A 65721-nucleotide genomic window follows, 5' to 3' on the forward strand; every position below is an offset into this window, starting at 1 on the left:
CCTGTTAGAAGGCCAATTGTATTATTCCTTTGTCTCCCACTTAGGCAAACAACATTCTCTTATACAGTTGGTCAGCAACTCACTGCCAGTAGGATTTCTCTCTCTCTGTTACTTCTTTGGCTGCTTGACCTCCTGGGCTCTGACCTGGCCTGTTACAAAATCCCTGCCTGACTCCACTGAGCCCTGAATCTGATAAGTCTGCTTTCAACATCTCTAGTCACCTCTTGTGGACTCCACCATGAGCTTTTCTTTAAGTACCTCATTACCACTGGGGCGCTTGGGTGGCTTAGTCGGTTGAGGGACCGACTTCAGCTCAGGTCATGATCTCACGGTTGGTGGGTTCAAGCCCTGCGTCAGGTTCTGTGCTGACAGCTCAGAGCCTGGAGCCTGCTTCAGATTCTGTGTCCCCCCTCCCCCACTTGCAGTCTGTCTCTCTTTCAAAAATAAATAAACATTAAAAAATAATAAGTACCTCATTACCACTTTTGTAAGGGCAAGGGGAAGTCCTCTCACCTATATCCTTAAGGTGAAAATAAAATTGTGTCTTGGATACAGTCCTGGCATTTAAACTCTTAGGAAGTACTTCTCCCATGAGCTGGGTGTGTATATGTGTTTATGGATTGGAAGCGGGGGAGGGAAGACACTGAGAAAGAAAGTAGATTTCCCGCCTTTTCTCTTGTTATGACTTTACCTTCTCCCACTCAATGCTAATCTGACTCTGCTCTGAGGCCATGCAGACATGGAGAGAAGAGAACTTTATTTATATATTTATTTTTAATTGTTAAGTTAGCTAACATATAGCGTAATCTTGGCTTCAGGAGTAGACTCCCATGATTCATCACTCACGTACAACACCCAGTACTCATCCTAACAAGTGCCTTCCTCAATGTCCATCACCCATTCTCCCCACCCCCCCAACCACACACCCCCATCAACCTTCAACCTTTCTTCTTTCTGCTTCTCAACCTTCTCCATGAGAAAAACAGATGCCACACAGATTCCTCAGCATGTTTCCCTAAAGCCCTCTATTTCTGGCAGGGAGGCTTCACCTGCCTCTGTGATCAAACCTGAATATTCTAAATCCCTGGGTTGTTTCCATACTCTAAATAACCCAGATTTTAAAGAGAGATTTACCTTTTTAAAGCTATATTTACTGAATCTGCTATTTTTACTTGAATTAGCGAGATAATAATTCATATCAGTGCTATGCTTACAGATATAGAATCTATCTGACAGACAATAAATCACTTACAATTACATTTCAATTCTAAGGGTATTTCTTCGAACTTTTAAGTCCTTGATTTCACAAGTTGCTCATTGACTCTTGTAAAACCTGAAATACAGGTTTTTTTAATATGAAATTTATCTTCAATTTGGTTTCCATGCAAAACCCAGTGCTCCTCCCAAAAGGTGCCCTCCTCAATGCCCATCACCCATGAAATACAGTTTTATGGGAGGTGGTTTGGATGCAGTTCCTTTCCTCCTGTGACTTTAGAAAGCAATTCTTTTTTTTTAATATAATTTATTGTCAAATGGTTTCCATACAACACCCAGTGGTCCTCCCAACAGGTGCCTTCCTCAGTGCCCATCACCCACTTTCCCCTCTCCCCCCCCCCCCCCGCCAACCCCCATCAACCCTCAGTTTATTATCAATATTTAAGAGTCTCTTATGGTTTGCCTCCCTCCCTCTCTGTAACTTTTTTCCCCCTCCCCCTCCCCCTTGGTCTTCTGTTAAGTTAGAAAGCAATTTTTTCCAGGATCTCAAATTTCTGTGAGGAAGGAAGTATTTCTGGGTAAGGTTTTCTGGGGCTCTGGGGTCATGCCACGTTCAGGTGCTGTGGCCACTTCCTGTTCACAGAGCCAATGTTGATTCAGATTCCTCCCCACCTCCCATTTACACAGTCTAAAAATCAAGCTCATGGTAACTGAGAGGGAGAAATCATGGCACAGCAAGCAAAAGGTGGACTTTGACTCACCTAACCCTCCTGATCATCAGCCAGGATCTTCTTGACCTCTAGGCTCATTCTTCTTATGTCTGTTCAAGAAAAAGATTGAAGGAGCAATGATCACTAAGAATGTTCTATTATCTGTCCTGCTGCAGAAATAAAATGAAAAGCGGTTGTCCCACATTAGCTTTAAACTACCTAGTACCCAGGTTTATCTGAAACCTGTGAAAGTAAATGGGAGCTATATATATTTTTTAAATTTCAGTACTGTTTTACTTAATCCAATATATATTATAATATCAATAAGTAATCAGTGCCAACATGACTAATGAGATATTTAACATTCTTTTTTTCGTAACAAATCTTCAAATTCTGTGTGTATTCTGTGTGCACATTATTAGTGGTTTTGTCAAAATGAAGGCAAGAAAAGTACGTGTAATGGAATCTATGATAATTTATTAATTGTGTTTGTATTTGTAATTATTTTTATTTTTAATTTCTTTTTTTTTTTATTTTTTTTAACGTTTATTTATTTTTCAGACAGAGAGAGACAGAGCATGAACGGGGGAGGGTCAGAGAGAGGGAGACACAGAATCTGAAACAGGCTCCAGGCTCTGAGCTGTCAGCACAGAGCCTGACGCGGGGCTCGAACTCACAGACCGCGAGATCATGACCTGAGCCGAAGTCGGCCGCTCAACTGACTGAGCCACCCAGGCGCCCCTATTTTTATTTTCTTAAAGTTTATATACCTATTTTTGAGAGACAGGGAGCAAGCAAGAGAGAGTGTGAGAGGGGGAGGGGCAGAGAGAGAGAGAGAGAGAGAGCGAGAGAGAGTCCCAAAGGCTCCCTGCACTTGGGGCCTGATCTCTTGGCCCCAAGCCCCATAAATGTTAGGGTTAGGTCTGATTACTCTCACCCTATGACCAGAATCCATGAGTATCATAGACTCCTTCTGTGATAGCACTTACCACTGCGCTTCTCATTGCTAACTACCTTCCCACATTCCCCCTGTTCTCCCTAACCTTTCCCTTGCAATGAAAGAAGTATTTACTGACTATGTAAGTTAATGTGGTGTTTTTATATCTGCAATCTACAAGGACTTTCACATGCATCATCTAGGTGATACATAACATACTCTGGGAGGTAGGTAATAGCAGATAAAGAAATAGGCTGAGCAAGTTTAAGTGACATGACCAAAGTTTAGCAACTAGTCACCCACGTTTTGATTTTTCTACTTCATTCTGTTGCTTCATTTTGAGTATCTTTTAGGAAACAGGAGAAAGGGTAATTCTGGAAGCATTTTAGGCAGAGCAAACAGCATAAGCAAAGAACAGCTGCTCAGTTTGGCTAAAGTTCACTGTCCATGTTCAGGAAAAATAGAAAATGTGGTAAAGAACAGTGCTGTGTGGATGAAGCATTAGATGTCAGGTTTGGGAGTTTGCATTTTACTCTGATGAGGATGTGCTGTATATTTTTGTAAAGTACATTCTACCCCCAATGTGGGGCTTGAACTTATAACCCCAAGATCAAGAGTCACTTAGTATGTGCTATATTTTTTAAAAGAAAGTAATTGAAGTAAAGAAGTCTTACTTTTTATTAATAAATTCACTGTTTATTTGCTGTTGAGAGCAAATTGACTTTCATCTTAGCAGGAGCAGGAGGAGAAATAAGAAATGCAATTTGCATGTGCCAGTAATAAGTTCCTGAGGCCCACATCTTCCTTTCATTCCACAGTGTGGGCAGGAAGCACATAATCTGCCAGCTGGCTCCTTGGTGTGCACAACCGGTCACAAGGGTGGCAAAGTTAGAGAGGGTGGATGGACCAGTTCCAACTTCACCACCATTTTTTAGCCATATACTTAAATGAGGATGAATCAGCCACATCTTTGTACAAAAGACACGACATTTTCCTTTTCAATTCATGTATAATACTTTTATGGATTCTCTATTTCCAAGGCAAAGGAGAATTACATGTTTAGACTTGTAATTCTCAGCACAGCAGTGAGAGAAACCCTTTTAAAACATGTGAAATATCATGTTGTTCTTTTGCTTAAAACTTTGTAATAGCTCTCTGTTCTACTTGGAGTGAAAGCATAATGTTTTTAAAACATCTCAGAGGGTTTACACAACCTGGTTCTTCATTACCCTCCTAGTCTCTTCTCTCTCTCTCCCTCTTGCTCTCTCTCTCTCTCTCTCACACACACACACACACACACACACTCACTCTTCTCTAGCCACATTGGACTTTTTCCTGTGCCTCCAACACACTAGACGCACTGCTGTCTCAGGACATTTGCACGTGCTGTTCCCTTTGCCTAGACAATTCTTCCAAATGCCTATAAGCTCACCTCCAAACCTCCTTATGATCTTTGCTCAAGTATCTTCTTCTCAAAGAGGCCTCAATGGTCACTCTATTCTAATAGAATCCCCTTTCCTCTTTCCGTTTCATTTTTCAATATACTACTCATCACCACGTAGCATCTTATGTCTTTTATGTATATGTTTCTTTTTGGTCTCTCTTCAGCCACTAGACTGTTAGTACCAAGGGAAGAGACTTCATTACTTGTGCTTATGGTTATATTTTACAGGACCTATAACAGTGCCTGATACATACATGTGCCCAACAAATATTTGTTGAGTGAAAAAAAATGAAGTCTTTTATTCTCCGGCGATTGAGCATAGAATTTCTTTGGATGTTTTCATTTGTTAAAGAAATTATAATCTTCTGATTAATCTCTATAAATCTCGATAAATTTCTTCATTCCCCTGAGCATTTTGGGTTGCAATATTAGAGGCTTCACTTATTTATTTATTTTTTCCTTTTCAGGACTGGCAATATCAACAGGGTTTTTGTCTGACTAAATAAAAATGACTTATTACTTCTAGGTCATAGAATGGGCTTGTAAAAGCCTAAGGCTTTGAAAATAATTTCCATCTGCTGAATGAGACATAGATACTGTCTGCAGTCAGAAATATTATTCCCCAATCTGTCTAGTTTGTTATTTCTGCTCTGATTCTATTTTATGTGTGTGTATTGAATTTGTGCTATTGAATATTGAATATTTTTTTATGCTCACTGACTGCTAACTTTGGAAATGCTTCAAAGCATGTATGTTTTTGTTTATAACTAAGTTTTATTATTTGAGGATCAAAGATCAGGTTTCTATGATGTCTAAAATGGTGGTGTGCATAGAGGTTCAGTAAATATAGGTTGACTTGGTACAGTAATGATACTCTTTTAACTATGAGAGTCAAATAATGCCATAGAAATTATAATCATCATCCATGAGTATCAATTATAGCAAGCTTTTCAAGATCTGTATAACAAATAAATCCTGTATGTCCTTAAAGTATCATGATATGTGACATCAGAGAATGGAAAGAAAGGAATAAACAAAAAGATAACTTTCTATTTTATTGCTTCAATGTTTATCTTCAATTATTTAAACATTGAGAGCATTTTGAAAATGCTCACTAATTTTATTCATCCTGGTATGTCATGCTTCCATATATTGTTATAAAATTGATTGGTATAATGCTCATAAGAACAATTTTAGTGAATCCTCCAAACCCATAGATTCCATGCTTCACCAACAAAGAATTTTATAAGAAGGGCAAAGTTCTATTAGAGAAAGTACCAGTGGTGAAGGCCTCTATTCTGTTGCCTCAGCAAAATGTAAGCTAACTGTTCAGCTCTGATCTGGAAGGGAAAGACATAGAAGCAATGTTCCCTACTCTAAATCTGAATCTATCCTTAGGTTTTAAAACCTCACTGCATGGACTCCACACCAGTGTCACTGTGATGTCATTCACTCCCTTTCTGCCATGCCTTTCCTGTTTCTAGAAAATCTCAAGTCTTTGAAGAAACAACATTGTGCCTCAAAAAATGTTCTAAGTCCTTGAATCAAAGGTTATTTATTAGAGATGATAATGGCCCCAGTTTTCTCTTCAAAAAAATGATACTTAGAATATCTGGGCATTGTTACAAAGAAACAGTTGACCTACATGGGCATCTTTTAGCTAGTATCAAACATAGTGAAAGTATCTGTGAAGGGATTTTGACAGCCCAATGATATCTGCACAATTTTTGCCAATATTAAGTGGTCTGAAAATTTATTCTGTCATAGTATGGCAGTCCTGAGTTCCTAGAAATAATTCAATTTCAAAAAAGGAAACACCTTTAAACTCATGTACCTTATTGATGCCTATTGTCATTTTCTTCAAAGATAAAAGTCAATCCCTTATTCTAAAATTTTCATTTTCATTAGTTACACATTGGTATACCTAATAAAGCATAGCCTTTATTTATAATACAGTTTATAATAACTTTAGCCTTACCACTCCAGCCTCACCTGAAGCATCCCTCCAGCCAAGCTGTTTTACTCACTTTTCTCCAAATTCCAATGTAGGCCTCTAGAATTCCCATTGCCAGACCTTTGCAACAAACGTGTTTTGGACTTAACACAACCTATGTGTTTAGGTCCAGTCAAATCCAGCATCCATCATAAATGTTCCCCTGATAGGGCCATGCTCCAGTTTTGATCTTGTAGATATTTAATTGCCTTCAGAATCATGAATTATCTTTTATTGAAGTGGAATGATGGGCATGTCTCCCTAAATCCCATTTCTTCATCTGTTGAATGGCATAATAATACCAACTCACAGAGTTGTGAAGGTTGAAGTTTCTAAACCCTACGAAGTTATAAAAATATTAGGTCTATCATAATTTCTGTTCAGTATCATATATCATTTTTAGTTATCATTCTATGTGTAATTATCTTATTTATCCATCTAAAGCCTGAAATCTTTGAGAGTGCTGTATAGTTCTCATACTTTGTGTCCCTAACATGTCTGGCCAGGTATCCTTTTTGCTCTATATGAACATAAACATTTGTCAGCTGGTGGCCTGGATTTGATACGGTGATGAAATGCTGCCAGAGTAGCTCACATGTGGTATCTTATTCATTATATAGGGCTTAATTCATTTTTGTAATTGTTAATTACAGTGGATTTGGGATAATTTAAAACAATCATTGTGACAAAGAAAAGCTATGTTGTATATACATTAGTAAAAATATTACATTCCCCTCCTTTTCATTTCTACTAGAAAACCAGGGCTGAATTTTATCAAATGTCACCTGTTGTTCACTGTTTTAGTTTTTGGTTTTGTTTTTTTTTTAATTTTTTAAAAAGTTTTTATTTACTTTTGAGACAGGGAGAGACAGAGCATGAACAGGGGAGGGTCAGAGAGAGGGAGACACAGAATCCGAAACAGGCTCCAGGCTCTGAGCTGTCAGCACAGAGCCCGACACGGGGCTCGAACTCACAGACCGAGAGATCGTGACCTGAGCGGAAGTCAGCCGCCTAACCGACTGAGCTACCCAGGTGCCCCAACTGTTTTAGTTTTTAAAAGCCAGGACCCAGCCTTGAGTCTCTGTAGAATGACTTGTAATTCAGTCTTTTAGGGGCTGGCTATGTATAAAAACACAATGGCTTTAATTAGAGCTTTTAAGCAGCTGATAAAAGTAGAAAAGCTTGGGGTGCCTGGGTGGCTCAGTTGGTTAAGTGTCTGACTTGCTTTTGGTTCAGGTCATGATATCATGGTTCGTGGGTTAGTGTGGAGGAGCCTGTTTGGGATTTTTTTTCTCTCTCTCTCCCTCTCTCCCCCCACTCCTTCTCTCTCTGCCCCTCCCCCACTCTCTCACTCAAAGTAAATAAATAAACATTTAAAAAAGAAGTGGAAAAGCTTGAGATGGGATAGAGAAAAAGAGAAAAGATACTTTCTTTTAGGGATCTATTCTTCTTTTAATTTTTTTAAATGTTTATTTTTGAGAGAAAGAGAGACTGAGTGCTATCAAGCAGGGAAGGGGTAGAGAAAGAGAGGGAGACACAGAATCTGAAGCAGGCTCGAGGCTCCAAACTGTCAGCACAGAGGCCCACTCCGGGTTCAGGGTTCAAAGTTACAAACAGCAAGATCATGACCTGAGATAAAGCCAGATGCTTAACTGATTGAGCCACCCAGGCGCCCCCGTATTTTTTTTTTTTTTTAATCCATTGCTTACAGGATATCAGTGGCTGCTTCAGAGACTCAGGTTAGTGGAGTTGCCAGGATTTAATTTAGCAGGTCTCTAGGGGAAATGTGACAGTCTGGAGCAGAGCAAGAAAAATATGTAACACAGCCAATATATTACTTAAAAGGCTACCTTTTGGTTATTAATACAAAGTTGAACAATCTGTTTCTCTATACATTATCACAGGTGTCCATTAAGGCTTTAAAGTTGAAGGCAGCCACAGATTCACCAAGTATTCCTTCTCCTCTTATGTTTGATGGCTTCTATTGGGTCATTGGTGATGGCTCACTGTGCTTCCAATGATGGCAAAGAGGGTTGGGCTCTCCCTAAAAGGAGGGGAAAAAATAACAGGGACATTCTTATCCATGACTCCCAATGATTTTGAATGTTTCGGACTATTTAATCAAATGAGAAGAAGGAATTTTTAAAAATTACTTGAAAAAATCATAGGAACCTACAATTGCTTGAGGAACAAGGGGAAGACAAACTACTGAATAAAAACATTTTGTGCTACTTAGAAAACTAACTTTTAGCAATTCAGCAACATCAAAACTTTTAAAATATTTATTTGTATTTACTTAGAAATCCAATTCTTCATAATCTTTCCAAAGGAAATAATAAGAATTAGAGGTTTATTCACCAAGATATTACCTAACATAAATGAACTATAATGTGGCTCTTATAATACTGACATTAAATGCGATATTTATAATAATATGTGATAATGTTAAGAGGAAAAGAAGACATAAAATTATGTTTATATTATATGATTAAAGCTCTAAAATATAAACAAAATGATATATAAAATATTGTAAGAAAATATACCAAAATGCTGATTGGGTTATATCTAGGTATAGACAGTATCAAGTTAGCTCCTTAACTTTCCTGTGTATTATATCAGGACAAATACAATTTTAAAACGAGAGGCCTAATTATTCCTGTTGAAATTAAGGGAAGAAATTTCCCTCCCCTCCTTTTTCTCAGAACATTTACTTTAGAAAATTTGTAATTGTAAATACTTTGTCTTCTCTTTGAAAGGCCTTTTGTCAGCTCTGTGACCCTGGAACATCTCTCTCAGGGATCTGAGAACCATCACTTTGAAATGTAAACATCAAACATTCCTACCAAGTGAGGACACAGTGGGGATGAACCTGGTTGTCTATGAACCTGCAAGTGTGTTGTCAACAAACTGGGACTCTGTCAGGCTACTTGATTTTGGACTTCCCAATCTCTATACTCTTGAACTGTGAGAAATACATGATTGTTTTTAAACCACACCTCCCTTCCCCCTTCACCTACACCCATCCGTGCAGGCAAAAGAAAATGTAAACATCAAAGAAGATAGCACCCTAGTGGGAAGGCAGGAAACTCACTTTTAGTGGGCACCTTGTTCCAAGTTGCAAGAATACCTTCTGTTATAAAAATATAAGAGGTTTGCTTTTGCTCTGGATAAGGCTGGTTAACTAGTACATATGGCCACTCCATTACCAGGTGAATTTAGGACAAAATAACGTGTGACAAATGGTGCTATCCAGTTCTCATACTAAGGACTAGTTATTGTCACCTTGATAACTACTGTTATTTTACATAACATCTATGAAATGAGTTGAATCAGCTTTGCTATAGAAGGGAGTGAGATTCCTTTCTGTTTCTGCAGTCTCTTAGCAGATTACCTCTGATGTGCATTGCATTCTGGTTTAAGACCTATTCAGTAAGAAAAGTGCTTTCTTTCTCCGTTAGTGTTTTGGGTTGGGAAAACATCGTGTTTTAAATTATATTTCTTCAACAATGTCAATTTTTTTTTCTTTTTTTTTTTGTAGGCTTCACACCCAGCTCGGAGCCCAATCTGGGGCTTGAACTCGTGACCCTGAGATCAAGATCTGAGCTGAGATTAAGAGCCAGATACTTGGGGCGCCTGGGTGGTGCAGTCGGTTAAGCGTCCAACTTCAGCCAGGTCACCATCTCGCGGTCCCTGAGTTCGAGCCCCGCGTCGGGCTCTGGGCTGATGGCTCAGAGCCTGGAGCCTGTTTCCGATTCTGTGTCTCCCTCTCTCTCTGCCCCTCCCCTGTTCATGCTCTATCTCTCTCTGTCCCAAAAATAAATAAACGTTGAAAAAAAAATTAAAAAAAAAAAAAAAAGATGTGGCCTCTCTTTAAAAAAAAAAAAAAAAAGAGCCAGATACTTAACCTGAGCTACCCAGGTGTCCCAACAATGTCAAATTTTATGTGATGAGCTTTATTATGCTTGCAATGGAAAAATATTTTATTTTATAATTAGCTTTCATTTTCCTAAAGGATGATTTCTTTATCGTTTTGTTCTTAGTTTGTAACTACTTTGATGACTTACCCTACTCTAAGCTATAAGCTCCTCTCTGCTCAAAATCTTTTGACTTGGACACTGTTCCATTTTTTCTGAGCTGCAGGTTGTAGAATTTTTACCCTGCAAAATATATATCAGTATCATCTTGCTACAACTAGGAGCTCCATTAGTCTCCCATGGAGATCAACTTTTCAAAGTATCCAATGTCCACTCTTATCATTTCCATTCACTGTTATACTGGATGATTTCCAAGTCAATTAGTGAAGAAAAGGAAAGAAAAGACACCCAGATAAGAAAAGAAAGTAGCACTCTGTCTATTTGCAGATGCTATGATCTTGTATGTAGAAAATCCTACCTCCCCCCACATACAAATACTAGCACTAACAAATGGATTAAGCAAGATTACAGAATAAAAGAAAAATATACACAAATAAATTACATTTCTGTGCAGTAATAATGAACAATTTGAAGATGAAAACAATCCCATGCACAACAGCATCAAAAAGAATAAAATACTTAGAACTGGTTTTAACATAAGAAGTACAAGATTTATACACTGAAAACTATAAAAAATTATTGAAAGAAATTAAATAAATTGAAAGACATCACATGTTTATGTATTAGAAGATGTAATATTGTTAAGATGGCAATAGTCTACAAATTGATTTAGTACAGATTTAGTACAATCCTTACCAAAAACCCAGCTGCATTCTTCTGCAGAAATTGCTAAGGTGATCTTAAAATTAATCTGGAAATGTAAGGGACTCAAAAGCTTACTGTATAAAGCTACAGTAATCAAGGGAGTGTGGTAGTGACACAAAGAAATACAGATCAGTGGAATAAAATTCATAATCCAGAAATTAATTAATGTTTATCAGGGATACTGGGGAAATTGTGTATACTCATACAAAATCATGTACTTTTTAACCCCATCTCACATCATATGCAAAAATTAACTAAAAATCAATAATAAACCTAAATGTAAGAGCTAAAACAACAACATGTGTATAAGGAAATATAGAATTAAATCTTTATGACCTTGCATTAGGCAATCGTTTTTTAGATATGACACCAAGCACAAGTGTTAAAAGACAATAATCTCTTAACGGACATTTGCATCAAAATTAAGAACTTTTGTGTTTCAAAGTGAAGAGGGAGCATAAGGCAAGCTGACACCCCGAAAATGACTGCCCCTCGGTGGGACACCTATGACATTCCTCAGGCACTCCTGGCTACAGAAGAACAAAGGAAAGGGAAAAACCTGTGGTTAACTGATAGAGATCACAGTCACACAGGACTTGAGTCTCCATCAGTTTAATACTGTAAATTACAAGAAAAAGTCACTCTTATCAATAGCCTAGCCTCCAGAAACCCATAGACTCAGTTTCCTGGGGCCCTGGAAACTGTGGCCTGGGGGCCACTCCATGGTGATGTGGGAAACAAAGGCAAGAAGGCAATGGTAGATAGAATTAAATTTCTTGGGAGGCAGCAAGATGGCGGCTTAGGAGGACGCTGGGCTCAACGCACGTCCTGCTGATCACTTAGATTCCATCTACGCCTGCCTAAATAACCCAGAAAACCGCCAGAGGATTAGGAGAACGGAGTCTCCGGAGCCAAGCGCAGACGAGAGGCCCACGGAAGAGGGTAGGAAGGGCGGCGAGGCGGTGCGCGCTCCACCGACTGGCGGGAGGGAGCCGGGGCGGAGGGGCGGCTCGCCGGCCAAGCAGAGCCCCCGAGTCTGGCTGGCAAAAGCGGAGGGGCCTGACGGACTGTGTTCCCACAACAAGCGCGACTTAGCGTCTGGGAGGTCATAAGTTAACAGCTCTGCTCGGAAAGCGGGAAGGCTGGAGGACAAAGGGAGGGAGAGCTGCTGAGCCCCCGGACGACAGAGCTCAGTTTGGTGGGGAACAAAGGCGCTCGCCAACGCCATCTCCCCCGCCCATCCCCCAGCCGAAATCCCAAAGGGAACCGGTTCCTGCCAGGGAATTTGCTCGCTCCTCGCAAACACCCAACTCTGCGCTTTTGCGGAGCCAAACCTCCGGCAGCGGATCTGACTCCCTCCCGCTGCCACAGGGCCCCTCTTGAAGTGGATCACCTAAGGAGAAGCGATCTAAGCCTGCCCCTCCTGCTCCCGTGCACCTTGCCTACCCACCCCAGCTAATACGCCAGATCCCCAGCATCACAAGCCTGGCAGGGTGCAAGTAGCCCAGAGGAGCCACACCACCCCACAGTGAATCCCGCCCCTAGGAGAGGGGAAGAGAAGGCATACACCAGTCTGACTGTGGCCCCAGCGGTGGGCTGGGGGCAGACATCAGGTCTGACTGCGGCCCCGCCCACCAACTCCAGTTATACACCACAGCACAGGGGAAGGGCCCTGCAGGTGCTCACCACGCCAGGGACTATCCAAAATGACCAAGCGGAAGAACTCCCCTCAGAAGAATCTCCAGGAAATAACAACAGCTAATGAGCTGATCAAAAAGGACTTAAATAACATAACAGAAAGTGAATTTAGAATAATAGTCATAAAATTAATCGCTGGGCTTGAAAACAGTATACAGGACAGCAGAGAATCTCTTGCTACAGAGATCAAGGGACTAAGGAACAGTCACGAGGAGCTGAAAAACGCTTTAAACGAAATGCATAACAAAATGGAAACCACCACAGCTCGGCTTGAAGAGGCAGAGGAGAGAATAGGTGAACTAGAAGATAAAGTTATGGAAAAAGAGGAAGCTGAGAAAAAGAGAGATAAAAAAATCCAGGAGTATGAGGGGAAAATTAGAGAACTAAGTGATACACTAAAAAGAAATAATATACGCATAATTGGTATCCCAGAGGAGGAAGAGAGAGGGAAAGGTGCTGAAGGGGTACTTGAAGAAATAATAGCTGAGAACTTCCCTGAACTGGGGAAGGAAAAAGGCATTGAAATCCAAGAGGCACAGAGAACTCCCTTCAGACGTAACTTGAATCGATCTTCTGCACGACATATCATAGTGAAACTGGCAAAATACAAGGATAAAGAGAAAATTCTGAAAGCAGCAAGGGGTAAACGTGCCCTCACATATAAAGGGAGACCTATAAGACTCGTGACTGATCTCTCTTTTGAAACTTGGCAGGCCAGAAAGAATTGGCACGAGATTTTCAGGGTGCTAGACAGAAAAAATATGCAGCCAAGAATCCTTTATCCAGCAAGTCTGTCATTTAGAATAGAAGGAGAGATAAAGGTCTTCCCAAACAAACAAAAACTGAAGGAATTTGTCACCACTAAACCAGCCCTACAAGAGATCCTAAGGGGGACCCTGTGAGACAAAGTCCCAGAGACATCACTACAAGCATAAAACATACAGACATCACAATGACTCTAAACCCGTATCTTTCTATAATAACACTGAATGTAAATGGATTAAATGCGCCAACCAAAAGACATAGGGTATCAGAATGGATAAAAAAACAAGACCCATCTATTTGCTGTCTACAAGAGACTCATTTTAGACCTGAGGACACCTTTAGATTGAGAGTGAGGGGATGGAGAACTATTTATCATGCGACTGGAAGCCAAAAGAAAGCTGGAGTAGCCATACTTATATCAGACAAACTAGACTTTAAATTAAAGGCTGTAACAAGAGATGAAGAAGGACATTATATAATAGTTACAGGGTCTATCCATCAGGAAGAGCTAACAATTATAAATGTCTATGCGCTGAATACCGGAGCCCCCAAATATATAAAACAATTACTCATAAACATAAGCAACCTTATAGATAAGAATGTGGTAATTGCAGGGGACTTTAACACCCCACTTACAGAAATGGATAGATCATCTAGACACACGGTCAATAAAGAAACAAGGGCCCTGAATGAGACATTGGATCAGATGGACTTGACAGATATATTTAGAACTCTGCATCCCAAATCAACAGAATATACTTTCTTCTCGAGTGCACATGGAACATTCTCCAAGATAGATCATATACTGGGTCACAAAACAGCCCTTCATAAGTTTACCAGAATTGAAATTATACCATGCATACTTTCAGACCACAATGCTATGAAGCTTGAAATCAACCACAGAAAAAAGTCTGGAAAACCTCCAAAAGCATGGAGGTTAAAGAACACCCTACTAACGAATGAGTGGGTCAACCAGGCAATTAGAGAGGAAATTAAAAAATATATGGAAACAAACGAAAATGAAAATACAACAATCCAAACGCTTTGGGACGCAGCAAAGGCAGTCCTGAGAGGAAAATACATTGCAATCCAGGCCTATCTCAAGAAACAAGAAAAATCCCAAATACAAAATCTAAGAGCACACCTAAAGGAACTAGAAGCAGAACAGCAAAGGCAGCCTAAGCCCAGCAGAAGAAGAGAAATAATAAAGATCAGAGCAGAAATAAATAATATAGAATCTAAAAAAACTATAGAGCAGATCAATGAAACCAAGAGTTGGTTTTTTGAAAAAATAAACAAAATTGACAAACCACTAGCCAGGCTTCTCAAAAAGAAAAGGGAGATGACCCAAATAGATAAAATCATGAATGAAAATGGAATTATTACAACCAATCCCTCAGAGATACAAACAATTATCATGGAATACTATGAAAAATTATATGCCAACAAATTGGACAACCTGGAAAATTTGGACAAATTCCTGAACACCCACACTCTTCCAAAACTCAATCAGGAGGAAATAGAAAGCTTGAACAGACCCATAACCAGTGAAGAAATTGAATCGGTTATCAAAAATCTCCCAACAAATAAGAGTCCAGGACCAATGGCTTCCCAGGAGAGTTCTACCAGATGTTTAAAGCAGAGATAATACCTATCCTTCTCAAGCTATTCCAAGAAATAGAAAGGGAAGGAAAACTTCCAGACTCATTCTATGAAGCCAGTATTACTTTGATTCCTAAACCAGACAGAGACCCAGTAAAAAAAGAGAACTACAGGCCAATATCCCTGATGAATATGGATGCAAAAATTCTCAATAAGATACTAGCAAATCGAATTCAACGGCATATAAAAAGAATTATTCACCATGATCAAGTGGGATTCATTCCTGGGATGCAGGGCTGGTTCAACATTCGCAAATCAATCAACGTGATACATCACATTAACAAAAAAAAAGAGAAGAACCATATGATCCTGTCAATCGATGCAGAAAAGGCCTTCGACAAAATCCAGCACCCTTTCTTAATAAAAACCCTTGAGAAAGTCGGGATAGAAGGAACATACTTAAAGATCATAAAAGCCATTTATGAAAAGCCCACAGCTAACATCATCCTCAACGGGGAAAAACTGAGAGCTTTTTCCCTGAGATCAGGAACACGACAAGGATGCCCACTCTCACCGCTGTTGTTTAACATAGTGCTGGAAGTTCTAGCATCAGCAATCAGACAACAAAAGGAAATCAAAGGCATCAAAATTGGCAAAGATGAAGTCAAGCTTTCACTTTTTGCAGATGACATGATATTATACATGGAAAATCCGATAGACTCCACCAAAAGTCTGCTAGAACTGATACATGAATTCAGCAAAGTTGCAGGATACAAAATCAATGTACAGAAATCAGTTGCATTCTTATACACTAACAATGAAGCAACAGAAAGACAAATCAAGAAACTGATCCCATTCACAATTGCACCAAGAAGCATAAAATACCTAGGAATAAATCTAACCAAAGATGTAAAGGATCTATATGCTGAAAACTATAGAAAGCTTATGAAGGAAATTGAAGAAGATTTAAAGAAATGGAAAGACATTCCCTGCTCATGGATTGGAAAAATAAATATTGTCAAAATGTCAATACTACCCAAAGCTATCTACACATTCAATGCAATCCCAATCAAAATTGCACCAGCATTCTTCTCGAAACTAGAACAAGCAATCCTAAAATTCATATGGAACCACAAAAGGCCCCGAATAGCCAAAGGAATTTTGAAGAAGAAGACCAAAGCAGGAGGCATCACAATCCCAGACTTTAGCCTCTACTACAAAGCTGTCATCATCAAGACAGCATGGTATTGGCACCAAAACAGACACATAGACCAATGGAATAGAATAGAAACCCCAGAACTAGACCCACAAACGTATGGCCAACTCATCTTTGACAAAGCAGGAAAGAACATCCAATGGAAAAAAGACAGCCTCTTTAACAAATGGTGCTGGGAGAACTGGACAGCAACATGCAGAAGGTTGAAACTAGACCACTTTCTCACACCATTCACAAAAATAAACTCAAAATGGATAAAGGACCTGAATGTGAGACAGGAAACCATCAAAACCTTAGAGGAGAAAGCAGGAAAAGACCTCTCTGACCTCAGCCGTAGCAATCTCTTACTCGACACATCCCCAAAGGCAAGGGAATTAAAAGCAAAAGTGAATTACTGGGACCTTATGAAGATAAAAAGCTTCTGCACAGCAAAGGAAACAACCAACACAACTAAAAGGCAACCAACGGAATGGGAAAAGATATTCGCAAATGACATATCGGACAAAGGGCTAGTATCCAAAATCTATAAAGAGCTCACCAAACTCTACACCCGAAAAACAAATAACCCAGTGAAGAAATGGGCAGAAAACATGAATAGACACTTCTCTAAAGAAGACATCCGGATGGCCAACAGGCACATGAAAAGATGTTCAGCGTCGCTCCTTATCAGGGAAATACAAATCAAAACCACACTCAGGTATCACCTCACGCCAGTCAGAGTGGCCAAAATGAACAAATCAGGAGACTATAGATGCTGGAGAGGATGTGGAGAAATGGGAACCCTCTTGCACTGTTGGTGGGAATGCAAATTGGTGCAGCCGCTCTGGAAAGCAGTGTGGAGGTTCCTCAGAAAATTAAAAATAGACCTACCCTATGACCCAGCAATAGCACTGCTAGGAATTTATCCAAGGGATACAGGAGCACTGATGCATAGGGCCACTTGTACCCCAATGTTTATAGCAGCACTCTCAACAATAGCCAAATTATGGAAAGAGCCTAGATGTCCATCAACTGATGAATGGATAAAGAAATTGTGGTTTATATACACAATGAAATATTACGTGGCAATGAGAAAAAATGAAATATGGCCTTTTGTAGCAACGTGGATGGAACTGGAGAGTGTGATGCTAAGTGAAATAAGCCATACAGAGAAAGACAGATACCATATGGTTTCACTCTTATGTGGATCCTGAGAAACTTAACAGGAACCCATGGGGGAGGGGAAGGAAAAAAAATAGAGGTTAGAATGGGAGAGAGCCAAAGCATAAGAGACTGTTAAAAACTGAGAACAAACTGAGGGTTGATGGGGGGTGGGAGGGAGGAGAGGGTGGGTGATGGGTATTGAGGAGGGCACCTTTTGGGATGAGCACTGGGTGTTGTATGGAAACCAATTTGTCAATAAATTTCATAAAAAATAAAATAAAATAAAAGAATTATAAAAAAAAAAAAGAATTAAATTTCTTATAACCTGCAGTCCATTGACAAATACCTAAGATGGAGGCATATAACTCCCTACTGTCTTAATGGTAATGCTTTGCTAGACAGAAAAACCACCTTAGCTTGACAATAGCTAGGCCTCTATCTTTTGAGTCTGCTTTAGCATATGAAAGTCCTTTTGAAAACTTCCCTTTTGCCTTTATCTCCCCCAACTCCATAGCATATAATCAGCCATTCCTCACAACATCGGTGCAGCTCTTTCAGCCCACTATCCTGTCCCTGTGCCTTAGTAAAACCACCTTTTGCACCAAAGATGTCTCAAGAATTCTTGGCCGTCAGCTCCGGGCTTCCACCACCACTCCAAAACCACATCAAAAGGACACCATTAAGAAAATAAAAAGGTGACACACAGAATAAGAGAAAATATTTGCAAATCATATATCTAACAAGGCACTTATATTCAGCCTATTTAAAGAATTCTTAGAAGTCAACAATAAAAGACAGCACAATTATAAACTGGGAGAAATTTAAATAGACAGGTCTCCAATGAAGACATACCAATAGCCAATAAGCACATGAAAAATGCTCAAATTTTTTGGTCATTAGAAACCTAAAAATCAAAACCACAATGAGATACCACTTCACATCCAGTCATGTGAATTCAAAACGAATTGCTAAAATAAAAAAGCCGGATAATTTCTAGTGTTTGCCAAAGATGTGAAGAAATTTTAGCCTTTGCACATTGTTGGAGGGATCGTTTTACAATGATGAAGCCACTTTGGAAAAATATCGGGCAGCTCCACAGAATGTTAAACAGATATACCTATGACCCAGAAACTCCACTCCTAGGTATCTATTCAAGAGACATGAAGCACATATTTTCATGAAATCTTGTTTCTGAATGTTCTTAGCAACATTATTCGTAATAACCCCCAAATAGAAACAACCCAAAAGTCTATCAACTAATAAATGGAAAAAAGATATATCCATATAATGAAATATTATTTGGCAATAAAAGAAGTGAAGTACTGACGTGTGCTACAATGTGAATGAACTTTGAAAACATTATGCAAAGTAAAAAAAAAAAAAAGCTAGTTACAAAAAGCCACATAGCATATAACTCCATGTATATGAAAACTCCAGAATAGCCAAATCTATGAAGACAGAAAATAGATTAGAGTTGCTGAGGCATGTATGTTTGTGTGTGTTGGGGGTGAGGTGTAGACTAACTGCTATTAGCCTATGATTTCTTTTGGGGATGATGAAAATGTTCTAAAATTAGATAGTAGTTATGGTGGTACAACTCTGTTAATAAACTAAAAACCATTGAACTTTACATTTTACAATAATGAATTGTCTGGCATATGAATTACATCTCAATAAAGCTATTATAAAAAAGAAATCATTTGAGGAAGACTGCTTGTTCTGGCCAAGATGAAATAGCCCAATTCTTTCCAGGTCTTTCTTCTTTAAAAACCGTGGACATAATACTATAAATAAATATCTGAAGTCTCTGAAAACTGGGATGAAGACAGAAAAGTGACCAGTTACTGGGACTTGAGACACAATACAAGGTTGAGTTCCCTGGATTTTCTTTCTGCCTTCCATACATCCCAGACAGGACACTGGGGAAGCCTGCAACCTGAACCATCAATCGCCATGAACAAAAATAACTGCAAGAAAAGACTATTTACCCTGGTCAAAGAACCAGGGGGGGAAAAAAAAAAACACCAGAAAACCTTTTTGACAATACCTGCTGCACTCAAGCAAAAAATCAACATTCAATACTCTGTCCACCTCACCCACAGCACACACTCCATGGTTTTGGCAGCGATGAGTGGGGAGCCAATTCTACCTCCTACTCAATGGGTACAGATGGCAATGATCTGCTAGTCCTGCCACAGTAGTGTTATTGGGGTCCAGCTGAGAGGAGGCCTCCATCCTAACCTGGCATCAGTGAAGTAGAATGAAGAGGAGCCAGCTGGGCTGGTCTTTACTCTGTATTCCGACTCACCCTGTGGTCATCAGGACCCAGTGGGAGCCGAGCCTCCACCCTCACCTGACATCAAGGTAGACCAAGGTGGTATAAGGTGGGCTGGATGTCACTCTGGTTTCCTCAGTTCTGGTGCAGCAAGGAAATGCAAACTAGAACCACAATGAGATATCGTTGCATACCTATAAGACCACCTAAAATAAAAAACATTAATAATAAATATTGGTGAGAATATGGAGAAACTGGAATTCTCATACATTGCTGTTGGGAATATAAAATGGCACAGCCACTCTGGAAAATAGTCTTCCAGATTTTACAAAACTAAATATGCACTTACCATACGACCCCACCAATTGTACTCTTTTGAGGCATTTACCCCAGAGAAAACCTATGTTCACACAAAAACTTGTACATGAATGGGCAGGGTGGTTTATATAGTAAAATACTGGCAACTGGCACTTAAATGTCTTTAAGTGGCTGTGTGTCTTTAAGTGGCTGTGTGTATCCACACAATGGAATACCATTCAGCAATAACAAGTAATGAAATAATGATATATGCAACAAACTGAGTGGGTCTCAAAGACATGGTGTTTAGTGAAAAAAGTTAATTTCACAATGTTACATATTGATGATTCCATTCATATAACATACTGGAAATGACACAACTACAGAGATGAATAGTTTAGCAGTTGCTAGCACACAGGGACAGGTGTAGTGTGGGAGGTAGATACAAACACAAAGAGGTAACACAGGGAGTTCTTTGGTGATAACAGAAAAAAAAAATCTGAATTTTGACTGTGATGACAATTACACACATTTATACATGAAAAATGCATGCAGTTATACACACAAACACACACAAATGAATGCAGATTTTAAAGCAGTAATGTATCAATGTCAATGACTATGCTACAGCTTTATTATATAAGATGTCATCATCGAGGGCACTGGATAAAGCATGCGTGGCACTCATTCTATTTTCTCAACTTCCCATAAGTCTATTATTATTTCAAAATAAAAAATATAAAAAACTGTGTTTTCTACTTGCCAAAAAAATGAAAATAAGAAACATCTACATTTTTTTTGTTGGTGAATATTTTGTCAATTTTATGTAAGCCCAGAAAGCATAACATTTTTATGCACAATTATTGACTGAAAAATGTGATACCTCTGTGCTTGGGGAAAAAAGTAATGTTAATATTGCAGCTCCAATAAATTGGTCCGGACCTGCGACTAGAACAGAACGTGCTAAGGTTGCTCATGGCACTAGCTGCTAGATTGAAAAAGCTGAAAAGTGTGATTTCCCCATGTGTCCTCAGAGACCTGCACAGTCAATTGCAGGAATCAGTGTTTGGTTTTTAAACTTTAGATTATACCACCACACCCCACAACCGCAGCCCGGAAAGTCACTGATTCCAAAATGTAGTTTAAGGATTTGTAACCATTACTCTCATTATATGTTTTGTTTTACAAATGCTTGATTTCTTTTAGTTCTTCTTCCTGCCAATAGCAAATAAGTACCCCAAAGGTCTCTACTATGTGTGTGATGTTACCATTTTTTTCACTGATACATTTAAAGTGTAATAATTTTAAAATTTGATTTCCAACAAGAAATATATGACTTAATACAGGAAGTTTGGACCACAAGCTGGATATTGGGTAAAATAGGAAAGGTTATTTCAAATTTTTAGTACAGCCAGAAGTCAGCAGTCAGCCTTACCAGTGACATTGATGGTAAAAAAAGATCATAGACCACTAGTGAATGGGTAGTAGGTAGCTGTCAACTAAAAATAGTGGGATACCTTTAGAAGCATATTTAAAATATGAGCTGTGATATTGTAGCACTGCCAAAGGGTCTAATCCTTTATATCTTTCAGTGGATACAACCCTGGAATAATTGCAATAAGCCTTCATTGCTCTTTTAGGTAACATTAAAAATGAACTATTCAAACAACCAGAAAATGTTGCACCAATAAAGGAAACAACAATATTGGCTAGGTATGGAAAGCACAACTAAAAAGACAAAATTCCTTGATGATCAATTTAGAGTCTATTTAAAGAAAAAAGAAAAAACTTGCTAAAACTCCATGCTATAGTTATGGTCAAATCTGTTGGGGGCTTAAAAAGAGATGGAAAAGATGTCCTTACTGGCTGTTGCTCAATAGGTTTGTTTTCCTTTTGTTTTTGTTTTTAAAGGTTTTATTTTTTAAGTAATCTTTACCCAACATGGGGCTCAAACCCACAACCCCAAGATGAAGAGTCCAGACTCCACTGACTGAGCCAGGGCAGGTGCCCCAAAGTCTATTTAAATAAAAAAAAAAATCTTCATTAGACTCCATGCCATAGTTATGGTCAAATCTATTGGGAGCTTAAAAAGAGGTGAAAATGATACCCTTATTGACTGGTGCTCAATAGTTCTAACACTTCAGAAGGATATCTTAGAATGTGCTGGTTGAGAGATGAATGCTAACTTTGCTCTTTATCTTAAGTTGGAAAGATGGACACTAATAATCTAGCAATTTGATCAGCTATTGACTTTTTCCCCTAATTTTAAAAGGATACTTTATAGTATAATAGCCAGTACAAATAATTTTTAAAAGATATAGGATATTTACTTTTAATGAAGGTAAAAACACATATTGATAGATGCATGCAGAGAAAAAAAAAACTATGATGCCGACATTGGTAGCAAAGTCACCCTTTTGTATTTTGCATGAGTCATCAGCCCTGGACCGGCGCATCAATAATATCTCCTTTCAAAGAGTTTGTTTCTTGATTTTCCTTGTGTATTAATGGGTTGCAAAAAAAAAAAAATGCTGGCTTTTGTTGTAAATTTGCAGAAATAATTATTTAGATGCTTATATTTTTAGATAAATTTGTAAAGAAATGGGAAGTGAGTTTGAAAACTTGCTCTTTGACATATATATGTGCTGACTCAGGCAGAGAAAAATGCTGATTGAATTTTCAATTTAGTGAAATTATACTTTTCTTAATGGAGAATTAAAAACACTGTAACAGTGGCTAAAACATGGGTTAGAAGGCTGAATTACATTTTTGCCTAATGATAAACAATTCTCAGAGGTGGCTTGCTCAGCAAAAACACTTTAAAGGTAAATTGTTTGTAGATGGGAAATCACGAAAGTTGTCACTGGGTGTGACAAGACACAGCAGAATTAAAGTGTGAGAGCGATAGTGAGTTGATTTTATTGACAATGAAATTTTGGAAACTTAATTCAATTACATTGATAAAAGTTATTTTGTTTTTCCTTTGAAAAGGGTCTTCAGGATGTGTGGGTGACATCCATTACCCCATGGATAACCAGGGTTTGTTTGGCTCATCTGACTGGTTAGGCAGCTGTCCCCTTCCACCCTCAGCACTCCTGGGTGTCCCTCCCAAGGCAGCATGCTGGGTCAAAGAGGAGGAACTTCCATGATAGAGGAGGATGGGTCTTCCATAAATGGGATGGAAGTAGTTGTGCTCCCCTGTTGAAACCTTCCAGCAAGCTCTCAAGGTCCATTTGTAGGAGAATGTAGGGTAGTCAAACTTCCAAGACTCCAGACACATGCAAATGAGGCACTGCATGAAGCAGTCGGCTTTTCCCAGAAAAAATAAAAAGAAATAAAGAAAAAAAGAAAAGAAAAAAGAGGCCCTTCAACTATTCTTCCTCTAAGACAAGAAAAGAGACATCCTTACAATAAAGTTTGCAAAACAACGAAAAGGATTCTTCTTCTTTTTTTTTTTTTTTTTTGAGAGAGTGTGCACTCATGCACATGTGTGAGGTAAGGGGCAGAGCGAAAGGAAAGAGAATCCACCACCAGCACAGAACCCCCCCAGGGGGCTTGATCCCGCCACCATGAGATCATGAGTTAAGCCTAAAACCAGAGTTGGATCCTTAACCAACTGAGTAACCCAGGTGCCCTAAACTATTTTGATTTGTGTGTACATTTTTTAAATGTGTTCATGGTCTCAAAATACAATGACACTATGACAGGAAAAGAAGTTACTATACAATGTAAATTCAGATTGGCTCAATTTTATAAAATAAGTATATTACCAGCTGTGATTAAATAGGGAAGCAGAGAGGAAAACCTTTTTTGTTTTTCCTGATAGCAAACTATGAAGTGTTTAAAATTTGTATTAATGTAGTCAACAAATATTTACGAGCCTACTATTTGCTGACACTTTTCTAAGTGTTTGGCACAGTCAATGGAAAAAGCAGAAAAAGTCCCTGTTTAAGAGCTAAAAAATGGGGATAGGAGCCAAATGTGGACAAGTAGGGTGATCCAAAGTTCCCTTGTCTCTCAAACACAGCAGTTTTGAGGCCAGAAGACTTGGAATTCCAAGAATCCGGACTACAGAGTAATAGAAACATCTCCAGGGACCCACGAAGATGGGCAGGCCATAGGTGCATGATTGCGAACTGGGAGAGATAAAGCAGGCAGCATAGGTACTGAGGGAAGGAATTCCTTTCTGTGAGGAGACAAAAGGAAGAGAAAGAAAGGCTATGGAAGTGTAGGACTGTATTTGGACAAGAGAAAAACCTCTTTGGACCATGGACAGGGGAACAGAAAAAACAGAGAAAGACCAATTTTTAACTTGCAAACTATCCAGGGTTGTGGGACTTTGTCCGGACTGGGGCAGGCCATCCTGCATGTGTGCCTGGTGGGGAGGAGGGATAGCCCAAGCCTCCCTAGCGATCTGAGAGGCACAGTTGGAGAAAGTAATCCCCTCCCTTGAGTGCTGTGGGAAGAAGGTATATAGGCCCCTCCAAAGACTAAAGACCCTGCAGGTGCCTTCCAGCCAGAGGTGCTTTGTCAGCTGGCTAGGCAGAGTGGCACTATGCCAGAACCAGGGGGAACAGAGCAGGATCCTTTAAGACATCAGGGCTTGAATTCCAGCCAAGCACCTGGGAGGCACAGGAGATAGTGGAGCAGAATAGAACCAGCCTGCTTGTGCTTGCATTGCATTGTGAGGATGGCCTGAACAGAGTGGTTTGGGACACCCAGTCCAGGGAGGAGAGACTGCGGTGTCACCATGTTTCTTCCCATTGGCAACAAGGTGGGGCCTCAGGGAACAGGATAGCGGGCCCACAGTGGAGATGGACTCACCTACACCAAACCCCACCTCTCCAAGTCCGGAAACTGCGTCTCTACCAGAATGAGACTGACACTGACTGAACCAGACAGCACCTCCTCCAAACCACCGCAGCCACAGTTCCAAGGCACCATCAAATATCTGTCCAGTTGTTTTGCATTTTCTGATTTGATTCTTGGTCAATTCCTATTTTATGTAGACATATATATTTTTTCATTTTTCTTCCTCTTCTTTCTCTTATTTCTTCCCTTCTCTATTCTGGTTGTTGGTTTGTTTAAGCAGACATTTTATACCTATTCTTATTACATCTCTTCTGTAGCTCCTTCTTTATTTTCCTCTCTCTCTCTCTGGACTAAGCTGTATAGTTTATCTGATTCTCTGCCTGAACAATTTTTTTTTCTTTTCTTTTTCCCACCCCTGTCATTTCTCTTTTTGTATGGGATAAGGCTTCTTCCACTACCATCCTCTTTTTAAATTTTTTCCAGGGGCTCCTGGGTGGCTCAGTCGGTTAAGCGTCTGACTTCAGCTCAGGTCATGATCTCGCGGTCCGTGGGTTCGAGCCCCTCGTCGGGCTCTGTGCTGACAGCTCAGAGCCTGGAGCCTGTTTCAGATTCTGTGTCTCCCTCTTTCTCTGACCCTCCCCTGTTCATGCTCTCTCTCTCTGTCTCAAAAATAAATAAATGTTAAATAAATAAATAAATAAATAATAAATAAATAAATTTTTTCCAGGGTTACTGCAATGAACAAATTAAAGCACACTTGGTAGAAGATCGAAACCACCACTATGAGTAGGGAAATTAAAGAAACCAGAGTCAAAACAACAGAAAACACACAACACACTCCAAAAATACCTCCTGAAGGGACAGGCCTGGACAGAGTATAACCCCTTTCTTTTTAATATAGTAGCACTCACAGGTGCAAGACACATAACAAGCTATTGAAATACGTAAAGGACAGAGAACTACCCAAAATGATGAAACAGAAAAATTCTCCTCAAAAGTAATTCCAGGGAGAAATGACAGAGAATTGCTCAAAACAGATATAAACAATATACCTGATCAAGAATTTAGAATAATGGTCATAAGATTAATCACTGGGCTTGAAAAAAACATAGAAGACAGCAGAGAACCAATCTATTGCTGCAGAGATCAAGGAACTAAGAAATAATCATGACAAATTAAGAAATGTTATGAGATGCAAAATAAAATAGGTGCAGTGACAGAAAGAATGGAGGAAGCAGAGGGGAGAATAAGTGAAATAGAAGATAAAATTATGGAAAAAGATGAAGCCAAGAAAAAGAGAGATAAGAAAATACTAGACCGCGAGCAGAGAATTAGAGAAGTAAGTGATTCAATGAAATGTAATCATATCCAAATCATAGGAGTTCCAGAAGAGGAAGAAGAGAGAGAAAGGGACAGAGGTTTATTTAAACAAATGATAACTGAGAAGTTTCCTAATCTGGAAAAGGAAGTAGACATCCAAATTCAGGAGGTACAGAGAACGACCTTCAGATTCAACAAGAATAGGTCTTCACCATGGCATACCACACGGAAACTGGCAAAATATAAAGATAAAGAGAGAGTTCTGAAAGCAGCTAGGGACAAACGGATCTTAACCTACAAGTGTAGACACATAAGGGTAATAACAGACCTGTCCACTGAAATTTGGCAGTTCAGAAGGGAGTGACAGGAAATATTCAATGTGCTGAATAGGAATCCTTTATCCAACAAGGCTGCCATTCAGAATATAAGCAGAGATAAAAGCTTTCCCAGACAAAAACTGAAGGAGTTCATGACCATGAAACGAGCCCTGCAAGAGATTCTAAGGAGCACTTTGTGAGTTTTGTGAGTGTTCCACTGCAAAGACTACAAAGGACCAGAGACATCACCACAAGCATGAAACTTACAGATAACACAATGATACTAAATCCATATCTTTCAATCATAACTCTGAATGTAAATGGACTAAATGCCCCAATCAAAAGACACAGGATATCAGAATGGATAAAAAACCAAGATCCATCTATATGCTGTCTACAAGAGACTCATTTTAGACCTGAGGACACCTTCAGATTGAAAGTGAGGGGATGGAGAACCATCTATCATGCTACTGGAAGTCAAAAGGAAGCTGGATTAGTCATACTTATATCAGAAAAACTAGATTTTAAACTAACAGCTGTAATAAGAGATGAAAAAGGGCATTATATCATAATTACAGGGTCTATCCATCAAGAAGAGCTAACAATTATAAATGTTTATACCTCCAACTTGAAAGCACCCAAATATATAAATCAATTAATCACAAACATAAGCAATCTTATTGATAAGAATATGGTAATTGCAGGTGACTTTAATACTCCACTTACAACAATGGACAGATCATCTAAGCAGAAAATCAATTAAGAAACAATGGCCCTGAATGATACACTGGACCAGATGGACTTGACACATATATTCAGAACTTTTCATCCAAAAGCGGCAGAATACACATTCTACTTGAGTGCACATGGAACAATCTCCAAGATAGATCACATATTGGGTCACATAACAGCCCTCAATAAATATAAAAGAATTGAGATTATACCATGCTTATTTTCAGATCACAATGCTATGAAACCTGAAATCAACCACAAGAAAGCCTCCAAAAGCATGGAGGTTAAAGAACATTCTACTAAAGAATGAATGGCGTCATCAGGCAATTAAAGGAGAAATTTAAAAACCTATGGAAGCAAATGAAAATGAAAACAAGACAGTCCAAACCTTTTGGGATGCAGCAAAGGCAGTCCTGAGAGGAAAATACATTGCAATCCAGGCCTATCTCAAGAAACAAGAAAAAAACCCAAATACAAAACCTAAAGGAACTAGAAGCAGAACACCTAAAGGAACTAGAAGCAGAATAGCAAAGAAACCCCAAAGCTAGGAGAAGAAGAGAGATAATAAACATCAGAGCAGAAATAAACAATACAGAGTCCAAAAATCCCAGTATAACAGATCAATGAATCTAAGAGTTGGTTTTTTTTTAAAAAATTTTTTTTTTTTAACGTTTATTTATTTTTGGGACAGAGAGAGACAGAGCATGAACGGGGGAGGGGCAGAGAGAGAGGGAGACACAGAATCGGAAACAGGCTCCAGGCTCCAAGCCATCAGCCCAGAGCCCGACGCGGGGCTCGAACTCACAGACCGCGAGATCGTGACCTGGCTGAAGTCGGACGCTTAACCGACTGCGCCACCCAGGCGCCCCTAAGAGTTGGTTTTTTGAAGAATAAACAAAGTTGATAAATCCCTGGCCAGACTTCTCAAAAAGAAAAGAGAAGACCCAAATAGATAAAATCACAAATGAAAGAGAACAGATTACAACCAACACCACAGAACTACAAACAATTATCAGAGAGTACTATGAGAAATTATATGCCAACAAACTGGACAGCCTGGAGGAAATGGACAAATTTAGACACCCATACACTACCAAAGCTCAAATGGGAAGAAACAGAAAATTTGGATACAGCCATAACCAGTGAAGAAATTGAATCAGTTATCAAAAATCTCCCAACAAAAAAGAGTCCTGGGCCAAATTGCTTACCAGGAGAATTCTACCAGACATTTAAAGCAGAGTTAACACCTATCCTTCTCAAGCTGTTCCAAAAAATAGAAATGGAAGGAAAGCTTCCAGACTCATTCTATGAAGCCAGCATTACCTTGATTCCCAAACCAGAAGAGACCCCACAAAAAAAGGAGAATTACAGGCCAATATCTCTGATGAACATGGATGCAAATTTCTCAACAAGTTACTAGCAAATCAAATTCAACAGTATATTAAAAGAATTATTCACTATGATCAAGTGGGATTCATTCCTGGGCTGCAGGGTTGGTTTAATATTTGCAAACCAATCAATGTGATACATTACATTAATAGAAGAAAGGATAAGAACCATATGATCTTGTCAGTAGATGGAGAAAAAGCATTCGACAAAATACATCATCCTTTCTTAATAAAACCCACCAAGAAAGTCGGGATAGAAGGAACATAACATCATAAAAGCCAAATATGTAAATCTCACAGCTAATATCATCCTCAATGGGGAAAAACTGAGAGCTTTCCCCCCAAGATCAGGAACACGACAGGAGTGTCCACTTTCACCACTGTTGTTTAACATAGTGTTGGAAGTCCTAGCCTCGGCAGTCAGACAACAAAATGAAATAAAAGGCATCCAAATTATAAAAGAAGAAGTCAAACTTTCACATTTACAGATGACATAATACTCTGCATGTAAAATCCGAAAGACTCCACCAAAAGTCTGTTAGAACTGATACATGAATTCAGCAAAGTCACAGGATATAAAATCAATGTACAGAAACCAGGTGCATTTCTATACACCAATAATGATGCAACAGAGAGAGAAACCAAGAAATTGATCCTATTTACAATTGCACCAAGAATGATAAAATAACTAGGAATCAACCTAACCAAAAATGTAAAAGATCTGTATGCTGAAAACTATAGAAAACTTATGAAAGGAACTGAAGAAGACACAAAGAAATTGAAAAATATTCCATGCTCATGGATTGGAAGAATAAATGTTGTTAACCAAAGAAATCTACACATTCAATGCAATCCCAATAAAAACTGCACCGGCATTCTTCTCAGAGCTAGAACAAACAATCCTAAAATTTGTATGAAACCACAAAAGACACCAAATAGCCAAAGTAATGTTGAAAAAGAGAACCAAAGCAGGAGACATCATAATCCCGGACTTTAGCCTCTAGTACAAAACTGTAATCATCAAGACAGCATGGTATTGACACAAAATCAGACACACAGACCAATAGAATAAAATAGAGAACCCAGAATTGGGCCCACAAATGTATGGGCAACTAATCTTTGACAAAGCAGGAAAGAGTATCCAATGGAAAAAAGACAGTCACTTTAGCAAATGGTGTTAAGAGAACTGGACAGCAACATGCAGAAGAATGAAATTGGACCACTTTCTTACACCATACACAAAAATAAACTCAAAATGGATGAAGGACCTAAATGTGAGACAGAAAACCATCAATACCTTAGAGGAGAAAACAAGCATCAACCTCTTTGACAGCTGCAGCAACTTCTTACTCAACATGTCCCCAAAGGCAAGAGAAATAAAATAAAAGAAATAAAAGTGAACTATTGGGACCTCATCAAGATAAAAAGCTTCTGAATTGTAATAGAATCAATCAACAAAACTAAAAGGCAACTGACAGAATGGGAGAAGATATTTGCAAATGACATATTGGATAAAGGGTTAGTATCCAAACTATATAAAGAGCTTATCAAACTCAAACACCCAAGAAACAGAAACAAATAATGCAGTGAAGAAATGGGCAGAAGACATGAATAGACACTTTTCCAAAGAAGACATCCAGATGGCCAACAGACACATGAAAAGATACTCAACATCACTCATCATCAGGGAAACACAAATCAAAAACCACAATGAGAGACCACCTCACACTGGTTGGAGTGGCTAAAATTAACAAGTCAGGAAACAACAGATGCTGGTGAGAATGTGGAGAAGTGACAACCCACTTGCACTGTTGGTGGGAATGCAAACTGGTGCAGCCACTCTGGAAAATAGTGTGGAAGTTCCTCAAAAAATTAAAAATAGAATTACCCTATGACCCAGCAATATCACTACTAGCAATTTATCCAAAGGATACAGGAGTGCTGACTCACAGGGCACATGTACCCCAATGTTTATAGCAGTGCTATCAACAGTAGTCAAATTATGGAAAGAGCCTAAATGTCCATCAACTGATGAATGGATAAAGAAGATGTGGTTTATATATACAGTGGAATACTACTTGGCAATGAGAAGGAATGAAATCTTGCCATTTTCAACAACATGGTTGGAACTGGAGGGTATTATACTAAGTGAAATAAGTCAGTCAGAGAAAGACTGATGTATGTTTTCACTCATATGTGGAATTTAAGAAACTTAACAGAAGACCATGGGGGTAGGGAAGGGGAAAAAGTAGTTTCAAACAGAGAGGGAGGCAAAGCATAAGAGACTCTTAAGTACATACAACAAACTGAGGGTTGATTGGAAGCGTGGGGGAGAGGGGAAAATGGGTGATGGGCTTTGAGGAGGGCACTTGTTGGGTTGAGCACTGGGTGATGTATGTAAGCGATGAATCATGGGAATCTACTCCCAAAGCCAAGAACACACTGTATACACTGTATGTTAGCTAACTTGACAATACAGTATATTAAAAAAAGAAAAGAAAAGAGAAGCAAAAGGGTTGGAGGCTAAAAATAAATAAATAAGTAAAATTGATGAGAATGGAAAAAATAAGTAAATAAAAATAAAGTTATTAGAAAGTCAAGCAGCTAAAAAATAAAAATAAAAAAATAAGAGCTGAATAATGCTCAGGTTATAACCACTCCCCCCCCCCCCCCCCCCCGCGCTCATTTCAAGAATTGTAGAAACCATCCCAGACCTTTGGGTACCCATTTCCTTTCTCTGCTATTATAGCATTTTCTGAAACATTCAAGAAACACTGGTCTAGATGCTCTTTTACTTCCTTGAATACCTAGATAGTTAATTTGAGACTCTGACACTCCTTGAGTGTGAGTGGGAAAAGTGAGTTTCGGGTATTGGGGGACCTTGAAGGATATCTGTGTGGCACAGATCATTCTGGGGGAACCTACTGCTCCCATGACCAGAATAGAATCGGCCATGGCCAGGAATTTCATCTTTTCAGACCCGAGCCTTTTCCACTGGAAGGCAGTGGAACAATACTAAATATTCTTCTCTAGGGCTACCTTTTCTTTGGCTCCATGAAGCCCATGTCTTTTCCATTCAGACAGAGCTTAGAGTAGGTAATTTTTTTTTAATGTTTATTTATTTTTGACACACACACACACACACACACAGCACACAAGTAGGGGAGGGGCAGAGAGAGACACACACACACAGAATCCAAGGCAGGCTCCAGGCTCTGAGCTGTTAGCACAGAGCCTGACAACGGGCTCAAACCCACGAACTGTGAGATCATGACCTGAGCTGATGTCAGACTTTCAATCAACTGATCCACCCAGGCGCCCCTGGAGTAGTTAAGTTTTATCTTTAGTTTAAAAAAATTTTTTTTTCAACATTTATTTATTTTTGGGACAGAGAGAGACAGAGCATGAACGGGGGAGGGGCAGAGAGAGAGGGAGACACAGAATCGGAAACAGGCTCCAGGCTCTGAGCCATCAGCCCAGAGCCTGACGCGGGGCTCGAACTCACGGACTGCGAGATCGTGACCTGGCTGAAGTCGGACGCTTAACCGACTGCGCCACCCAGGCGCCCCTTTATCTTTAGTTTTAATTGCATTGTATTTCTTTTTCTTTGAGACAATATTCTATTCTCAGGTGCAATTTGGGTGTTCCCTATGCTTACCCCTATCATGTATACAGACAATTTTTAGTGATTTTCTAAGTTTAAAAAAAGGTCTTACTCTTTGATTACGTGCCTGTTTTATATTACTATTGGAGAAAAATACCGCTTCCAATTTCTGGGATACCTATTTTGCTCTTATGGTCTATTCTATGAAGGTATAAGTGGCTTATTTTATCAGATTGTCTGGATAAAATTTTTAGATTTTGCTGATACAGTCACAACAATAAAGCAAAGGTGGAGAGAAAAGAGTATCAGTCCACATGTAATCATCTTTACCTGTCTTTTTAAATCCCTCATAGTGAGGTCTTCTGATGCCCTCCTATCAATTCTAGTGCCTAAAAATATTCCGGATGAGAGCTCAAGATGCACTGAAACTCCATTTATTTCAGTTCTGCAGCGATTACACTGCTAGTTGTCTGCTAGCAATTACTGGGTCCTTAACTTGCTATCCAAGTCTCCTTGACTCCCAACTTCAGTAAAGATGTGGTGTGCTGATGAAGACCTCTCCATTCCTATTTCCAGTGGAAATACCCCTCCCTACCTCTAGCAGCATCTCTTCAATTTCTTACATGTTGGTCCCTAGGACAACGCTCTTTGATCTAGAGTCCTGCCTTTGACAGTTTCCTTCCAGAGTCAATTCATTCCTACCTTGGCCCAAGCATCAGTTTTGGGTCTTAGCTGCTTTATGAAGAATCTCCTTGTAGATGACCACTTGCCTGAATCCTAAGCATGGATTAAGTATTGGAGTCTTTGATGTTGAGCTTTCCCCAGACCCTCGATTTGTCTGGGAAAGTCTAGTACTTGCTTTTGCTGAGTTGAGTAAGTTATGAATTCATATAGTTTTTGCTCCCTGGGCTGCACCATGACCAGCTTCCATGCTTAGTCTCAGCTCCTCTCTCCTTGCCTGGGATCTCCTAGGAAGAATCTTTATTCCCAACAATTTACCTCTTGAATTTTAGCAGGTAGAGACTATATTGCCCACTTTTACTCCAACATGTGACTTCTTTTTTTTTTATTTTTAAAAAAAAATTTTTTTTTTCAACGTTTATTTATTTTTGGGACAGAGAGAGACAGAGCATGAACCGGGGAGGGGCAGAGAGAGAGGGAGACACAGAATCGGAAACAGGCTCCAGGCTCCGAGCCATCAGCCCAGAGCCCGACGCGGGGCTCGAACTCACAGACCGTGAGATCGTGACCTGGCTGAAGTCGGACGCTTAACCGACTGCGCCACCCAGGCGCCCCAACATGTGACTTCTTTTAAAAAATATTATAAATGGTTCTCTGGCCTTCATTGCATATTGAATATTTCACTCCAGGTATCAATTCAGATAATTTTTTACTGGGTTAACTTTAACACAAAATTTTGTGCAAAGATTAAAAAATGTATATAATTCAGGTTAGATAATTTGGCATTATTTTGAGGCTGAACGGCATTATATAGGAAAAAATCTACAGATCCCAAATAGCTGGATTGAATTTGTTTAATGATTTTTATAAAATTACATAAGTAATTAGAGGATAAAGCCTCAAAATGAAATTGGCAGATACAATTTATTTCAGAGTAAGATTATAAATTGGAAATAACTGCAAGCTTCAAGGGAAAGTTCTCATTTATTTTGGAGTACATTTAAGTCCTATAGTATGAAAATTTTTCTATGATTCTTTTGAAGGTTGAGGAGATCAGGATTCACTTGGTACTATAGACGAGGATTGCTTTGGCTACTTATTAGTTTACCTTCAACATTTTGGCCCACATACAAAATGTATACAATATTAGAGGATAGGCATCAAAAAATGAAAAAAAATATTTTGATAAAGTGAGCCTTCTTCATGACTTCTTTAATACTAACTCTTGAAACCATTGAAACCATATAAATCATGAATGATGAACCTTGATTAAGAAAATTGAAAGGCAAAATTAAGAGAAACTCTCAATGAAAGCAAAATAAACAACTTGTTTCATGCATAAAACATAAGTAGAAAAGAACTGCTCTTCCTCTTTTTTTGGGAAAGAGCTTGCATTAGGAGTCTGGGCAACCACCTATATATTTCTCAGTATTATCTTGGGAAATATTTATTCTATTATCTTCATTACTTAATTTCTCCAACTGTAATGAGAAATCACAGAGGCCAGCCTGAAGTTTGTTGTAAGTAAACAAGTCAAGGAATATAAATGTGCTTTGTGAACCACCAAGTCATAGATGCACATAGGTGTACAAGGAAGGCAGGACACTGGTGTTGGAGGCCAGGTTGCTGCCCATCCTTATAACCTTGGCAAGCACACAGACCTCTCTGAGTTTCAAGTTTCTCCCATCTCCACGAGATTGTTCTGCATGACTTTTATGGTCCTTCCCATTCTCGACTCTTCCTTCATTTCTAGATTACATCACAGCTTCATATAAGCATACTATTTTTTTCAGAATTTGCCAAATTGTATATTTTGGATTAATAAGATCATTGCAATATGTATCAGATTTTAAATTTTTTGGTTTTTTCCCTCACTGGAACAAAAATTATTTTCTATGAGAAGAAAAATTCCTACAGTTGAGTAGACACTTGCATGAAAAATGTTGAGTAGACACTTGCATGAAAGCTGCCCCCCAACTTTTTTTTTGTTTTAATTTTTTTACTTTGTGAAGCCAATTTTTTTGAAAGACCATATTATGTGCTATATTAAGCATGTCATAGTTGTAAATTCTAATAATGATACTTGCTACTGAAGAAGAAACATGCAGAATTGGAAGCAAAATAGTACTATAATAGAAATATGAATCTATCTAAAAATAATTAAACTAATTCCACGTGTAAAGGCAAGTTTCAAAGGAGTAATATTTTTCAAACAAAAATTCAATAAGTGGTTAAATGGGCAGAGTGGCTGTCCGGTATAAGAAATCATATGGGGTTTTGTGTGGCCAGGTGCAGGAATTCATACAGACGTGGCTTTTAGATTTTATTATGTAGAGATATTTTAAGAGAAGCTAAGCTGAAGTGTGATTTTAGACTTCATAAAACTTTCGGCTTTACTGGACATCACTATAGATAAGGAGGAAAATCAAAATGTTCTCAATGTATGCACATGCCACAGCAGGTGTTTCCATATCTATTTTATTTGATAACTTCCAATCACTGAAGGAGATTTTAATGTCAAGTAGTTGTTTGTCAGTAAATGTGCCTATGCCTGGAAATAATTTTAAAAATCTTTGTAAGGAAACAGATTCTTTTTTTAGGTCCAGATATTTTCTCAGAATGACATAGAGTCTGGCTAAATCCTCTATGTAGAGGTAAATCATGCATGATAATATCTGGTCATCTTCATTGTCTACGTAAAAACAAATGAAAGTTAAGGTTAATTTTTGATAAAGTGAATTATGCAAACATAATGTACATATTTATATTTGGCTTTGGTGATAAGGCAATATAGAGAACTCGTGCAAGGATTGTGTGCACACACACACACATGCACAAAAACTCAAGCACTTTTTCTGCCTTTGTTCTTATTCCTTTCTGAGAGCAGACTCCTCAGTTGAAATAATGTAAGTTTTCTCCCCAATAGTCTGCTCAGGAAAACTTCTATTAACACAAGTGTTTCTAAGCAAATATTTCTGAAATGTTGACAAATGTCTTAAATCCAGCAATGACAGCATAATGAAGGGTATGTTGTTGGGAAGAACATGCTCATCCAAAGTAGAAAAACTACCAGTTAAAAATCACAATACATAAAAAAATATTTTTCAAGGATAATTGCCATTTACCTGATAGGTTTTTCATAAAAAATTATAAAATATTTTAAAAGAGAAAACAGAATATTTCAATAACTTTTGTTTTAGTTTATCGTTACAATCAAGGAGTTGGACTATATACTAAGTTTTTTGTTTTAAACTCTACCATGCTATGATTTTAGTCAACATAGGAAGGTGTTAAAATATGTCCCACTGTTTCATTCAAATGGTAATAGAAAAGGTGGTTTAAAATTGTATGCCTGATAATATAATCCTTTTCTTTTATAGATAACAAAAGCAAGTCCCAGGGAAGCAATGTGACTACCCAATAGTACCCATCTATTGGGGCATCAATGCCACTGCTTCCAAATCTCTCTAATCATTAGATATTTTGCTTTCTTGTTGCTGTTGTTGTTGTTATTGTTTTATTAAAGACTCCAGATTCCCACCCTGCACCCTTGGAAATTCTGCTCTAGTAAATATGAAATGAGGTCAGGAATCTAATTTTTTTTTTAAAGAAATCCTCAATATTCTGACTTGTAGTTAAAGATAGGAACTACAGATCCACATCAGACTACCTGGGATACAGTGATGGAGGGGAGCAGGGATGTTGCCCAGTTCTCGGGCAGTCTTTCCACTGTGGCATAGCAGCACCTTCCTAGCAGGTCTATTATTGTATGCCAAAAACTACCATTGTCCTAGTGTTTCCCCACTTCTAGATGAAAAGCATAAAACATAAATGACATCAGTTGGCATCTAGGTTACTTGTCTCTGATAGGTTTCCTATGGAAAAGGATATTCCTGAAAGAAACAAGAATTAAATGAGTGTATCTAAACCCCAACCACAGAAATATAAACAATTATAAGAGAATATTATGAGAAACTATATTCCAACAAATTGGACAACCTAGAAGAAAGGGATAAATTCCTAGAAACATATAACCTACCAAACCTGAAACAGGGAAGAAATGGAAAATTTCAACAGACCAATTACCAACAAAGAAATTGAATTTGTAACCAATAACTCTCAACAAACAAAAGTCCAGGGCCAGATGGTTTCACAGGCGAATTTTACCAAAATCTAAAGAAAAGTTTATACCTGTTCTTCTCAAACTATTCCAAAAAAGAATGGATCTATAGCCCTTACTTACCATCTGCTCCATCCTCACATTCTAGAAGTTGAATTCAGCTCAACTCCTATAAACTCTCCTTATTGGAAAGTACAAATCTGTCCATCATCAAGCAACAGTCTTGAGCATTTTAAGGCAGTCTGGGATTTGGAAATTATTTACTTTACCTCAAGTCATGATGTATAATGAAATGAATTACTCTTAATTGTTAGAATATATCATAAGAAGAAGGTCATGGGTGCTTAGGTCACAGGAATTTCTTAACCTTTCTGGTAGTAAAAGAAAAGCTTACATAGAAGTATCTACTAACGAAGTTGGTTTTATAGAGAGACCAGAGAGAGCAAAGGTGCTTCTAAGATCGTCCATGTAGAATTCCAAACACCTCAGCATTCATACTTCTTTCAGTTCTCAACATAGATCTTACATGTTCACTGTGTGTAAACTGTGGCCAAAATACACATTTCTGTTCCTTATCCTACTCATGGATGCCAAAGTTTACTTTAAGGCTTTTTTTTTTAAATGTAGCACACTATAAGAAATATATTATAATTCGGCTTTCAATGAAATATCATTTCGAATCTTCCCTGTTAATAAAAAGATGAATTAGCTTTTTACTACTAATTTTAGAGAAAATTAGAAAAAAAAAAAAAAAGGAAATGACTTACCTCTAAATATGACTTCAAATGAAGGAGCTTAACTAACAGCTTACTACAATTTAACAAAAAAGTAGAATTCAACATAACTGAATTTATTTTCATATCCTATTAAGGATTATTTGTTACTGAAGTTGACAAAATAAGTTCATTTTTAAGTTCTGTTGTTTCTAAGGCAGTCTCATGATATGGCTCTGGGGATCAAGTACACGGTTAAAGCCATAATAGACTACCAAATGATATACAAAAGATTTTGTGAACATTTTATGTTTGCTTTGGAAGTCTGATCTATTAAACCTGTGACAATTTTATTTATTAAAAGAATAAACAAGGAGATCAATGGCATTAGTCCATCCTTACATTGGTTAAGAAACTATGAGTTGTATATAGAAATCTACCAAGTGTTATTAATGTGTATAATTCTTATTTTTCAATGTAGTTGGGACCAAGAAAGTGGTTAGTTAATATATGTACCTCAAATGCCTTAAGTGGATACCTATTAAAAGGTATACAAAATAGAAATAGTACTGTATATTTTCAAAAATTTTAAATAAACACAAAGAATATATAGGTATACATATTATAATTTCAAAGTCAACACTAGCACAGAAGTTTTTCTTATCTAAGTACATACTAGGATACTTCCTGTTTCAACACATGCACCTACAAACACATGGCCATGCACATAACCTTGCTTTCTGCCACTTGCAAGAAAGATAGAATATACAATATAGTACATTGTTTTGACTTAAATCATATTGGCAAATTAATGAAGATGGCATTAAAAAATTCTGATCTAAGAAATCAAAATACAGGAAGATAATTATTCCATAGATTAAAAACACTGAAGACTGATGGGAAGTTAAGATTTAAACTGTCCCAGTGATCTTGAAAGAGAAGAGACCGGATTGGCTGTAAACACTCGGAATGCTCTGTTTGGCAATTAGGACTTTTGTCATCTAGCAATCCAGGCCAGAGACTCAGACCATCGATGCTGCAGATTGCAGAGAAATGGTATAGCTGGGGGTAGTTCTCTGCAAGGCGGGGGGCGCCGATGGAGATCTCGAGGCCCATCTGGATGGGAGACGGCGATTTGCTGGTCTAGCAGGTCGGGAAAATCCTTTTCCAGGTGAAGATTTCACTGCCATGGATTCCTAGGAGACAAAGGAAGACATTTATCTCACTATACAAGCACAAAAAATGGGCTTAATATGTTATGGATCCCAACTACAGGGTTAATGTATTAGCATATTTATAAGCAAGTAAAAGCATCAATAACTAAAGAGGGTAATTGTCTAATATTTGTGGTCTTAAATGTTTTAATCAAAGCAGCTCATTTTTAATATGGAATATGACATTTGATAATCTTGTAGATCTTTTCATATTGCCAAATTTTAATACAACTGTTTTAATACAACAATTTTTTAAAACGATGAGTTCAGGATTCAAAAGTTTAATACAGTTTAATACAACTGTTTTAATACAATTTTTTAAAACGATGAGTTCAGGATTCAAAAGTTTATGTTAGATAAACTTGATGATGGAGCCCTAAATGTTTCTTAGAAGGATATTAGGATATTTTAGTGTTATTAAAAACAAAAAGATAATAATTTACAGGAGAAACTGTGCTCATTTATGTCAAGTTTTTGGAACTTTCAGAAATCATAAGGAAAATTGCACACAGATCAGCAAATGATTTATCTGATGCTATCTTTTTTTCCAAGAGCTGTTGTCACTATTTCTCAAGTTTCAAAATTATCATTAACATATTTTAAAATATAGTTTTATTATAAATGCTAATAAAGAATCACTATATTGGTCATTATCTGAAGACTTAAACCATTTCCTTCCTTTCCCTTTCTTTTCTTTCATTTCTTCCTTGTTTTCTCTCTTTCTATTTTAATGGAAGAAAAACATTCTTAGACCCTTGCAATTAAAAAAATTCAAGTGCCTGGGTGCCTCAGTTGGTTAAGCGTCTGACATTGGCTGAGGTCATGATCTCAAGGGTCCTGGTTTTGAGCCCCACTCGGGACTCTGGGCTGACAGCTTAGAGCCTGGATCCTGCTTTGGATTCTGTGTCTCCCCCTCTCTCTGACCCTCTCCCACTCACACTCTGTCTCTCTCTCTCTCAAAAATAAATGAACATTAAAAAATATTAAAAAAAATTTAAAAAATTCAAAAGGGGCGCCTGGATGGCCCAAAGTGTCCAGCTGACATCAGCTCAGATCATGATCTCTCAGTTTGTGAGTTTTAGCCCTGCACTGGGCTTGCTGCTGTCAGTGCAGAGCCCGCTTGGGATCCTCTGTCCCTCTCTCTCTCTGCTCTTCCCCCACTTGCACTCTCTCTCTAAAATGAACAAACATTAAAAAAAATTTTTTAAAGCTTCCATGACACATATTATACCAGAGTATTATTACTGACCTTCTTAACAAAGCCTGTGCTCTTTCAGCTGAGATGGGTAGTGAGGATGGTCTCTATTCTTATGACAATAATCTGCATTTTCTTTTTCTCTCTTTGGAATCTTATTTTTTTTAAATTTCCACCAGCAGCAGGGTGAGGGAGGGGATGAAGAACTACTCTTAAGAATCTACACTATAGGACCCCTCCCAAATTCTCGACCAGTGCAAAAATGTAGCGGATCAATATTTGGCTGGTTATTTTACAACACGTTTCCTTTTGCCGTCTGAAGCTATAGGGCTTTCCAGGTATTTATGGGCTCAACTGAAACACAGAGAAATACAAAAGCAGGGTAATTATTTGTACCTTGTACAAACAGGCAAGGTTTCTGATAAAATAGATACAAACTGATGTTTTTATTTATTTTAATTTTATTTCTTAAGTGGGCTTCATGCCCAGCATGAAGGGAGGGCTTGAGTTCACCACCCTGAGATCAAGATCTGAGGTGAGATCAAGGGTCAGATGCTTAACGGACTGAACCACTCAGGCACCCCCAAACTGATACTTTCATGGGGTCTGAAAGCCATATAAAAATAATTTTTTTACACCAGAAGAAGGCAACCTGCATAGCTTAAAACTATGCTGCACACACACTGCACTTTGCAAAACTAGGATTTTTTGAAGCATTAGCAAATGATAACAATATGACACCATGTAACTTTTTGTAAATTATGCATAAAAAGGGACTGTTGGAGAGCTCTTTTTTGTAAACACCAATCTCTTCAACCTCTTTTTCTCCCATAACTAACAAAGAATATATTCTTTTGTGAACAAATTGGAACAAAGAAAGAATAACAGTTTTTTAAATACTTATTTTGGGGGAGCAGTTTTCATGCTAAGGATTTACACAAATAAGAATGGCCTTAAAAAAATTTAAGCTATAACATAATTTTATTTCCATGTACTGCCTTTCTGCTCCACAAATAAGATAACTCTATGAGGCACTATTTTATGATGTGTTATACCCATAGTCACATTCATGTGACTAATCCCATGAGAAGGAAAATGAATCAAATGCTGGGAATGACTGCAGTAATCATGGCCAAGAAGTGAAAGGTTATTTTAAAAATATTTCCAATACTCTTTTCTTAAAAATATAAAAACTTTAAAAGAATAAAAATTCTACAAACCAATCCATGCATTTTTGGAATGTTTTCTCAAGAAAGAAACTTAAAACAAACATTTGATCTTCTTGAGGTTCTTAAGCCCATTTATTTTACTCATGTTGTCCCATTTCAGAATTTTAAAAGAGTTGTCATGTACTCTTCCCAGTCTTAAAAACTGTATTTTAAGAAGTTCATGTTGAGTTACAGTCCTAAGGTTTATGCTTATTCAGAAATAAAGGGTTGAAAAGTTAAGAAGATGCCAAAATATGTGCCTACATTTTATTTATATAAATGGGCAATTGACTGAACTCTGGGCCACTGCTAAATATGGACACAGTTCTACCAACATATGTTAATTGCTTTCTTACCTCTGTTATCTTTCTCCAATCTACTCGTCGTTTAACTTGCTGTGCTCCATACATAGCTGTGTTTTGCTGAAGCTCTTGTTCTAATTGAAGTATTTGTAAATGCTGATTTAATGTGGACCCACCACTGACATCAGAATTACATCTGGTCCAATTATCCTGGAAGCATTTAGAATTTTGCAATGCAGGCCCTGTTGACTTCTCATAGGTTTTCAGCAGCTTTTCCACAACACCATAATTTGACTTAGGATCAGCTGATCTTGGCCGGCCAGACAAATTACTTGGTCTCCAGTCATGCTCTTGGAGCATACTCCGATAACTGCTAGGACTCATGTGTTCCTGCACTTGTCTGACGAGGCCTGTTGTGGATTTTTTGGTGGGATTGTCAGGCACATTTTCTCTGGGCACAGGCACGGGCATGCAGGCACTGGTTTTCAGAATATCAGACACATCATCATTTTCTGATATGTTACCTGTATGAGTAATTAAGGTATCACAGGGCTTAGGATCTTCAGATGATTCTGAGTAGCTTTGATTTTGCTGTATTGCCTGACAATTTCTATCTGTTCTAAATACAATTCTGTTAAATTCATCAGTCTTTGCTGCCAGCTTTTCATTCCTAGTTGTCCTCTTAAAGTCACAACTGAAACTTCTAAGTGACCCACTGCTCTCTGTCACTGAAGAGCTACAGTCACTACTTATATGAAGATCAGGATGAGATTTAGCAGAATGATCTGGAATCATCTTTTCACATTTTGGCTTATTGGGAGTAGAGCAGATTTTCTGATACCACAATGTAGAGGGACTATTTTTTGCACTGATCCCTGTGTCATATGACCACATGCCAAGTCCAACACTTTCATCACATGGATGCTGGTTATCTATTTTGGTTTTGGGTGCCAACAAAGGGAACATGATACCATCTTTCAAAGTCTTCCCTTCATTTAGACACAGCCTCAAAAGGAAATCAGGACTGTAGTTCCTTTCACCTTGACCCTCTTGGGCCACGTGGCTGTTGTGGTCTAAACTGTCCTTCAAACTTTCATGAGCTTGTTCAGAAAATGAGCTGGGAAAATTTCGAGATGTGCTTCTTGGAGGAGGAAGTGGTGGAATTTCGTTTCTTTGCAGATCAATTGTATCAAATTCATATTTTTTCATAGAATTGCTTTGGAGCGCATTGGAACAGCTCAGATTCCTTCTATTTTTCTGCTTTTCTTTTTCTAAATCAATTGGAAGAATGCCCTGGCCATCGTTGATCATGTGGTCTCTGTGACGCATTTGAATTACATTGGGCATTTCCTGAAGAAAAGAATCTGACTTCATTCTAAACAATTATAAAACAAGACATATTAGTGATAACTTTATTTAGGACAAGTTCTCAAAAGAAACCATGGCATAAGCAATGAATTTCTGCTATAAGGACTCACAACTTCCCAAACAGCATTTTCATATAAATTCTCTAGTCAAAACCCCCAAGTCCTTTTACTGTAGGATCAAGTCCACCTCTCAGTACTGCCCTCACAGCCTACATGCTCTGACCCAAACTATCTTTCCATTATATTCTCAAATTGTCTCTTACACTTAGACTAGACTGTGTAGTCTCTTGAGTGTCTGCTACTGGGATTTCCATTTCTATGGGTTCTCTCCAGCCATTTCCTTACCTCTGCTCTACCTGCTCAATTCCTATTCATTATGTCACGTGAGCTCAAGTTCCTTCTCTTGACTTTGAAATGACATTCTAAGCTAAGAAGTATGAAAGAAATCTGAATAAAAGTTCAGTGAAACATAAGTATTACCAAATGGAAGATGTCATTTGGGCATCGTGTGGGCAAAGTGAGCCACAGTAAAAATAGGGTGGCTCTTCAAGGTATAGGGAGCACTTTGGTATGGATGGATCATAAAGCAGAGGGTGGAGGATGAAAGAAACATTAGGTTAAATTGTAATTTATTTGAATTACATACTAAGGATTTTGAACTTTTTTCTAAAGTTTATGGAGTAGCAAGGAGAACTTATATACCAGGTGTGGTTTGTAAAAGAAAATTGACAGGTGAGTCTTTTCTAAGTTTAATCAAAACAAAAAACCTAAATATAGCAACAATATAAATTCAACAATATCAATTAAAGTTAATTGATCATACTGATAAATATAGATAGTATTTATATCTCTTCAACTTGTAAAGTATTATGAAACAGATTACAATAAAGTATAGATAAATACTCATTAGCAGAGAATGGTAGGCAAAAGTGAAATGGGCAGGTAGAGGGCAAAATTATGTATAAAACATGGTTATATGAGAAAATCTATTGAGGTCAATACAAAAATTCTTTCTGAGCGTCTTTTTTTTTTTAATTTTTTTTAACGTTTTATTTATTTTTGAGACAGAGAGAGACAAGAGCATGAATGGGGGAGGGGCAGAGAGAGGAGACACAGAATTGGAAGCAGGTTCCAGGCTCTGAGCCATTAGCCCAGAGCCCGACGCGGAGCTCGACGTGGAGCTCGAACTCACCGACCACAAGATTGTGACCTGAGCTGAAGTCGGACGCTTAACCGACTGAGCCACCCAGGCGCCCCTCTTTCTGAGCTTCTTAACAGCTAAAGAAAAATATGGGTATACATTGCTGTTGCTTTCTAAAAAAAGCACATTCCTTCACTATGAGATAAATATTGATCCTAGAACAATCTATCTTTACTTACCTTGTAGAGCATACCAATTTATTTTTCCATTTGGTGAAAACTTACTTTTACAATTATATAGGTGCTTCTAAATTGAAACGGCTTTTTAAAATATCATTATATGTGTGTGTACACATATTTACAATATGTTGTGTTGAGAATTATGTATGCTTCCATTATATACCAAATAAATGAAGAGAAATAAATGACTCTTAGGTATAAAAGACTGCAGTACAACATCATTATATAATTAAAATTCCACATTGTTAAGTCTGACATGTTTTACAGGTGTATTTAACTGGATTATCCCAGCTATAGGCTCTTCCACTGGCCAAACACTCAAAATGAAAAAGAACTACATTAGAATATAGTTGTTAATGTATTATGCATAGTATATCTTAACCAAATACCAAAAGAGTACAATATTCTTAACAGTCAAATTACAAAGAATGAGAAGGTTTGGTTTAAAAATCAAAAACAGAGATATATTCAATTAAGGTTTTTATTTCCTATCTAAAATAACAGACTTTAATAACTCATTGTTAATTCTCACTTAACAAAGTGTAAGGAAAAGGCAGTTGGGATTCCTTAACTGAAAACAATATTTTTCTTGATTTTCTGATGTAAAATAATCATAGATGTACCAGCATACCTTCTGTGGTTAGACTGCTTTCGGATTTCCTCTTGAAAGCTGCATAATTCTTCACTAACTTTGGCAAGTTCTTCCAGAGCCTTTATACATACAAGCAATAGCATGTTAGCACTTTGAAATGTAAATATTTCTTCAGAAACAGTTCTAGGCTAATCAGTCCAACTTACTGTGTTGAGGGCGCCAGAACAGCTCCTGTCCTCTACCTTGGAAGGCCTCAGGCCAGGGCATGCCCCACATTGTTTTTGGTTATCTGTGGCCAAAGGATCAATAATCCCTACTTTTGACTTTTTTGTTGCTTTTTGTTCCTTACACATTTGATTTCCTTCACAGAGTAAGCTCTGCTCCGTTTTATTTTCTTTTTCCAGACCATCCCCGTGATTCATCCCTGTAAATTCGCATTGTCCTGAATTGGGGTAATTTGGAGAAGATTCCACCACTTTATCTTGAATCGCTTTTTCACGATCATGATCAAGGATCTTAGCACGTTCATTCATGTTGATTTTCCTCCGAAGCTTTACTTCATGGCAAAGCTGTAAGGAAAACAAAGATAAAACTTTTTCTCCTCCTAGTTTACTTTGTCAATTTTTTTTTGATACTAAGCACACCATTCTGAGTTCTCTTTGCCATTTCATGATATACTGCTCTGGGGTATTAATGTTCATGCCTCTGAGTAGTGCTTCTCAAATGTGATTAGCCAGAACAACTTGGATGAACCATAAAGACTAATTTTAGTAGGTCAAGGTATGGATGGTAATTTTTGTATCTTTGTGTAGAAATCAACTCTTCAAAAATTAAAAACAAACAAACAACTTGTATCTATATAAATGTATATAGAGGTACATCATGATGATGTAGAAGCACTGTTACCAAGTTGAAATGTCCTGAATCAATTACTGGTCATGCTCTGTAACTGCTTTCAGAGAAAAGCAAGAGTTTAACTGATATTAAAGTGATGTTTTAAAAATACATGATTCCACTTGTATGCCAAATAGTTGACAATATCATGTGGATATCATGAAATCAAAAGAAGTTTCCTTTGCAAGTTGTGTTGGGGCTACTGAAGTATTACTAGGAATTACTGCGATTTTTTTAATAGCAACCCTATACACATTCAAAAAGGATTTCTCATCCTGATTAAAACAAATGTGACCCTGTTCTATGTGATATTAGAATTCTAAGGCTTTGATCATCTATTAATCTATGTTAGAGTGGATCCCACATCATTTCCCTTTTTTTCCTTTTTTTAAAATTTTTAAATTTTATTTAAATCCAAGTAAGTTAACACATAGTGTAATCATGATCTCAGGAGTAGTATTTCTTTTTTCTTTTTAATGTTTATTTGTTTTGGAGAGAGAGAGAGCATACAAGTCATGCTCTCTAACTGCTTTTGGAGAAAAGCAAGAGTTTAACTGATACTAATGCTTAAAAAAATGCATGATTGCACTTGTATGCCAACATTCCAGTGTCTAAATAGTTGACCATATCATATAGTATGTCAGTTCATTTCATTGCCTGAGTAGATATTGTGAAATCAAAAGATGTTTCCTTTGGAAGTTATGTTGGTGTTACTGAGGTATTTACTAGGTGAAAGGGCGGGCCTACGCCCGCCGACTCCATCCTGTTCTGTGTCCTTCACCTTGACCACGCCTCCTCCCCTTGAGTAACCTCCCGCTCACCTGCCTAACAGGACTCTGACCCTTCCCCAGCCAATCGGCTGAGGCCACAGCCATTACCTCACCAACTGCCCCTAGGCCCCAATAAAACCTTTGTCCTTTTGAAACTCGCTCGCTCTCCCTGGTATCTCACCGCTGCGTCGGTGCAGGTACGGGACTGAGCTCGAGCTAGCTCGAATAAAGGCTCTTTGCTTTTGCATCGGACTCGGTTCCCTGGTGGTCTTTGGGGATCACGAATTCTGGGCATAACACTAGGTATTACTAAGATTTTTTTAATGGCAGGCCTATTCATTCAAAAAAGATTTCTTACCTTGATTAAAACAAATGTGACCCTGTGCTATGTGATATTAGAATTCTAAGGCTTTATTATCTTTCAGTCTATGTTAGAGTGGATCCCAAATTTGTTCTTTTTTTTTCTTTATTTTTTTTTTTAATGTTTCTTTATTTTTGAGAGAGAGAGTGCTAGCAGGGCAGGAGCAGAGAGAGAGAGGGGTCACAGGATCCGAAGTGAGCTCTATGTTGACAGCAGGGTGCCTGACGTGGGGCTTGGACTCACGAACCGTGAGATCATGACCTGAGCCAAAGTCGGACACTCAACCAACTGAGTCACCCAGGTGCCCCCATCCCAAATTATTTCTTGATGAAAGTTTAGTTTAATCTGCAGGCATGCACTCAGCTTACCCCTAAATAGAAGAAGTGGCTTTCTCCTCAGGCTTGAGTTGTGGGAAAGCTTGGCAAATTTCAAAGGCTTCTGTCAGATAACTATTGAAGCAAATGACTACATTTTACCGCCACAACCTATATCTACAGACATCTTTTAGTCAAGGAGTATAACAAAAGATTTATTGCTGCTCATTATTTACCCAAATCTCAGATGAAGGAAGCACGAAACATAATTGGTGTCTGAAGGATATACAATATATTTATTTCCACGGATATTTACATACCTATCATTGGATAATCTCAGGATAACATCAAATTACAGCCATGATTCAATTGTTTTAGCCCTCATACACTTACTTGTCCTGAGCTATTGTGAGCATTATGATTTGGGCTGATCCTGAGAGATATCATAAAAAGCAACCCACAAAAGTACATGTTGAATCTAAGGATGCTGATCGTGACATTGGTGACATTGTTCTTTTTTTTTGAGGAGCTATGGGTGAAAAACAAAATTGCTTTAGTTTCAAAATCAGGAACAAAAGTGCTATTTCTGAGAAATAGGTGTGCTTGTTCTGAATATTGGGAAATATGTTTCTGACAATTTTTCTGTTAGTTACTAGAAAGGCTAGCTGCATGCATTTCACATAAAATCCTCCTGTCTTCATCTCTTTTTTTTATTTTGAAATACTTTACCTTATATAACATTTTATATCCCACCTTAAATTCTCTTGAGATTTAAGTGAGGTATGGAGAAGCAAATAATATCATGCTATTGATGAAAAACAAATTTATTTTGTATAAGGAAATTTGTGTTATTTCATACCCAAAAAATTGTCAATGGTTATCTGATTATTTGAAACAAGGCAACAAATAGGAAAAATTGCAACATGATTAAAAAAAAAATTCCCAGGTATATAAGAACTCTATCTAGGGCTTCTAGTTGGATTAGTCCAGGTTTCAAATGATCCAAGTATGTACATGTTGGTTCTGCAATAGCAAATGCAATGATTGTGGATAGTGGCTGAGCAAAGAATTATTAGCATCTTAATACACAACACTGGGTCCTCTCACTAGAAGATATCACTTGGAATCACTATGGTTACATGGGCACATTAGGGAATCTAAAATTCTCTGGTACTTGGCTTAATAACTTGTGTCTGAATTAATACACAGAACCTAGTGATATATGCTAAACAAATACAGTCTGTTATGCTTGTGGCATGTTATATAATTTTTTCAAGTGTTGATGTTTAATTTTGGTTTTAAAAAATGTCTTGATTCTCTGTGACATGTGAAAATACTTTCCTCCTGTCTTCATCAAAATTATTTTACCCCCATTTGTAGCCTGTAAGATGAGCATATATTTTTTTGAGTAGGCTGCACTCCTAGCGCAGAGCCCAATGTGGGGCTCAAACTCATGACCCTGAGATCAAGACCTGAGCCGAGATCAAGAGCTGACTGCCCAACCGACAGAGCCGCCCAGGTACTTCAAGATGGTTGTATTAAAAGTACATTCTCACAGGCTACAAAGTTGGAAGTAGAAAAATATATATTAGAATGATAAGGGGAGCACAATGTTAGTATTCAGGTATTAGAAAGCATTGTCTATCAGTATTCTGGGGTAAGCACATTATCCAAACATATTCTCAGTAATGGAGCTATATATTTCACGCTGCAAGACATAAATAGCTTACAGTTACTATCCAAGATGAAGAAAAAAATATTACAGCCTTCTATCTCCTTGATGCAGAAAGGAATAGTATTTCTACAAACCATCATCCTATTTTTAAAATATGTTTAATGCCTGCTAATCAAAAGGGTAATATTTACCATAGATAGAATTTACAGAGTTTTCAGAATAATTATTTGACCTTAAAATATTTAACCAGACAGCAGATTATTTTAGCTACATGGCTTACACAATAGGCTAGACTAATCCTGACTCCTTTAAATTTTTTTGCTTTGATGCTAGACTTATCTGAGTGTTACTAACTGACTTTCCAAACCTTTGGGAACTAATGACCCATGACTTTAGGTTTCTGTTTGGAATTTTGGATTCTTATTTGACTTAGACATCTCCTTGTTGATGCAATCTCAGTCTTTGGGTAAAGGAGTTAAGAGAGTAAGCAAAACACATTTTCTAAACTATAGAGGTATGAGCAGTGGAGTCTCCTTTTAATATAATCATGCACTACATACCTGCCTTCTCAGTTCTATGTTAGAGAAACAGTTTAATAGCTACCCCTTTTAATTTTTCCTTGTAGTGTGCCAATTTATATTTTATTCACAACCAATTACATGGCTGTTAATGAGAAAAATATTTGTGCTATAAACACATAAAGCACGAGCTTTGATTGCCTGTGAATAAAGGCCAAAGAGTCTGTTAAAAATAATCACTTAGGCAATGTGCACAAACCATATAATACCATGGATGTCACTAGAAGAAAGCAAGGTAAGTATAAATAATTTTCAGTTGAAACAAGCTTAAAAATACATCAATGTAAACACTTAGAGGAAATATTCCAGGGCCAACAAGCCGAGGGATGGTTAATGGGGATAAAATGGCTGTTTGTATCAGAGTCACCACACGTCGTTTTTCATAACCCTTTCCTCACAAACGTGCCAATAAATCTGGCACATTTTGCCAGATTAAATATCACGCCCGCTGCCATTTTCTCTTTGATATATGGCACTCCTTTTGACTATACTGACTTATCTAATATGTAATTTCCTTTAGTAGATGTCATCCATAAATCATCTCAAGAAAGATCTGTATTTTAATGCCCAATTTGTAATATATGTTCCATCAATTATGCCTTTCTTAGATTTTCCTCCTGGACCCTGTGTTTGAAAACTCACGCAAAATACATACTTCACTTTTGATACCAAGGCACTTCAGTCAGAAAATAATAAATTGATATACTTTAGATTGACATTTTAAGTCCTTAATTTTCATGCAGGGCTATAAAAAAGCATAGTCCTTTGGATACCACTGGATAAGGTTCTGCTATTTTTGATCTAGCAAATATCACTGAGACATGCATCTCTTAGGCGGAATAAGGAAAAAAGAAATAGTTTCCAATACAACACAAATTTGAAACAGAATTTTCATTCTGAGCTTTAAGCTTCAATATATTCAAAACAAATCAACTTGTACCTCTTCTATCTTCTTCTGCATGATTTTCCATTGACTCTCCCATTCCTTCCTTTCATTGTCAAACTGGTCCAGTAACTCCATCTTTTCCTTGTGCCAGTTAGTCTCTGTGTTCTCCCACTGCTTATGCAGGTCCATGGCAACCGTGTGAGTGTTAGTGAAGGGGTATTTCTGCTTGTCTCTGCCTTCTTAACTGTTTCTTGGAAGCTTGGAGTTGTTTTATTTGAAGCAGTCCCACTTGCCTTTAAAATAAAGCCTAATATAAACATAACAAGAAAGAGTTCCAAATCCATTTGCTTTTTGAAAACACATTATCATTTTATTAAGAGCCATGACATAAACAAACCATAGGAACACTGCCCTTAAAAGAAGAGAGGAGATGATTAACAATCTGCTTAAGAAGGACTAGCACAGTCAAAAAGTAAGTATTGTCCAAAGGCTTTTTTCCCCCTTTCTGAAATCAGACAGCAAAATTAAATACATACATGATATGTAAGCATTCTTTTTAACTATCTAATCTAAAGATGGATTTTTTTCTGTGACTAAGAGTGGTAGTATGAAATTCAACTGTATGGACATATATCTACACAACCGTGGTAAATTCTACTGCAACAGAATTACTCCTTTTCTGTTGCAACCAGAATACATGTTTCTATGAATTAAAGTCCTGAAACAGTGTTGGACTACAGTTTCAATTTTATATTCAGAGTTAAAGCCCATGCCAAATGGGATTATTGTATTAATAAGAAACCTGAGTTGGCAGTTGATCTGGGACTGATGTATCAGCAAAAAAAGACAAACTAAATCATAAAAATATCTTCATTATTTTACTTCATCAAAGAAAATGTAAAAACAACAAAGTTATCCTGGGAGCCACATGTTAAAACTTATCTCTCATTTTCTTCTAATGGACCATATATTCAAATCTGTTTAGGCTACTGAATACAGAGCACTGAAGAAAATGGTTTGCTCACTTTGCAAGGATATCCTTGATCACATTAGGCTGTGACTGAAATAGATTTCTAGCTTTTAGGGTATGCGTATTTAGGGTTTGAAGATGAAATTTAAAATACCACATTGGTAACTTTGTTATAAGTCATCTAAAATTTCTGAGATTTAGTTTATTTATGTTAAAATGGAAGATACTTACAGGGTTGTTATAAAGATTAATGACATATGGCATGCAAGATAGTTTGAAAATTTTAAACATTTTCCCTATTTTTTGCTTTAAAAGATATTGGTCTGACTTCTACTAAAAATAATTTTTATTAAGAAAGTCATATAGGGTGCCAGGCTGGCTGGGTCATTGGAGCAGACGACTCTTAATGTTGGGGTCATTAGTTCAAGTTGAGTGTAGAGCGTACTTAAAAAAAAAGAAAGAAAGACATAGACATTTATTAGTGGGTAGAAAAGCATGTTTAAAATGTTTAAACCATCATCTAAGATAATCATGTCTATTAAAAGTCTGTATCTTCAGGTTTCTAGGCCATGACCGAAATGTGTTAATTTACCAGGTAGTGGCTTATGCTAATTATGAGCAAAGTGCCCCCAGGGTCTATAGCTGCTTGGATGTTGGTGCTGTGGAATGAAGCCAACATAACCAGGCAGCAAGCCCCATTTTGTAGTTGCAGAAAATGGCTGCATATTTCATGTCCCAAATATAAGATAAACATTGAAGATTAATTTTATTTTTATCAGACTGTTCTGAACATGCATATCCAAGTGGTAAACTGTTCCAAACATAGCTTGAGCTGCAATCTATCAATGAATTATAACAGACTAATAAGGATAAAAAAATGTCAGTGCTATATGAGGGCTCCACCTTCAAAAGCAGCCTAAAAATATTGAGATCTACATTGTTATTCTTCTCTTAAACTATTTCCCACAGACACTTTGGTCATTTTTACCTACTCCTTGACACTCCCAATACTATGACTAACCCAGTCAAGAAAAAGAAGTAATTTCAGATTTAGCTACTTGAGATGTTATCATGTCTCATTTTATCCACTTAGCCACGCTCTTTTTCTAATCCTATTTTCCATCTTCTCTGTCATCCTTCCTTCCTTTGACTATCTCCCACACCAATGAGACAGGGACCACATGTACCTGCCATTACCAATGCTAGTTGCCCAAAATAAATATGTCAGTGAAGACCTAACAAAATGAAGATAGTAAAGAATATACATGATTTTGTTTTCTGTTTGTTTTGGAGACTCTGTCATTAATCTTGATTACCTAGTAATCTTTTAAGTTCATCTAATAATTATTCACAGGAAATGCAGACAGTGCTTATTTTTAGACTGGTAGACTGCTTTAAAACCATATGTAATTAACTGTGAGCTGAAACTATCTTGCTCACTAGCAGGTAGTTAACACTAGGACTTCTTAGGAAGAGTGGAATGAGTGGTTTAAGACCTCAAGAGATAGTTGGAAACGAACCAAGGAAATTATAGAAAAAAAGCATACTTCTTTCAGGCTAGCTGGAAAAGAGCTGCTATGACCATCCAGTCTTTCATCCTGTCTTTAAGCACTGTAAATGTTCAGAAATCATCGTAAAGTTTCTCCTATAGTTATGTACAAGTGGCCCCAATTTTTCTTTCTATTGCTAACTCTTCTAGAACCACTCCAGACCAGGATTAAAAGGTTAAAAGATGCCAGACCCTTCCTCTTTTTTTTTTTCTTTTTCCTTTCCTTTCCTCTTTTCTTTTTTCTCTTCTCTTCTTTTCTTTTCCTTTCTTTTCTTTTCTTTTTTCTTTTCTTTACAGTCTAACTCAGTCTAACTCAGGCTTGCTCCTTGTAACAGCACTATATATGAACCCAGATAATGTTCCCAAAGCAGACAGAATCCTGCACTTAACTGCAAAGACCACTCATCATTTACTATGGACAAGGGCCAATCCACACAGCTTCCCCTCTCCAGGGCCAGGCCCCTATCTAGTGCCAGGAAATGTAATGGTTATGGATCAAAACCAAGCCTTTGAAAGAAAATTCCTATAGAGCAGTATCTGTGCCAATTTTTGTGGGAGGATTTATTTTGCCTTCCTAGCATCTATGTCTCGTTATAAATGTCAAATATAGTATGACTGAATTTATTGCTTTCTCCTCCAAAAGTAAAATGGGGTCCATAGAGTCACTGCAGGGATTACATGAACATAAGAGAGAGAATGCTTAATAAAAGTCTCTCACATCATTCTGAACCATAGTGGGTGCTCAATAAGTGCCTGTTCCTTGGTTTCTTCCTTCTGTCCTTCCCTCTTTTTCTTTTCTTTCCTCCCTCCCTCCTTGACTTCAATTATCCTTCTTTATGTTTTCTTTCTCCAGAATAAAACTGAAGATTTTCATGTTTCTTTAGTTAGTAAATTAATAGAAGCAAATCTAATTGTGTGAACTCTCATGTTTTCAATGACTTTCGTTTGCCCTCATTATTTTTAAAGTATTTTAGGATACGTGGCAAGTTGAATATTCAGAAAATTTTGTATTGTTAGCAAAGATTTGGATAGATAAATCTTATATAAAACTGCTTTTATTATAATTCTCCTTAAATATTAAAAAAATCAACTAATGGGGGCAGCTTTGGAGGGACTTAATGTTCTATGATGAGAAGTTATGGGGTAAAGTGGTTCAGCAGATTCTAAAACTCATTTTCACTGCTCTCTACTGATGCAAATACAAAAGTTCTCTTTGTTTCTAGTCGTCACTCTTTTTCACCCACAGATATTGGCATCTATGTGGGAGAGAAGGAAGGATTACTGCTATCTGCATCCCTCCCTGTGTCTCTATCAATTCACTCCGTGCACAATTTCATTCAGAATAAAAATTTATTAGAGCACCTGTAAAAGGGTAGAGTGAGCTGCATTACTCAGTCATGCACACGTTCTTTTCTCAACAACTCCAAGGTAGCATTATACAATCCGTGTAACCTACTTCCGAGACCCTGAGGCTGAGGCTGGAAGTCAGAATTGTTGGGTTGTGAGTGGGTTGCATGAGTATGGTGATGGGAGGAAAATAGTTCTGCTTACTTAGGCCCCACTAGCAGGCAGCATTTAAGAGCAACTTACGAGTCTCACAATAAATTATTTTAATTTCTCAAATTAGCCTCCGTGTGGTCATAGGAACACTTCTTTGAGGAGTGTTCCATTCTCACCACACCTGGGTCAGTACCATTTTACCCACCATCTCCCCAACTGGAAACTGGACATTAGCCAAACAAATCAGCATTACAGGAGCTGACTCTCTCGCTACTTCTCTCTTCTGAGATTTTTGTTCAGAGTATTGTTTCTTGCTCTCCCATCTCCTTTTTCTAAACATACTTTTCCTATCATCAAAGATTTTTCATTTGTAGGAGGTTACAAATGAATGTTGGCATGCTACGCACCGTGCTACTCAAAATTCCTAGAAGAATCATTGGTCCTAGAGATGCTCTGCTTCTAACTTTGAGGGATTTAGAATTCCCATGCCTATACCCATCAGAGTTATGCATCAAGATTCTCTAGCTCTTCCTCCAGGCTATCAATCATTTGCATCATTTCAGCTAATTAACAGACCTATTCTACCCTATTGTTTTACTAGCAAATGCATCTTTCCAAAGACAATGATTTGATTTGATTGCAGGGCAAAAAGGAATATTTTTTTTATTGCTATTTCTTGCTATTGCAACATGTTCCTCATGTTCCAAAAGGGTCAAAGAGATACTACTACATGCAAGTCTGAAGAAATACTTTTGTCTTCTCATTTTATTACCTTCTTCTTCCTTGTTTTTCCTCCAGTTAGACACTCAAACTAGAAAACACCCAAAATATAGGTGTACTGATTTTACATCTCTTAAAAAAGAAAAGCTTTGAAAGAGACTTTAAGTATCTAAAATTAATTCGCTTAAACAATAGAAGATGTAGTGGTAAGGTCCCCTTCTAATTACAGATTAGTTGGTTATGCATGGCACACACTTCCACTAAAATTACAGAAACACTACTCATGTAGTGAGCAAACGCCGTCATCTTGAATGAACTACGTTTATTTTTCTTTGTAATTTTCAAATACCAATAACCTCATGGGTTTTGAATTTTACTTGCAAATGTAAGAAGTCTTCATCCTAATTAAAAACAACGTTCTGATAAATACATTTAGTGAAATCCTACAGTAGGCAAAGTGCTGTTCAAAGTACTGAGAAGCAGTGTTTTAAAAACAGTTTCAGAGGGCGGATGTCATTGTCAGTCCAGAGTTGAGAAATCCACTCACAGCAGCTGGACCTTCTCATCCCTGGGCGTCAGTAAAATCCGTTATGCACCCCGCCCCACTGTTTTTACAGCCCAGACGCAGACACTGGAACAGGCGGATGTTGAAATAATCTTGCACTTAGACAGTGCCCATAGTTTAAAACACATCAGCAGTAGCCCCTCTATATTTTGCCACAATGAATCACTTGATTTCAAACGGTTAGGAAGAAACATACCTTTTAGCTCTGGGGAGAAATCCTATGGATGTTCCACCATTTGGTCAATCTAGCAATGGAAGGATAGCTAGGTTTTTTTTTTTTAAAAAGACAAAAGTCTCAGCTCGGTGAATTTTGCTTCTTTGCAGAAATGGGAATGCAAAATACGTCCAACCATGCAAGAGAGCAGTACTGGCAAATCCCTTTTAAACCTTCACTCCTTTCACAAATCAAGAAGCCGCTCAGGTCAGTGTCACAGCAGCAGCTGAGACTCCTGTGACGTCAGATACTTGGAGGCGGCCTTCAAGCAACTCTTCCAACCAGAGCTCTGTAACTTTAGAGCAGCTCATACTCTGGGTAAACAACTCCAGGTCCAGGACATTTTTAGCTTTTATAATGGAGCCCACTATTTTCAAACTTGCCAAAAGGGCTGGTGTTAATATCACACAATGACAATGGCCAATTTTAGAGGTTATTTGAAAAAGTCACCTCCTTTTTTATAGTCAAGAATTATTTCCTTGCATACTTCTCTCTTTCCCTTTTTCAGTGAGAATCAGAATGCACTCTTCAGTGCCTTGAGAAGTTGGTGTCTGGATGTGGCATAGCAACATGTGCAACAATTATATACACACACACACACACACACACACATACACATACACCTATACATAATGTAATATATTTAATATATATATACATATATGTATATGTATGTAATATGTTTAATCTCCAAAGATTTGTGAAAACGTATCAAACTTCTGTCTTTAAATAAAGTAGGAGTGGGACATATATAAAGACCAGCCTCATACTCTTTGTGTTTCTATGACAGCTTGCTGTCTGTATCTACAATAGTGATGTCTTTCTGCCAGAGGAAACCAGAGACCATAGAAAAGAATAACACTTATTATGGGAGGAAAAAAAAAACCAATGAGATGCCCATGTGTTTGTTTTCAGTTGAGGTGTACCACAGCCCAAGTATATGGAGAGGCTCCCTAAACCATGCCCAAATTGATCTCTCCTGGAAATGCCAGGGAAGATGCCTCTCTCCAGCAACATTTGCAGGTTGCATGTGAACTTGTACATGCATCCATCTGCTCATGTTTGGTTTAACTGAGTTAAAGAAAGTGTCTAACACAATTCTGTGTCTATTTTAGCAAATAAGCCATTTAAGGGTTTAAATACTAAGATCTTATCCTCAAGTCTGAAGAATTTCCTCTGTGTGGTCATTAAAATGTTACATATTCACTTTCACGTTATTTTTGCCTGCTTCCATATGAATATTTCATGGGGACCTCAAAAGTTTAATTATAGTAACCTGCCCATGGTAACACTTTAGTACATATAGTACAATTGAAGGAAATCATGCTCTGTGTTTTGAAAGCCTGGCATCATAATTTCAAAAGCAATAACAATAATAGTTATAGCAATAATAGTGATTACTCATAGAGAGACAGCTCTCTGCAAAGCTCTGGGCTAAGTACTTAGAATATATCTTTATCCTAGTTCACCCTCATAGCAAATATATCTGTAGATATTATTACCCTGATCTTACTGATAAAACCATGGCTGAGAGATGTCAAGTATCTTGCTGAAGTTTGTAGAAAAACATGTGGAGGAATAGAGCTTGGAACTGGTTTTTCTTTTCTTTTCTTTTTAAATTTTTAAAAATTTATTTATTTATTTTGAGAGACAGAGAGCAAGCACAAGCAGCAGAAGGGCAGAGAGAAGGAGAGACAGAATTCCAAGCATGCTCTGCACGATCAACACAGAGCCCAATGCAGGGCTTGAACTCATGAACTGTGAGATCATGACCCGAGCTGAGATCAAGAGTGAGATGCCTACAGACTGAGCCACCCAGGCTCCCCAGAACTGGTTTTTCTAACTGGAGATGTGAGAATTTTGCCACAGAGGTCTTGGTTTCTTTTTTTTTTTTTTTTTAATTTTTTTTTCAACGTTTATTATTTTGGGGGGGGGGGACAGAGAGAGACAGAGCATGAACGGGGGAGGGGCAGAGAGAGAGGGAGACACAGAATCGGAAACAGGCTCCAGGCTCTGAGCCATCAGCCCAGAGCCTGACGCGGGGCTCGAACTCATGGACCACGAGATCGTGACCTGGCTGAGGTCGGACGCTTAACCGACTGCGCCACCCAGGCGCCCAGAGGTCTTGGTTTCAATTCTATTGCCACCACTTATCTGTGTGAATTTTCAAGTGTGTTTCGTCTGTAAAGGGATAATTATATTTACTTCATGAGGTTGTTGTAAGAGTATGAGGGGACACTTTTAGTGCCAAGCACACAAAAGAAGTTGGTTTATTTCTGCCTCTAACCTTACCAGGAGGATAATCCTGGGATTATCCAAGGGATTGCCCCAAAGGACCTCTACAGAATTATCTAATAACATTGTTCCCCCTACACTCTCTTCCATTCCAAACCTCTTAATTTCCATGAGTCTTTTGTGAATTGAATCAAGACTTTTCTAAATCCTATCAGAACTTCAGATAGTATGCAGCTAAGTATGGGAGAAATGATGTTGGGCTATACTCTATAGTGTCACTCAATAGTACCTATTCGAATGCCCCCCTTCCATGGAAGCCCCAATAATTATTTATTGCAGGTGCTTCTATCTGCTTCTTTTCATGGTAAAACCGACCTTAAATTACACAGAATCAAAAACTAGGGAGAGACACTGACAAGAATTTCACTCCAGGTATATCACTTATTCTAGTATTTACCAACTCTTTTGTGGAATAATTTTTTTTGTATGTAGTAGCTTCAATTTCCATGCTGTATTATATACCCAGAAGATGAAAGCATACAAAGGCAATAAATATTCAGTGCAGATGCTTTTGAATCTTTCCACTAAAAACTTTTAAGAAAACTTTGAGAAACATTCCTACTGATATGTATGTAAAACGAATGGATTAAAAAGACCGATGCTGGTATATTCAGCCCTTTAATGATATTCAGATATCTTGAAGTGCCTGACATTTTCAAGCAGCTATCAGAATGGCTGAAAACATTATGGCAAAAATGCAATTTGTTGTATACTCTAGATTACTTTAAACCATTTCAATATTTACACCTTCAAATATGAAATTGGCCCAAATAATTGCTCTGTATATTGAAGAGAATTTGGAAGAATCATGCATATCTGGTGACATACTGATCCTAATTCAAAGTATAGCTAAGGGATAAGGACATGTATAACATAATATTTAATGTAAAGTAAATGCAGCAACATGAGCTGCTTCAAGAATCATAAAAGAGAATCCTGAAAAGGATTTGAAAAGGTCTACATGCATAATGATATTAGGCCACAAACTAAAACATTTTGGAAAGGGTGAAAAAGGAATATTGAGTACATAAATGTTTCTAGTTGAAGGTGTTTCTAGATTTAGAGAATTCTAGAGCCAGAAAGAACCTCTGAAATCATCTAGTCAACCCTCTCATTTTATAGCTGAGGAAAGAGGCCTTGATGTTAGGTCATCTGCTTAAGGTCACAGAGCCACTTACTAGCAAAGCCAGGAATAGAATTCTGGTCTTCTCATTCTTGGTGGAGTGCCTTGAAGTTTAAAATTCCATGGAGTTCAAGGGAAGGGAACAGAACCCAGGGATAGGGGGTTGGGGCATGAGAGGTTGAATTCTGGCCTTGTCAACTTTTAAATGCAGTTTTCTGTTAAGTCCATACGAGGGAGATGACATTCCATCTTCCAAGTACAACACAGGAATCAAATAGCAGAGTATTTACCTTGATGACAGCTTGTCTAAAGAGGCTGTGTCTTGAGATAATATAAATCTTGGGTCAAAATGCAAAGGCAAATGGATTTTCATTTAGTGGTTGAAGGAAATCTGGAAATAGACGCTCCAATTTTGCCTTTAGCAGGCCAGTACACATTTAATTTATAGTTTGCATCTAAGTGATGATTTTGAAGCATCACAAAGTAGTTATTTATTTAGTCTCTTTATGCTGTGACAACTATGGTTGTGTATGAGGCTGGGTGGCTTCTGACTTATTGCTTGTATAGTTTTTCTGTTCCTTTTCTTTTCTTCTTGAACCATATCTACCAGTTGAAAGGGTACTGTGTTTCTACTTTCCTTGGCAAGGAGATGGAAAAAATTGGAAAAGTGATGACTTTGAAAAACTGAAGTCGGGGCGCCTGGGTGGCTCAGTCGGTTGAGCGTCCGACTTTGGCTCAGGTCATGATGTTGCAGTCTGTGAGTTCGAGCCCCACGTTGGGCTTTGTGCTGACAGCTCGGAGCCTGGAGCCTGCTTCGGATTCTGTGTTTCCCTCTCTCTCTGCCCCTCCCCCCATATGCTTTGTTTCTCTGTCAAAAATAAACATTAAAAAAAAAAAACTGAACCCATTCTAATGCATATTAAAATTTAGATGCTCTTACAGATGTCATATTTAAAATAATCCTTTCCTTTAGAATAATGCACGTTTTGCAATTTTCATAATACTTTATATTATAGGATCTCAGTTGCTTAGCAGGACTCTCTTGACTCTTAAATTATCTTCCATTTCTAGGGAGAGGTCTTGGGCACTCCAATTAGCATTCCGTGTAACAAATATCTGTGAGCACCAACTCTGTGCCAGGTATACTGTCAGACCCTAAGGCCCAGAAGAAGAATAAGATAAATCCTTGTTTGCAGCAAGCTTGGTCAACTCTGAAGATTCCTGAAATGTAACCTGTGGCATTGACTGTCCACATTCTGAGCAGCCCACGACCTTGAAATAAACTTATAAATGAAAGCAAAGAGCCTCTCCTGGTGGTCCCCATTCCATCAAGGTGACCACAAACTTGTGGCACTCCCAGACTTACTGGACACTGCAATCACTCAGAGAATTATATATAAAAAAAAAAATTATGAAAGCTAGAACTTGCCCTCAGATTTTTGGAATCAGGTCATCCAGTGATGAGGCCAAGGTTTCTTAATTTTTATAAAGTTCCACAGCTAATTCTGTCAAATTTGGTCCTGTGTTATTTTAGTCCTAGAATGACAGAGTTTGGATTTTGTGTTAGTGATAGAAATATAATTTTGATACTTATACAAGAGTCTGTTTTGGTTTATAAAATTATAAGAGTCACACACAGAGTATTTATTACCCATGAAAGTTACATATTTAGATTGTTGTGTTTCAGTGAATGTGCTTATTTTCCCAGTGCTGGATGTCTTCCCTCTGGAATCATGGGATGCTGGCTCTCTCTTCTTTCTGAGGGCTGGTGGCATGTCAACAGAGTTTTTAGCCAAGCAGATCTGTCATGGGGCTTATGTACAGGCATTTCCAGATGACAGAAATATTAAAAAAAGAAACAGTTTTAAACTATCTGTTCTTTTTAAGTACTGGTCTGTATTCTGAAGAAACAAAACATAAAAACATTTTAGAAGTATGGGCTATTTAAAACTAGAGATAGATCTTGCTTACTGTTCTCAAATTAGTTTTTAGCATCTCATTATATTATTTCCAGATTCTTGAGTTAGGAGATTTTGATAATGATGACAACAATATCTAAATAAAAGGACTGACTGTTCTAGGGCTACCTCTTATTCTAGAAAAGAACCTTGGGAACGTCGGTCCACCACAAGAGGGCTGCCCTGAGTCACTTCTGTCTGGAAGGAAGTTCTAGCAATACTGTGGGGCTGAGAGAGGCCATTTAGCCAGTATAATTTGAAGATACAGCAATAAGTCCCCCGCCTTCTCCGAGAGTTGCTAGCCCACATATATCTTCTACCACAAATGTTCAATTTATCATCATTAGGTGGTAGCACTATATTTCCCGTTTGTGACTGTCTAATAAAATTTCATTGACAGAAGGAGCAGTTACATCTTGGCTAGTCACATCTTGGCACATAAAAGAAGAGCTAGAACACAGAAGCGACTGGAAGGAACAAATAAATATAGGTAAGCTTTGACTGCAGCCTGGGAAAAGAATCCATTTCACAAGACATGGAGTGGGGAGACAGAGGGAAGATCAGAACAGGATGCTGTATGGGTGGGTGCCCAGGTGGAAAGAAATGTGACATCATGGTGTGGGAAGGCTACAGTAAAAAAATCTAAAGATAAGGGTATAGACAGCCATAAGCCCCAGTTCAGTGCAGCCCTGCCCCTACGCAATCAGAGCACTCTCTGGAGCCCCCAGACCCATGGCCCACACCAAGGCCTCTCAATAAGTCCACATGAGACAAAAACACAGTACCCACAAGGCTGTGCTTGCCCTGACAGTATATTCTTTTGTTGATGTTGTTGCCATTGAAATATTTTGCACAGGAAAACTCCCATGACTTCATTCTTATCTATTCTGAGTTTACCCTGCTTGTCTGAATCTATCCACTTTCTACAAATATCAGTACTTCAAACAAATAGCTACTTATGAGCAAATTATATTCCCCCTAAGGTGAGGACATGAGTTTGTTCTCTTGAAAAGCTTTCTCACCTCAAGATTTGTGACATCCAAGGCTGAGGGATCCTTAATTTCCATCAATACCTCCTCCTTTGTCTGCTTCACTGTGGCTTTTCTCCCTACATGGAATCTAAGCAGTTAGAGTAATGCTAAGACCCTCCATGCAGTGGCCCTGGTGCCTCAGCAGATATGCAATTCCTTTCAGAAGGTATAGGAGCTCAGATTCCTGGGAGTCACCTAAAATCCAGAGTAAATTAGTTTTGCTGACTTGTTAACTTCTCCCTCTGAAGTTCTAAATGACTGACTGAAGCTGACACCTAAGTTGTTCTATTTAAAAAGTTGAGGTATATGAGGGCGCCTGGGTGGCTCAGTCAGTTAAGCGCCTGACTTCAGCTCAGGTCATGATCTCACAGTTTGTGAGTTCGAGCCCCGCGTCAGGCTCTGTGCTGACAGCTCAGAGCCCGGAGCCTGCTTTGGATTCTGTGTCTCCCTCTTTCTCCGCGCTCCCCTGACTCATGCTCTCTCTGTCTCTCTCTCAAAAATAAATAAACATTAACAAAAATTTAAAAAGTTGAGGTCTGTTTTCCCTATCCGGGAGTTAATGATACAGAGGAAATGAGATGGATTGTGCAAAAGTTGCACATGTTCATGAAAAACAAGAAAGGGAATTATAAAGTAGATGCTAAGTGGAGTTTTCTGACTTTAAGAAATAATAGACTCTATCAGGTATATTTCAAAAAACAAGCTCTTAAATTCCCTTTCCTTTGAGGGAATTTGAGGCCAGTAGGGAAACTGATAGGCTTCTTTCTGCCCCTCACACCCTCTTAATTTTCAACGCATAGGTTAAGGCAGGTACTTTCAACATGAACTTAAAAGAGCTGACTTGTGGACTTTCAAGGTACATTATGTTGGACAACCTCAGAGAGGAACAAATGCTATTTGCCAGCCTTTGATAATCACTTAATGCGTCTTGTTTGTTAATGTGCACATTTAAGCAATTCAACTCAAAGAACTCAGAAGGGACTACAGAAAATAAAGAACACACTTTTTTCAGAATCAATCATTTCCAGAGCTCCATCTCTGGCGTATGCAGTATAAAAATTCCTGAAATAGTTGCATCATTTCTTCTCTCTCTCTTTTTTTTTTTTTTAAGTTTATTTATTTTGGGAGAGAGAGAGCAAGAGCAGGGGAGGGGCAGAGAGAGGGAGGGAGAAAGAATCCCAAGTAGGCTCTGAACATTAGCGCAGAGCCCTACACGGGCCTCAAACTCATGAACCACGAGATTACGACCTGAGCAGAAACCAGGAATGAAACGCTTAATTGACTGAGCCACCCCAGTGCCCTGCTGCACCTTTTCTTAATGCTGTCAGGATATTTGCATTTTAGGAAGTGAATTAGGGTTCTAAAGTTTTCTAAAAGGTTCTAATTTTTAAATTTGTGCTATCCTCCATATTTAATATTTAATATTTATTTTGGTATAAGATAAAAACTTTTATTTATTTAACATATCTAAGAATATACTAATAACTTAAAAGAAAAATAATCAAAACAAAAGCAAAATATTATGAACTGAGCTTGAATTATGGTTTAGAACATTCTAAAACACAACATGAATACTTTTTAAAACCCTGAATAACTGCTAAAATTCACTATATATTCTTATATCACAGTAAAGTTTATATTTATAAAATTTTGTGATTTTTATTTTCAGATATTGAGTTTTGATGGTACCCTATTTTGAAAAATAGCTATAGAAAAACTTATACAACTATGAACCAAAAGCATTTTGTAATTTTAACAATGAAACTGAATAATCAGGAAATGTCAGCATATTTAAGTTTATTAAATATAAACATCTGAGATATACAATGAAGCTCTTTAGGACGATATAGCCTGGCTTAACAACGGGCAGTGAAAAGTAGAAATTTCTGAATTTCTCCTCTTTTTTTAAAGAGGTGGTTGTCACCCCTACTGCTCCTATTCTCTGATCAAGTGAAGTTATAACAGTACTTGAAAGTTGCTCCTGGAAATGTTTAAAAATTAACTCACAGCTTCACTAGGAAAGTCACAGAGTTATTTTAAAACTGAGAGTGAGTAGTGTAGAGTGAGTGACTGAGTCTCTAAGCAGAGAAGGCATGGATTGAAATGTATTTATTAGGTTCTATGGAAAGGATCTTAAAAGATTCTATGATTCTGAACAGACTGTCAGAAGGACTAACATTTAAAACAGCTACCATCACTTCCCCGTGTCCCAACTGATCACACAAAAGTACTACTGAGAAGCATTTGGTATGTTATCACATTTATTATTGCCTCTATAAAGGATTTCCTGTCATGTCCAGGCCATAAAGCTTTCTTACTCTGTATGAGTTTCCCTTTGGAATCCCACAAGCTATTGAGAATACCAGGACGTACTCAAAGGTTAATCTAATCAAAATATGGGTGCAATCACTTCCCCTACCAAAGCTAGTTCAAAACTACAGAGAATCAAAATGATCTCTCATTAGACCTGATTGGTTTATAACTAGAGTTTAAGCAGTAGTGTCTTCGTGAATACTATTTTTGAGTTGTACCAAATTCCAGCAGGTTAACGAGCAGCCAACTTTTCTCACTTTGTGATATCATCCTCCACTACGTTCTCCTCAGTCCTTGCATTCAGTGAGTGCATCTGACCTGAAGCATGACTCCGAGATGGAAGCAGGCTGTAGTTCTACTGGAAGACAGCTGCGAATGCTGCACCAATACGGAGTTCAGACTTAGTTACCAAGCTGACATTCCCTGGCAGCCGATTAAATAACCATATCCTACTCTACCACACGAATTGAAGTGAAAGTTGGAGAATGCAGGCCAATACACATTCCAGGCTCAGCACTGAATTTTCCTTTGTTTTATGAGTTTGAGTAGTTCTGCTTAAAAATAGCCGACTAAATTTTTTTCTTAAATCCAGGCCAAATTACGAAAGACACTCCTTCCTACGCCCAAGAATGTGCACGCAAGGGAATTTTCTACAACAAGGTTTACTTGTTTGAATTATCTTCAGATCTAAGGATGAGGCTGGTGTTTTGATCAGCCCAGACCTGTCTTGGTTAGCCTCTCCTTTCTTATTCAGGCCACAAGACATGTTGAGGTATATGTAGCACCCCTGTATTTGTTTATTTACAGTATCATTCCATCCAAGAAAGCCTCAGGATTTTATTGTTTTCTTGGGGAAATCTAACATGCTGTCAAGTGTCCAAAATAAATTGCAACCATGAGCCTTTTTGTTTTTACACTGGTTTTACACTTAAACAATTAGCTGTTTACATATCTGTCCTGGTCAGGCAACCAATAAAAAGTGCTAAAAGAGTAAAAACCAAATTTTACTTTGTACCTAACAGCCAT

General features: G+C 37.9%; 1 protein-coding gene across 1 annotated transcript; it reads right to left on the bottom strand.

Annotated features, from left to right (window-relative positions):
* Nucleotides 1-33728: 33728 nt before the first annotated feature.
* On the bottom strand, nucleotides 33729-50647 carry KIAA0408 (KIAA0408 ortholog). Its single transcript, XM_043592285.1, has 5 exons — nucleotides 50512-50647; nucleotides 45186-45548; nucleotides 45019-45098; nucleotides 41695-43015; nucleotides 33729-38917 (listed from the first exon to the last, which is right to left on the bottom strand). The coding sequence occupies exons 1-5, from the start codon at nucleotides 50644-50646 to the stop codon at nucleotides 38744-38746; spliced, it is 2073 nt and encodes a 690-aa protein (XP_043448220.1). The 5' UTR covers nucleotide 50647; the 3' UTR covers nucleotides 33729-38743.
* Between the last annotated feature and the right edge of the window lie 15074 nt (nucleotides 50648-65721).

This window comes from Prionailurus bengalensis, chromosome B2 (assembly GCF_016509475.1).
Source record: "Prionailurus bengalensis isolate Pbe53 chromosome B2, Fcat_Pben_1.1_paternal_pri, whole genome shotgun sequence".
NCBI classification, from domain to species: Eukaryota; Metazoa; Chordata; class Mammalia; order Carnivora; family Felidae; genus Prionailurus; species Prionailurus bengalensis.

Bases quoted from the DNA above. Each gene is read 5' to 3' on its own strand.
- KIAA0408 (XM_043592285.1), bottom strand. From the start codon at position 50,646: ATGGACCTGCATAAGCAGTGGGAGAACACAGAGACTAACTGGCACAAG. The intron at 45,099-45,185 runs GTAAGTTGGACT...GTATGTATAAAG, and splicing joins GTTCTGGCGCCCTCAACACA to GCTCTGGAAGAACTTGCCAA. The intron at 38,918-41,694 runs GTAAGAAAGCAA...TTTGTCTCCTAG, and splicing joins ATTGGAGAAAGATAACAGAG to GAATCCATGGCAGTGAAATC.